At 33.3% G+C, this 55933-nt stretch overlaps 4 protein-coding genes across 4 annotated transcripts; 1 reads left to right on the forward strand and 3 right to left on the reverse strand.

Annotated features, from left to right (window-relative positions):
• The first annotated feature begins 22573 nt into the window (after positions 1-22573).
• On the forward strand, positions 22574-27329 carry LOC108214844 (aspartyl protease family protein 1). The gene is made up of 10 exons (XM_017387060.2): positions 22574-23129; positions 23713-23848; positions 24031-24266; positions 24581-24805; positions 24908-25043; positions 25123-25196; positions 25282-25381; positions 25455-25515; positions 26735-26806; positions 26889-27329. The coding sequence occupies exons 1-10, from the start codon at positions 22834-22836 to the stop codon at positions 27158-27160; spliced, it is 1608 nt and encodes a 535-aa protein (XP_017242549.1). The 5' UTR covers positions 22574-22833; the 3' UTR covers positions 27161-27329.
• Positions 27330-28280: 951 nt separating this feature from the next.
• On the reverse strand, positions 28281-30600 carry LOC108214845 (aquaporin PIP2-7). The gene is made up of 4 exons (XM_017387061.2): positions 30281-30600; positions 29858-30153; positions 29415-29555; positions 28281-28563 (listed from the first exon to the last, which is right to left on the reverse strand). Exons 1-4 carry the CDS (start codon positions 30531-30533, stop codon positions 28468-28470), a joined length of 786 nt encoding a protein of 261 aa, XP_017242550.1. The 5' UTR covers positions 30534-30600; the 3' UTR covers positions 28281-28467.
• Positions 30601-37861: 7261 nt separating this feature from the next.
• On the reverse strand, positions 37862-40744 carry LOC108212303 (putative disease resistance RPP13-like protein 3). The gene has a single exon (XM_017384031.2). The coding sequence runs from the start codon at positions 40616-40618 to the stop codon at positions 38018-38020; it is 2601 nt and encodes an 866-aa protein (XP_017239520.1). The 5' UTR covers positions 40619-40744; the 3' UTR covers positions 37862-38017.
• Positions 40745-48562: 7818 nt separating this feature from the next.
• Positions 48563-50776, reverse strand: LOC108210537 (aquaporin PIP2-7). Its single transcript, XM_017381864.2, has 4 exons — positions 50317-50776; positions 49875-50170; positions 48962-49102; positions 48563-48862 (listed from the first exon to the last, which is right to left on the reverse strand). The coding sequence occupies exons 1-4, from the start codon at positions 50573-50575 to the stop codon at positions 48743-48745; spliced, it is 816 nt and encodes a 271-aa protein (XP_017237353.1). The 5' UTR covers positions 50576-50776; the 3' UTR covers positions 48563-48742.
• Positions 50777-55933: the final 5157 nt, after the last annotated feature.

A 55933-nucleotide genomic window follows, 5' to 3' on the forward strand; every position in this document is an offset into this window, starting at 1 on the left:
AAACTGGAAGCTGATCAGAGTTTAGCAAAGTCTGACAGAGTTTAATAAAGTCTGATCAGAGTTTACATAGTCAAGACTCGACAGAGTTTACACGTAGAAAGAGCTCAGAAGCGGATATACTTCAAGGAAGGATAGAAGCTGAGGAGTGATTTGCTGACTATGGAAACTAAACAGAAAACTGGAGCAATCTTTGATTGATAGAATTATTAGCTGATTTATAGGATATCAAATCAGAGATTGATTTTGTAACTGTGTCTATATAAACACAGATTAGGGTTACTCTATAAGAGTTGAGTTATCGAGTATATTGTTAAGAATCCTAGCAGCTCTTAGTGATACAATATAAATCACTGAGAGAGTTTTTGTAACCTTCAAAGCTTTGTGAATAAGAGTTTACTGCTTTCAAGCTCTTATATTGTCTTACTGTTTTACAGATTGTGATCACTATATCATATTATATAGTGAGTTTATAGGACCTAACAAGTGGTATCAGAGCCAGCTCTGTTAAGATTACTACAGTGAGATCTTAAACACAATCATGTCTGAAAAATCACAAGCTTCATCCTTTAGAGTTCCAATCCTTAAGGCATCTGAATATCCAGTCTGGAAAGAGAGAATGATAATATTCTTAGACTCTGTTGATCCAGAATATCTTGACAGGATCTTTGATGGACCACATATGCCCACCAAGCTCTCTGTTGGGCTTGCTGATGAACCTCAGAAGATGGTTCCAAAAGAAAAGAAAGATTATACCCCTGAGGACATCCTGTCAATTAGTAAAGACTCAAAGGTGAAACACCTTTTGCACAGTGCCCTTGACAATGCAATGTCTAATAGGGTAATTGGGTGCAAAACTGCTAAACAAATCTGGGATGCTCTGGAAACCAGATGTCAAGGAACTCAGGCCATCAAGAAAAACAGAAAAACAATCCTTACACAGGAGTATGAGCACTTTGACTCAAAATCTGGTGAGTCTCTGACAGATCTGTATGACAGATTTGTCAAACTGTTGAATGACTTATCTCTGGTGGACAAGGAATATGATCTTGAAGACTCAAATCTCAAATTCCTTCTGGCTCTTCCTGAAAAATGGGATTTGAAAGTCACCACAATAAGAGACAATCTTGATCTTGGAGAAATGTCTCTTGATGATGTTTATGGAAGACTGAAGACTCATGAACTTGAAATGGAGCAAAGGAGCAAACGTCATGGAGGAAAATCAAAGTCTGTTGCTCTGAAAGTTCAAGAAGAAGCTGCTAAGAGCAAAGGAAAAGCTCATGTCACAAAGTCTGACATTGAGTCATCAAACTCTGATGACTCAAACTCTGATGTTCCCTCAGACTCTGAAGAAAGTGATGATGAGATGATGCAGTTAGCAGCATTGATGGTGAAAAGCTTCAAGAAGTTGGCCTACAAAAAGTTCAACAAAGGCAAAAGTTTTTCAAGGAAAGACAGAAACTCTGACAGAGTTTATGACAAGAAGAACTTTAAGAAGAATGAGGGCAAAGAAGGAAAAGCTGGAAAAGCTGACAAGTATACCTGTTTCAACTGTGGTGAAAAGGGACACTTTGCATCTGAATGCAAGAAAGCCAAGAAGGAAAAAGAAAAGGCCTTTATCACCAAGAAAGGAAACTGGACAGATACTTCTGATTCAGAAGAAGAAGTCAATTATGCTCTGATGGCAAACACTGACAACAACTCTGAATCTTCTGCTAAGGTACCTCATTCTACTCTTGCCTTTGATACTGAAGATATAACTGAGTTAAGATTGTTTCTTAAAACTTTGCATACCAGCTTTAGAGATCAGACTTTAGAAAATGAAAGATTAAAATCTGAAACTCTAAGTGTAAAGAAAAGGAATGATTATCTAGAAAAGGAATTAGTTCAGATGTTGGAAGTTCAGAAAGAAAGAGATGATGCTGTCATTGTCAAAGATGAATTATTAAAGAGGTATGCATCTCTTCAATCAGAACTTGCTAAGGAAAGGGAAATTATTAAAACATGGACTAATTCAGGCAAAACTACTCAGGATATCTTAGGTAGTGGAAACTGGAAGAAGGGACTAGGTTACACTGATAACTCAGAAGCTGAGTCATCAAAAACAGAGTTTGTTAAAACTCAACAACCTAAGGTTAAACCTGTTAAATTTGTTGTTGAATCCTCTAAGACTAAACAATGTAGACCAAAATCAGAGATTAACAACAATTTAAAATCTGAAAAGCCCAAACAGGTTAACATAGGACTGATGACTCAGAAACAGCTTAAACATAAGCTTAAAGAGGTAAAGTCTGATGACAGAAACAAGGAGCCTAGGAAAAATAGAAATGGCAAAATTGGCATAAACAAGAGTAACAACTACATGCCTGTTCCAAATGCACCTAGGAAGACATGCCATAACTGTGGTAATACTAATCATCTTGCTAATTTTTGCAGGAAGAACAAGGACATTAACTCTTTACCTACAAAGTCTGGAGTTAGAAAAAGTAGTATTAGATATAAACCACAAGATCCATGTTTTCATTGTGGTAGTTTATGGCATTCTATTTATACTTGCAAAGAATATCATAGTCTGTATTATGATTATTATCAATTGAAACCTTCTTTAAAGGTTAATAAAAACTCTGCAAGTACAAACTCTGTTTCCAGTACAAACTCTGTTGCAAAGTCTGTTAGCTCAAACTCTGATAATAATACCGCTGCAAAAGCTAACAAACTTAATAAGGCCAAGGGATCCAAGCAAGTCTGGGTCCTTAAAACTAACAACTAGTGGTCTTTGTGATTGCAGGGCAACAGGAAGAATATCCTAGTCTTGGACAGTGGATGTTCAGGACACATGACTGGAAATAAGACCCTGCTGTCAGAGTTTGTGGAGAAGGCTGGCCCAAGTGTTTCTTATGGAGATGGCAACATAGGAAGGACTCTGGGATATGGCAACATCAATCTTGGAAATGTCATCATATCAAATGTAGCTCTTGTTCAAGGGCTGAAACACAATTTACTCTCTGTCAGTCAGATCTGTGACAGAGGATATCATGTTGATTTCTATGAAGAACACAGTGAGATAGTAAGCAAGTCAACAGGCAAAGTGGCAGTAACTGCTCACAGACATGGGAATATTTATGAAATCCACTTGCCTACAAACTCTGAAGGAAAAGCAATTTGCTTGTCTACAAGGATCTCTGCAGAAGAAAGTTGGAAATGGCACAAGAAGCTTTCACATCTAAATTTCAATTCCATAAATGAGCTTATAAAGAAAAAGCTTGTGAGAGGACTCCCTGAATCACTACTTACATCTGATGGATTATGTGATTCATGTCAAAAGGCCAAGCAGAGAAAGACATCCTTCAAGAGTAAGACTGAATTCTCAATAAAGAAACCATATCATCTTCTACATGTTGATCTATTTGGACCAGTTAATGTACCATCCATTGCAAGGAAGAAATATGCTCTTGTCATTGTTGATGAGTATACCAGATACACTTGGGTATATTTTCTTCACTCTAAAGATGAAACAGCCTTGCATCTGATGGATCATGTGACACAACTGGACCATGGATCTGAAGACAAAGTGAAGATCATTAGAAGTGATAATGGAACTGAGTTCAGAAATTCAACAATGGAAGAGTTCTGCAAAGAAAGAGGTGTAGTGCAACAATTCTCTGCACCTGGTACACCACAGCAAAATGGTGTAGTTGAAAGGAAAAACAGGACTCTTATAGAAGCTGCCAGAACTATGCTTGATGAGGCTAAATTGCCTACATATTTCTGGGCAGAAGCTGTTCAAACAGCTTGTTTCACTCAAAATGCAACCTTGATTAATAAGCATGGCAAAACCCCATATGAGATGGTGAAGAAAAAGAAGCCAAATCTGAAGTACTTTCACATATTCGGGTGCAAATGCTTTGTATTGAAGACTCATCCAGAACAGCTTACCAAGTTTGATTTAAAAGCTGATGAAGGCATTTTTGTAGGTTATCCTATCATAACAAAGGCCTTCAGAGTCTATAATCTGAGAACCAAGGTGATCATGGAATCCATACATGTGTCATTTGATGACAAAAGAATAATGGGTCTAACAGATATGGATGATCATGAAGAACTGCATTTTGAAAATGAAGAAATATTCTCTGATTCAACAATCTCTGATGAACAGTCAAACTCTGACTGTGAACAAAATACAGTAAACTCTGATGAAAATTTACAAGTTCATGATGTTGAAGCACTTGCTGAGGGGGAGCATCAAAATGTTTCAGACTCTACTCAAGACTCATCAGAGAATGCTAACTCAAACTCATCAGAGAATACTGATTCAAACTCTGATAGCACAATTGCAGGGGGAGCTACAGAGAATAATCAGCAGAATCAGGAGAGCATGGATCAAGGGGGAGGATCCAATGATGAAAATGGTCAACTTCCATATGCAAGGAAGTGGACAAAATCTCATACACCTGATTTGATTATTGGAAATCCAGAAGCAGGTGTACAAACAAGGACAGCTACAGCCAATGAGTGTTTACATCATTGCTTTCTGTCACAAACAGAACCCAAAAAGGTGGAGGAAGCTCTTCAAGATCCTGATTGGATTCAAGCAATGCAAGAAGAGTTAAATGAATTTGAGAGAAATAAAGTCTGGACCCTAGTACCAAGACCTAAAGACAGATCAATAGTTGGTGCAAAATGGGTGTTCAGAAACAAAACTGACAGTGAGGGTGTCATTACAAGGAATAAAGCAAGGCTTGTGGCAAAAGGGTATTCACAACAGGAAGGTATTGATTATGATGAGACATTTGCTCCAGTTGCAAGATTGGAGGCAATTAGAATCTTTCTGGCCTATGCTGCACACAAGAAATTCAAGGTATTTCAGATGGATGTCAAAAGTGCTTTTCTAAATGGGAAACTGGATGAAGAGGTATATGTTGAACAACCTCCAGGCTTTGTGGATCCAAAACATCCAGACTATGTCTACAGGTTGGACAAAGCACTTTATGGACTAAAGCAGGCTCCAAGGGCATGGTATGAAACTCTAGCTCAATTTCTTCTTGAAAGTGGATTTACTAGAGGTACCATAGATAAAACTTTGTTTTATTTGAATCATGGTAATGATCTGCTTTTAGTTCAAATCTATGTTGATGACATTATTTTTGGCTCCACTAATGCTAAACTCTGTCAAAGATTTGCCAAGCTTATGCAGTCAAGGTACCAAATGAGCATGATGGGGGAACTCAGTTATTTTCTGGGTTTACAAGTTGAACAGACTGAAGATGGGATTTTTATAAATCAAGCCAAGTATACCAGAAATCTTTTGAAGAAATTTGGTATGCAAGACAGTTCAGCTGCAACTACTCCTATGGCAACAGCAACCAAACTAGACAAAGATACTGGTGCATCAGTGGATATCACAAACTATAGAGGAATGATTGGATCATTGCTTTATTTGACTGCAAGTAGACCAGACATTATGTATGCCACATGTCTATGTGCAAGATTTCAGGCATATCCAAGGGAGCCTCATCTGACTGCAGTAAAAAGGATATTCAGATATCTCAAGGGAACAACATCATTGGGATTATGGTATCCTAGAGAATCAGATTTTAGTCTAATTGGATACTCTGATGCAGATTTTGCAGGTTGCAAAATTGACAGGAAAAGCACAAGTGGGAGTTGTCAATTTCTGGGAGTTGTCAATTTCTTGGTACAGTAAGAAGCAGAAGTCCATCTCAACATCAACAGCAGAATCAGAGTATATTGCTGAAGGCAGCTGTTGTGCTCAAATTCTTTGGATGAAGAATCAACTGTTGGACTATGGGTTATCCTTCTCTAAAATTCCTATTTATTGTGATAACCAAAGTGCTATTGCTATGACAGGAAATCCAGTTCAACATTCTCTGACAAAGCACATCAGTATAAGATATCATTTTATAAGGGAGCATGTGGAGGAAGGAACCATTGAACTTCACTTTGTTCCTACTGAACAGCAGCTAGCAGACATTTTCACCAAGCCATTAAGTGAAGCAACTTTTACTAGGCTGGTGAATGAGCTAGGAATGATATCAGGAACTGAGTAAACATATTGGTTAGATCTTTAAAATTTAACTTGTCAAATTTACCATATGTATTACTCACACATCTGCCATGATATACTCTGATTGATAAAATCTGATGACATTCTCTGATGATATACTCTGTTTGCTTTACTCTGATAACATTCTCTGACAATATTCTCTGATGCTTATAAAACTCTGAATCTTGATAAATGATCTCATTTTTATCTTCTCTGAGACAAAACACCTATGAAGATACCATGAAGCATGTTCTGAATGAGTAATCATGAATCTCAGCTAAGTTCCTTTATCCTGATCTCAATTTTGTGCTACATTAGTTCACTATGCATGTTGGTATCATTGAGACTCTACTACTTCACATATCTTAATTATAAGTGAGACTGATTAATTTAAATTTTCTCTCATATACTAGACAGTGATTATAAACTCTGATGTTTTTATTACCTGAGACAAAACCCCCTGAAAAATAAGCATGGTACTCCTTTGAGATCTTAGATGTTAATATGACAGTGACTGGGAAGAACCAAACATTTGCTGGTATTAAGTAATTGCTAAGATTTTATAATCTATGGTGACCAGTCACAATCTCTGATTACTGGAGAAATACTAATGCAATAGTATATTTAAAGGTCGTGCCTCACTCACACTGAGAAGCGTCCTGATGAATGAAAAAAAAAAAAAAAAAGGGGGTAGATTATTTTATTGATTATCTTCAGAGTATGTCCTAGTCTAAGTTTTGAGAGTTTGAATAAATTATTTTTGTCTACCTTATAATTACGAAATTGTGAAATTTTATATTCTCTGATTTAACATGACCGCACACACATTTCACAAGCACATTATTGAGCTATGGATTTTAGAACAAACTCTGATTTATTGATGAATATTCTGAAAATTATGTCTTTATTCTGAGGTTCACAGAAATTTATTTTCTTTGACTTAAATCTCAGAGTTTAAAATTCGAGAGATTTGATCTTGATTTTTTCAAATATTCAGAGAATGTGAAGAGAATGTGTTTCAAACGGATGTATTATTAGTGGGTTTACATGCAAAACATTTTAATAGGAGAACGTGTAATCAGCATTTATTACTGCGCATGTTTTACTGCAATCATGATTACTATTCTCGTTTCTCCATCCCACTAACACTCATCTACCAGTTACATTTTGACAGGTGTCTGATTGAACAAAAAGCCCATGCGTGCTCAGTTCAACAAAATCTGAAGAGTTTTTCAGATCAGATTTTATTGCTTATTATTCAATTTTACACTTACTCTCTATATTCACCTTCTAAACAAAACTCTTACACTCTGTTCTCTGAAATTCAAATCTTCGTCTACACACTTCCTCAAACATCTTCCTCTCATAATCTCTGTTCTAATGGCCACTACAGCTTTTATCTTGGCAGGTGTTGAATTTGTTCCAAATAATTATGCAGCCATTCTTGACACTGCTGAGGCCCCAAGAGATTATCATCCCTTTCAGCGATTCTTGGCACAGAGTGTCATCGGTACAGCTCTCACCGCTCCTGCAAGACTTTCAGGAAGCCAAATCATCAGCTTTTGGAGGTCGGGTACATATGACAATGGTGGTGCAGATGGATCACCATCAATTGTGTTTTCCTATGACGGGGAGGAGTATGCAGTTACTCCAGCAACTGTTCGTCAGGCACTCAACTTGCCGGAACATCCTGCATACATTACAAATGGAGATGCAAATCTCAGAACAATGATGCTTGATTTGGGGTACTACGAATCTCTGGATAAACTGGGTCAGTTGAAGCGTCCATGGCTCAATAAGGAATGGAGCTTTTTCTTTGATTGCATTACCAGAGCTTTCCAGAAGAAATCTACCAACTGGGATGCTATTCCTATGGACATGCTACAGATCGGGTATTCTCTGATCTATTCTACTGCTTTTGATTTTGGTAGATTAGTTCTTAGAAATATTGGTGAAAGAATGCTTGAGAATAGGAAAGTCATATATTTCTCAAGATTTTGTCAATTGTTGTTTAATGCCACTGTTGGAGAAGTGGATTTTGATGCTGCAGATGAGATCAAGCCTTTTAAACTTCATAAAAGGGCTTTTAAGGATCTCATATCTAAAGATGAGAAGAGACCAGTTCTCAGGCCTCTGCAAATCCCAGCTCCATTCAGAGCAAGACTGAATCTTCCTCAGGAACCACAACCACAACCACAACCACAGCCTCAACAACCTCAACCACAACATCCAACCTCTCCCACAGTCACTAGAAAATCCAGATCATCAACTACAAAACCATCCAAATCAACAAAGTCTGATGACCAACCCTCTACAACAAAAACAAGAACCTCTGTTGATACACAAGTTCTACAGACAAAGTCTGATAAACCAACAAACTCTGAAGCCCCAAACTCTGATGTTCTAGTAAACTCTGAAGCTGCTTCTCCTCCAAAGCAGAAGAAAAGAAGAAGGCTTGTTGCAGCATATGACTTTGATGATCTTGAACCTGCACAAGATGTAAACTCTGAACCTACACCTACAACAACCAATGAACCTGCTCAGTCTAGTCCTCAACAAAAACCAGCTAGATTCAAAAGAAGGGCACACAAGCCAAAGAGAGCCAAGATTCCAGAATCTGAAATTACTGATTTCACTATCCAAGAAGAGCAAACACCATCAAGCCCAATTCCTGTTGATCCTTCTCAAGCTCTGATGGTGGAACCTCTTCAAGCTGTTCCTATCACTGATGCCACACCATTATCTCCTACAACATCTCCTAAAGCATCTCCTACAGCATCTGCAGTAGATGAAGAGATCAGGTGTGATGAACCAGTTACTGCTGAAGCTGGAGCAACTCAGTCTGATTGTCAAACTCCACTATCTGATCATGGTCAAATTCCTCAATCTCCAATGAAAATTCCTAAGGATGCCATTGTTCATGATACAGCTCCAGAGAACTACAAGTCTGATGCAGTTGAGGAAAGTGACAAAGTAGCTGTGGAAGCTTTACAAACTCTTGCTCAGACTGGTGAAGAGCCCATCAAGTCACAGTCTGAAGATAAAGGAAAATCTGCTCAGGATAATGTGGAGAAAGTTGCAGATCCTGTTCCTGCAGATGAAAAAGCAAACTCTGATACTGAGGATGATACCAGTTCAGCTACTGACAAGGATGACAATGCTGAAATCCCTTTGACACAACAGAAATGGGAGTCTACTAGCCAGTTCAATGCAAGGCTACAAACTCTGAATACAGCCTCTGAGCCACTCCCAAGGGATCTTCAGGTTGATCCACCAAATGAAGTCTGGGATAAACTCTGGTTGAGTCACCAGCACTCCTTGGAAACACCTAAAGCTGAAGAGTTCTTAGCTATGGCAGAGAAGAAAATTACAAACTCTGATGTTATGTCAAGCCTCAAGGGCACAATTCTATATCTGAAGACATTTCATCCTGCTCATGACCAGACATCTAAATCTATAGATAGTCTAAGAACTGAGGTGGCAAAGGTCAAGGAGACAAATGACCTGGAAAAGAAAAGGACCATCAATCCTATGAAAGAAAGTGTACAGAAGCTGGTCACTACAAATGAATCTCTTAACCAAAGGATGACCTTGATTGAATCCAATCAAGAAAAGATGTCCAAACAGCTTGAAGCTATCCAAACTTCACTTTCTCTGATCACATCCATTCTGATTCCTGATGAGGATGATGTCAAAAAGGGGGAGAGAGTAGCTCAAGTCAAATGCAAGTCTACTACTCAATCTCTGAAAAGGAAGAAAAAGGATGATGATGATGATGCTGATGATTTTACAAAGCACAAAAGATTTCAAGCAGGGACTGGTGGAAGAGTTTCAAACTCTGACAGTCAGAAACAATCTAAGCAAAGCACAAAGTCTGGTCCAACTCACAACATCACATCTGGATCTAATCAAAGACCAGTGACTGGATCAGACAAACCCATGACTGATGAAGAGCTTGCTAGATTGATTTTTGAACAAGAAAATCCAGAAGCAAATTTGGATTTGGAGTTGATTGCTGCAGAAGAAGAAGAACTAAAGAAAGAACATGCTGAAGCAGTAAAGTCAGGAAAAATCCAAAAGCCTGCAAAGTCAACTACCAAGCCAAAAGAAAAGGGAATACTGATCAAAGAAGCTACTGTTGCTGATCAGAGTTTGCCAATCAAGAAGGTATACTCTGAAGATGAATACACCTCCAAGGGTAAAAGCAAAGTAGATGAACATCTGGAGAAAGGCTGGGAAAAGAAGAAATCTACAACCTCTGACAAGAATCAAGTTGTGAAGGAAAAGAAAACAGAAGCTGCAATCTCTGACAGAGCTCATGTTGCAGAACCTCAAAAAGAAAGATTGACCTCTGACACAGCTCAAGTCAATAAGGAAGCAAAGAAAGACACAGTCTCTGACAAAGCTCAAGCTGTGTTCAAACCAACAACTACACCACTGGCTGGATTTGCAAAACCTACTCTGATGACTGAAATAAGTTTTGAAAGAGGCTCAATTAAACCATTTTCTCATCAAAAGGCAGGAAGAGATAAAGGAGGGCTGGGATCCAAGTATGAAAAATTTGATCAGAGTATAGGATCAAAACCAGATGACCCCTCATCTCTCTGTGCTCCCAAGACTGGGGTATTGCAAGACAAAATGGACAAACTTGATTCAGTCCAGTTGGTAAAGAATGACAGAGGAGATAATATCCTTATCTACTTCATGTCTGATGGAACAGTGTTTAGAGTGCTTGAAGCAGATCTATATGCTAAACACTGGGAAGAATTGAGATATGTATCATACATATTTCAAGTAAAGAACAAGTCAGGACAACACATCTCCAACCTGCTGAAAGATCAAATCAGAAGAAAGATGGGGATTACAGGAAATAAAAATGCTGGACCTTTCATTCCTAAATATCTCAATCATAAAGGACAGCTGGTGGAGATGAAGAAAAATTCAGCAAAGATTGAAACGATAGGTGGAATCAGAACTCTTGCATTTAATGAAGAATCTGATAAAGCTTACAATATAAGGCTGGATAGAGACTTGAAGAAGAACAAGATCTATGATCTCAGAGCTGCAATTTATCAAACTGGAGTTTCAGATCCAGAGTTGAGAGAGATCAAGAGACAAATGATTACAGTACTTGAAGATGCTGAAAAAGAACTCCTCAGAGAGTATCTAAAGACAGCAAATGGTGTCTATGCAGCTAAGGAATAAAGTATCTGTAAGTTTTAAAAGTTTTCTGTTATATAGTTAAACTCTGTTGCATTTGACTTAAATGTTTTGACATCATCAATTATCTGTTAACTTGCACATAATTTATTCATGCACAAGTTGGGGGAGATTGTTAGATATAATTGATGATTACTGATGTTCTTAAGGTTTGTTTTAGAACAGGAATCATCAGAGTTTAAACTGGAAGCTGATCAGAGTTTAGCAAAGTCTGACAGAGTTTAATAAAGTCTGATCAGAGTTTACATAGTCAAGACTCGACAGAGTTTACACGTAGAAAGAGCTCAGAAGCGGATATACTTCAAGGAAGGATAGAAGCTGAGGAGTGATTTGCTGACTATGGAAACTAAACAGAAAACTGGAGCAATCTTTGATTGATAGAATTATTAGCTGATTTATAGGATATCAAATCAGAGATTGATTTTGTAACTGTGTCTATATAAACACAGATTAGGGTTACTCTATAAGAGTTGAGTTATCGAGTATATTGTTAAGAATCCTAGCAGCTCTTAGTGATACAATATAAATCACTGAGAGAGTTTTTGTAACCTTCAAAGCTTTGTGAATAAGAGTTTACTGCTTTCAAGCTCTTATATTGTCTTACTGTTTTACAGATTGTGATCACTATATCATATTATATAGTGAGTTTATAGGACCTAACATATATTATAAAAGAAAACTACTTAATTAGAAATGGTTGACGATTGAGTCAAAAATACCGCATAAAAATATGAGCCAGCAATGCGTGTATGAAATCGGCGAGTAATGTCAGCATACCATCGATTGTACCCGTCAACAACACCAATACCAACTTGTGCAGCAACATCAATCACATGATCTCTTCGATTATTCCAGATCTGTATATACTCATGATGCTTAGAACGCCAATTAGTAGTCTGTTTTCCTTGTAAATTGATATCATGAAGACTTTTAGAGAATTCATCATTTGAAGGTATTTCTTGGATCATACCAAACTGTCTCATAAATCTATGTGGCGAGTGTGGCTCCACAATATGAAAGCAAATTAACATGCCCTTATAACACCAAATATCTGCACCTTCTTTCCAATACACAACTAATTTTGCAAGTATCTCATCTGAATATGGTTGCCACTCAAAACGAGAAGGCGCAAGGGCATCCAAAGACAATCTATGAGTGTAGAGCACATGTGAACTAGTATCTGTAAACTTCAAATGGCAGCACCATTTTATGCCATATGGACCAACTCGATCACCCCACAAAAGATTGTCCAAGGATGGACCATGAGGAATAAGAGCTAAGAAAGGCAACCTACTCCATGCCCATAGTTGTAGTAACAGAACACATCCTGCCATCTCCTCAACTCCTATCCTGCATGACTTGCATAACTCCCTAAATAGGTAAGCAAGCATCGCAGCCCCCCATGCTAACTTTTTACAATGTCCAAAGTCTTCTATTAAAGGAATGTACATGCAATGCACTAGACCTCCTGAATGATCGGTAAATAAAACCCCCGCAATCAGCTGTAATATATAAGATTGTGTATACCGTCTAAGTTGCTCCTCGGATGGACAAACAGGAAGTGCATCAAAAACTTTAGTCAGCCAGCTCAACATTAACCTGCCACCTTTTAACTCATTAGCCTTTTTTTTGTTGTTCTCAATGACAACAGGTGGTGATGTGCCAAAAACTCGCTCAATCATAATCCTCCATCCACCATCAACTCCACTAGTAGTGCCAATAACTACATCACCATCTATACGTAAACCGAGTAGAACACTAACATCTTGAACAGTAATGCTGCACTCTCCGACGGGCAAATGAAACGTATGTGTTTCTGGTCTCCAACGTTCCACGAGTGCAGTAATCAAACTCTAGTCAATATTGATACAAGAGAGCCTGGAAACCCCATCAAATCTCAGATCCTCAAGAATAGGAATCATGCTCTCATACAGGGGAGGAAATCTAGCTTGTGTAGGGTTACGCCGCCTAGATTGTTGAGGATCACCACCAGCAACCTCCCAGACCATTGATGATCTATGACTCGACTGTAAGTGCAACACCACAAGATTTTTTGGGCCAGGATGCATAATTAACTCATCTTCTCGATCCATAATCTATAAAAAGATAAGATGACATAATTACTAACTGCATATATAAATGTTTACAGTACAAATAAACAAAAGATACAAAACCCAATTGACAAGAACAAGCACGCCACATATAGCCAACTAGTAAGTATGCACCTAAATTCCATAACTGCATGATTTTAGTGTTAAATAGAATAATGTTAATCTTAATCATACTATGACACTAAAATCCGCATATATATTTCGGAACTTACTCACAAAATAATGAGGTACATACTGAAACCCTAATCTTCACAACTATACAATTACGATCATCCATACAAACAGAATCAACAAATTATAACTAATAAATTATAAGAAAACAAATATGAACATGAACACATGTACAAAAATTATAAAACCCCAAATATGAGTACAAACAGTACATTGAGACAATCAGATAGCTATAAATAAATCGAATACAATAACTTACACACACACACACACACACACACACACACACACACACACACACACACACATATATATATATATATATATGGGCTTGCTCCACTAGAAACTAAATTAGCCTAGAAACTAGAAGTGACCAAATTTTTATCACTATTTTTAACTGCAAATATAACTCGTTTGTACATCACAAATCACTATTTCCTATACAAGAAATCTCAGAAATATAGATATATAAATATACATTTATACAACATATATCATCATCATCATCTTCACTCATACCACATTGATGAACTTCCGGATATCATTATCAACCCATTTCACTGCCACCGCGGTCACCTATACCCACGATTGACCTACCACCACTTGTCACCATAACTTGCCATTACTAGTGATTATTTACCACCACCACACACCTCATCTCATCATTTTTTTACCGTCATAGACCTCCTACAACTATAAATGATCATCAATAATCGATAACCAATAGTAAACATAAGTAAACTTTCTCAATTATCAACAATAAAAATTGCTAATTTAATTGCATAAAACAAAATAGTGATAAATAGCGTATAAACGAGTTATATTGTAGTTATAAACAGTGACCGTGGGAGTGGTTTCTAGTTTTTAAAATAACATTAGTTTCTATTTGATCACTTGCCTATATATATATATATATATATATATATATATATATATATCGGGATTGTTAAGAAGGAGAGAAGCGATATCCAGAATAAAGCGCCAGAGCAAGAGAACCCAAACTCAGTATCCCCTGCTCCTCAAGAACAAAGTGAATGCAGTGTGGGTCGTTATGTTTAAGTCCAGTACACGCATACTAAGTATGCGTGTTCCAGTGGGTATTTTAGCCACATCAGACCAAAACCGATATTTAAGGCACTTGCATTTAAAAGTATATTATTTAGGGCATTTTCTCTTCAAAATGTGTGCCAAAACGGGATATCAATTATGGCATGCTCGCAATATTGGTGTAGGTTCCATCGCTCAGTCTAATGGCTGGAGTAAGCTTTGGAATCTGGATCTTCCTCACAAGGTGAAGCTATTCCTTTGGCGTTTTTGTAGAAATACTGTCCCGGTGAGGAGCAGACTAAGTTCAAAGGGAGTGAATCTTCCTCTCAACTGTCCTATGTGCAACCTCATGATAGAAGATCTCTTGCATGTGTTTTTTATCTGTCCTTTTGTTGTGGCTTGCTGGCAATATACAGGGGTGAGTTATGATTTATCCATGGAGGTATCAGCTCCTTCTTGGCTGCTTACCAAGCTCGGTTCATTCTCCTGTGACGAATTAATGAACATTGCTAAAGTTCTCTGGGGAATCTGGTTTTTTCGTAATCAAAGAGTTTGGGAGAATTAGAATGTTACAGCAGCAATGGCCATGATGTGGAGTGTCAAAAATATTTCAGATTGGAAGGAAGCTAAGGATGATCGTGATAGGCGAAGGGCTATTAATTCTACCTCTGTCACTCAACGACAAGTCAAGTGGAGGAAACCAGACTTAGGTACGCTGAAACTGAATGTCGACGCAGCTATGAGTTTGGGAGCCTCTTCATTCTCTATCGGTCTAGTTCTTCGGGATCATTCAGGTGCATTTGTAAGTGGCAAAACCATCAGCAAAGGTATGGTCACCTCAGTTTTTGAAGCAGAAGCACTAGCAGTCCTCGAAGGTCTAAACTGGCTTCTAACTGGTAACCATGACAGTGTGATTATCGAGTCAGATTCGCTCCTTATAGTGCAGGCCTTGCAGTCTCCCCCTGATGATAACCTGTTGGAAGTTGGCTTTATTTTGGATGCATGTCGCAGTATTCTTGTTTCTAGACCAGGTTATTCTATTTCTTTTGTTAAACGACAAGCGAACAAAGCTGCTCATCTAGTGACTAAATTACCATGTTCTCTCAATTGTCCAAGTGTGTTTACGTCTTCTCCAAATATGTTGTTGGAGACCCTCATGTATGATTGTTCCTATTAATGCAATCATCTTTTATTCAAAAAAAATAAAATAATAATAACGTAAAGAACATTATGGAACAAAGGAAACAATAATATTACAAGTTTTATGGGTCATAGACTAGACCCTGGTTTAATAATCTCTGTTGTCTTGTACTTAAATAGAGAATCTTTAGAAGTTATAAGTCTATATCAAGTTTGCAGTTTGTGAAAGTGAACTTCAAAATTAGTTTCTGACTGTCACTCCTCCGGTCTCCGACCTCAATTTTCGTTATTAATTAATCATTTTTGCTCTTTCATCTTCTTTTTATTGATCAGTTTTATTAATAAAATCAAAATTTAACTTATTTTGGGGAAATTTCTGTTAAGTACCTTGTCATCAAGGTTGTTAGTCGTACCCATCTTTTTGGGAAGTTTGTGTTTATTTTGATGTTTTTGTTTGTTTTGTTATGGGTTTCGCTTAATTTTTTAGGGTGGACTTACATGATATTTTGGACTATCCGTAAGGCTTGCATCAAATATGATACGGTGGTAAATATTGCAAGAACTCATTTTTCACGACAAAAATTTATTCATATATTAAGATCATTTGTTGATCCTATATCAGTTGATGTAACTCATAATTGTGAATACACTACAAGAAAACCTGGAATTGCCAACCAAATTTACCAACGGAAACAAATCCGTTACAATTTCCCAACGGAATGCTGACCAATTTTAGCTTAGGCTGCGGTCAAAGAGTCAGCAACATATCGCCAACCGATCACCAACCACAATTTACCAACGGAATAATTCGTTGGGAAAAGGAAGCGCGAAGATCTCCCGCCTAGCTATAGTGACAGAATTGGCAATGGATTCTCAACGGCAAGAGTAGCAACGGAATACCAACAGATTATTTACTAATTAGCGACGGAATTTCCGTTGGTAAATTGGTGCTTCATTTGTCACGAATTCCGTCGGTAATTCCGTTGCCAATCAGTCAGTATATGAGAAGATAAAAATGGATTCTCAGCAGGAAGAGTAGCAACGGAATACCAACAGATTAGTTACGAATCAGCGACGGAATTTCCGTTGGCAAATTGGTGCTTCATTCGTCACTAATTCCGTTGGTAATTCCGTTGCCAATCAGTCAGTATATGAGAAGATAAAAATGGATTCTCAACGGAAAGAGTAGCAACGGAATACCAACAGATTAGTTATGAATTAGCGACGGCATTTCCGTTGGTAAATTGGTGCTTCATTTGTCACGACTTCCGTTGGTAATTGCGTTGCTAATCACTCATGTTATTATAACCGTTGGTAAGTCGTTGGTAATATATATTGGGTTACCGATGATACTCATGTGAAGGTCAATTGTGATGCTACTATGACGTTGGTTGGATTGCTCGAGATTTGAAAGCAATATTTTCTAGATTAAAGAATTTTAATATTTTATATATTAAGCAATCTGAAAATAAAGCGAATTATGTATTTAGCTCGTGTCTTGTTTTATAATAATCAGGTTGTAATTGACAGTTCGAAGATTTGTTCCGGCTGGATTTAGTAATTTATTAAATTCTTGCTTTCCGTATAAAAGATAGAAAATCTTTAATCTGTGAGATGTTTTTACGAATTAATATTAAAAATTTAATGGGCCATAAATCTTCGGTCACTGTACTATGCTTTACATTCCTTGACCATGAATGACAATATTATATTGTGGGAAGTAAACTAACCATGCCTACTAATACACTCAATTCTAAAGTTTGAAGAACTCAACCCCTGTGTATTTGACGGGGTCTCTCCGTATACCCTGAAGTCAAAGATAATTTTTAACCTAAACGACACTTAGATCCATGAACATATCGAATATTGAAATAATTATACAACTTGACTAAAATATATAATTATATATATGTTTCATATTATTGTATCACTGCAAAAAATCCTAGAATCGTCGACAAACTTTTTCAACGGAACCAATCCATTTACAATATATGAATATAATTCTGACCACTTCTTATATAGGATAAAGTTAAAAAGGTAATCTTGTTGGCAAAATATCAGTTGTTTATGTTCGTTGAAAAGTTAATAATGAAAAATCCGTTGAGATATTGAATTTCATTTTACAATCAACAGCCTCTTAATCGTCTTAATCGGTGTAAAATTATCATCAAAATTATATAAATTTCGTTGGAAAAACTTTACCAGCGAAGATATTAGTAATAATTTTTTTTGCTGATAATAATTTTGAATTTCCGATGATATATCATTTTTATCAACAGAAATTTTCGTTGATAACCCCGAATTTTCTTGTAGTATTTATGAGGATGGTTATTCATATTTTTAATTGAGATTATTGACATGTAAGCTTAAACGAATGACCACAACACTCATTCTATAAAATTTATTAAAACCAAATATTTAGATTGAAACATGTTGAGATCAAATTAATTTTAGAATTATTAATATATACATATATATATTACATATTATTTTATTAGATTTCTTATCATTGACCTTTCAAGAACATCTTAAAATGATAGTTAAGATACTCATTATACAAGATTTATTGAATTTGTAGAAATTTTGTACCCTGATGATATTAGATATCGGTTAAATATTTTAATTAATAACTTAGATGATCAATATATTCTTGCACATTCTGCGGATTTTACAAATATAATGATTGATTAAATATTTAAATAAGATTTTTTTTTATTAGAGTGAAATTTTTTACTTATTTTATCTATGCGTTTTTAACATAGAATTTTAATTAGAGGAACGGGAAGCCTCTGATCTTTGTTAAAACTTACAAGACCACGGAGGGCATAGACTTTTGCAGTTTTGCTGCATGATTCATGCTCCGAAGTCCGAAGCCACGCTTGCATTACAAGTTTACAAGAAATTAAAATTAAATAAACGTCAAATATTCGGTCGACAAGATGACAACGCCTGAAAGTAATTTTCTAACAAATAAAAAATTATTAGAATATTTTCAATCTCATTATTTTTCAAAAAAATTCATTCGATACAGCATTTTTAGATTCTAGATGCGTGCATATTTTTTTGGAATAGTCAACCGTCCATGAGCTTTGTTCAAACTTCAAACTGCAAATCGTGTTTCTTTTATGCAAAGTCCGAAAGCCGTGAGCTGACGTCGACACATATCTTTGACATCTCTGGGAAGTAGTCTGACTAGTTCAATGTACAAACAAATTTTGTATCCAAATAGGCAAATATTAGTGTGTAAAAAATTACTATCATCTATTGAAAAGTTGATTAATTTATAATCTTTTTATTAACTTACTGACTACTATAATTTAACTAAAAATTCTAATTTATACAAAAATATTCAATAAATTATGAATCAATATATTAACCGATTTATTCCAACGCCTGATTTTTACAACCATCGATCTACACAAAAATGAATAGCACAAAAATTTTATATTTTCAAAGCCTGATAGTGCATAAATCTCAAAATTGTATTATTTTAATTTTTGATTCGATATTTGATTTTAAGATTTTGAACATATATAAATATTTAATCTCACATGCGAACTAATATCTAAGTAACTGAATCAAAATTTTCAGTAGTTTTGCTTTCAAAAAAAAATTGAGTTGTTAGTTCATATTTTAATTTGGATCACTATTTTTCATAAACCCAGTATTTATATATGAATTAATTTTTTATTATTATCTAAAATGATCAATTTTTGTATGATAGTTCATTAAAAATTTAGGATAAAATATATTTTAAATGAACATATTACCAACCATTTTGATTTGGAATTCTTAATTTTTTTTAATTTATAATTTGGTACTCAATCGGGGTATTGAAGAGGCTGTTATGATCCTAGTAATCAATTAATCTTTTATTAACATCTCTTTTGAAGGATAATTATTATCACGTTATATTTGAAAAATAATCGAGTTAAATAAGAATAAAAAATTATATCATTATTAGTTGAGACTTCACAGAAATACAATCAAATATTTATTGGAGTTGATATATGATGTGTACTTGTGAAAATTATTACTGAGTCGAAAACTTGAAAGTTCGAATTACACCTGTACAATGACTTATTCAAATAATTTTTAACTTATATTAAAAATAGCTTATTGTTATCAAATCACCTATAATAATGATTTACTGCTTTCATCTCGGTAGTAATTATTACGCTGTTATATGCATGTAATAATTAAAGGGTATTGATAAATAAGCTCCAAACTTTACTATTTAAGCTCTATTTCAATTTTTTCCTTTACCCAAATAGCATAATCACCTATAATATGGATGAAACATGTGTAGAAAGCATGGGTAAATGTGGTATAAAATATGAAATTGGAGTTTAAATAATAAAATGTGAAGGTTATTTATCAATTTCCTAATTAAAATAGTAAGATAAAACAAGGTTCAACCGCTATTTCTAATAATACATGTCTAGGTCTCTACATTCTCTAAGTTTAGAAAGCATATAGATAGGAGACTAATTTTAGAAATCGTGTATGTTCTTATAAATATGAATAAGATAATTGATTGAAAAGTATTTCAAACAGATTATAAGAAGTCTTCCAGTACTCCCTAAAATTTAGGAAAATGTTTTGTTTTTTTTTGACAAATGCAAGAAAATTTCATTAACTTGAACCTAATACAGTCGGGACAAACCCCCAACTGTTAATACAACCAGGTGGTAAAATAAATAACATACTAAAAACAATTAGATGATTTGTTTCCTGATCGTTTAACACATAGAATTTAACAATTCTTGAAGCTAAAAACGAAATCAAAGGCATCCCAAGCGATCCAAATTGCACCAACACATCTGGAAATAATAACATCGCAATTGACCATATCACATAAAAACCATTGTTAGCCCAATGTTCAGAAACACCAATCGCATAAATTGAGATTGGAGAAGCGGTACTACAGCTATCTACATGCCGGACACCAGCTATAAACATGCCGAAGACACCCCAGCTATCTACATGCCGGATACCAGCTATAGACATGCCGAAAGTGTAAACCCGTGAATGATGAACGATCTTTCGTTGTGAAAGGTGAGCTCTTGCAATAATCACCATCATCCCAGATTCGATACAGTTTTTGTAGATCACCAGAAATATCAATAAACTCGTTCTCAACAGATCCAACACTAAATAGACCCAACCATAACTAGACGGAAACATAACCAAACACTCCAACAGGAGAGACAAAACACACACTCCAAAAGGAGAGACACACAAACACCCAAAATATTGGGTTTTATTGATAAAAAACTAAAAAGAGTAAAAGATAATGAAGAGATTGGGGCTTTCCACCGGAGAAAGCCAGTGGAAGCCCCTCGATTTACTTGAGCGTGGACAAACCTAATAGAGAGGAGAGGGGGCGGTGCGGCTAGGGTTTTTTAAATAGAGAGGAAAATGTTTTGTTAAGTAAACTTGAGCTTGAAATGTAAACTATATTCATATATTAATTAGAAAATTATATATATAATTCTAACTCATTAGAAGTCGAAAAGATGTAATCGTGTAGAGTTATATATAATTCTAACTCATTATAAGCATATAGAGATGTAATCGTTTAGAAATAATAGCTCCAATAATACTTTTTATTTTCCTTCTTTATTTTATATTTTATTAATATATGAACTCAAAAAATGTGAAAATGATGGATCAGTAGAAAAAAATGGATATTCTATTATTAAAAATAAGTTAAAAGGCATACGAAGGTTCCTAGAAAAAGATGAGTGAAAATAAACTTTTAAACTTGTAATAACTTCTAAAAGTTTCTTGAAACTTGATTTAGAAAAGGAAAACGTTTAGTGTACATAATTATGTATAAAATTTTGTATACAATGACATTAGATGAGTTTTAATTGGAATGTACTCTCCAATTAAAATCCACCACATTATATACAAACTTTGTGCATCTAACATTATTATTAAAAAGGGTTTGTCTAGTGTGTGGCATGAGCATATGCGCACAAAATTTATATGCTTGGGGTATTTTGATTGGTGTGATTGTTGTATATAAAGAGGGTCCACCATTATTATAAAACAACAACCAATTAAAATATGTTAAACTTCGGTGTTTTGATGCTTAGCATATACCACGAGCACACGCTAGAAAAACCGTTAAAAAAAAAACTTGCAGCCTGCAGCAGAGCTGTCAGATCAGCGCATCCCTGCGGAATCCACAATGGGCGAGTGCGAGTCTACAACGTAGGGTCTGTTTGGGAGTGCTGTTAAAAATTGCTGTGCTGTCAGAATAAGTGCTGGTAAAATAAGTGCTGTTGTAGAAATCAGATAATTGTTTGGTAATTTTTTGATATTAACTTATTTGAGTTATAATATAAAAAATAATAATGTTTTTGGTGAGGTTTTATAATGAAATCCATAACAGCATTCTGCAAAAGCTGAAAAACATCTTTTTCCAAAAGCATGGGAGGACCTGCTTTTTCTAACAGCAGCTTTTCAGCTAAAAGCTGCTGTTCGGAAAAGCTGCTTTTCGATTTACCAAACAATTTTTCACCTGCTTTTCAGCAAAAAACTGCTGTTGCTGTCTGCAACAGCAACCCCAAACAGTACCGTAGTCTCACGCACAACCTTAATAAATGTATAATAAAAACGTGTATGCACGGGAAAGTTTATTACAATTCAGAAACGAAACCGAACTCAAAGTGGGGTTTGCTACCAGAAGAAGTGGGTCCCACAAAATACCTACCGAATTTCCTCTCTCCGTTGACTCCGGCGCAAACCCAAACACCAAACACGAACCACGTCTCCTGTTTCCTCTTACCTCATCTTTTTTTTTTTTTTTTTCACTTTTACTTTTGTCTCTTTTTCTCCCTTTCCATTTCATACTGATGATGATGAAGACAATAATCTTAATATATATATACACCTATACATACATTTCTTCATTTCTCTCCTCTCATCTCAAATATCCCATTATATACACACACTTTTCTACCCCTTTATACACTTACACACACACAAATCTATTTTATTTATTCATACAGATTGTTTGACTGAGAGGATATTAATTCTTTTGATTCTTTTTGGAGAAAAAGCGCGGCCCAGATGGATTTTTCAGTTAAAAACGAGTTGCTGATTGTTATGATTGGTGTAGTATTGATGTGGAAAAGTGTGGGAGCTTTTGGGACATTTGGGTATGATATTCATCATAGATACTCTGATTCTGTGAGAGGGATTCTTGATTTTGATGGCTTGCCGGAGAAGGGTAGTTATGGTTATTATGCCGCCATGGCTCACCGTGATTCCGTGGCTCGCCGGAGACACTTGGCGGATGCTGATGCTGCATCTTTGCTTAGCTTTGCTGATGGGAATGAGACTTATCGTTTGAGTTCTCTCGGATTGTAAGTTGCCTCATTTAAGCTTATGCCGTATATATGTGTGTGTTTCTTTGTAGTTGAGAATTTTGTAGTTGCTGAATTTTGAGCTGGTTTGACTCATTTTCTATTTTTGTTTTGTGAAATGAAATTTTTGTATATAGGAAGATCAATTATGATTTTATTGGTGGTCACAATTACGGTCTGGTTGGGAACTTGACTTTCATTTGAAATTTTAGATTTGACCAAATAACATGTTTGGATACACAAGACGTGTTGTATTTGGAGTTCATTGGAAATCCATGACATTCGAATTCCAGTATAAAGTTGAGACTTTGAAATGACATCTCAAATCATGTCATTGAAATTCAAAATTTGAAGTAGAATACATGTCCTCAAAGACAATCTTAGGCAAATTGTGTAACTAATATTCCATTTTAATAAAAGCCATAATTTCTAACTAATTATGCATTGGTTGATTGTTAAAATTACTCTCTAGCTTATACTTAAGTTTGAAACCTGATCACAGTGCTCTTTGTTTTGATGATTAACTTTGATATCTAATTCCGTTGTCTTTCTAGTAGTTAATATCTTTTCTCGAAATTTTCAGCTTGCATTATGCAAATGTCTCCATAGGTACACCAAGTGTATGGTTTTTGGTGGCACTTGACACTGGAAGTGACCTGTTCTGGTTACCCTGTGATTGTGTTAGCTGTGTTCGTGATTTGAAGACTAGTTCCGGACGAGTATGTGATTTTGTTTCTACTTTTTCGTTTCCATGACTTAATATCATATAATCGTGTACAGTTCTATGACTTGTGAACCGATATTACTTTAGGAACGGGTTTCTAGGGATATTTCAATTGGTAACTTCAAAATAATTTCCTTGTTATAACGAGCGTGACTCTTTTTTGTGTGTGTCAAGCAGCAAATCCAGTTCAATATCTACAGCCCTAATATATCCTCAACTAGCACATCAGTTCTTTGTGACAATGACCTTTGTCAACTAAAGAGCAGATGCTCTGCTGCAAGTAATACTTGTCCGTACCGAGTTCGATACCTTTCGAGCAATACATCATCTACCGGATTCTTGGTGGGAGATGTTTTGCACTTAAATACAGACAATAATCAACAGAAAGCTATTGAGGCAAATATTAAATTCGGGTATGTATGTTGTTTTATGATTATTAGCTCAAAAATCGAGGTTATATTTACTGATTTGTTCATAATTGAATTGCTTGCTCTACGTGGACTATTTTACTGGATAGAATATGTCTATAGATATCTGTTTCATTGTTATCATACTGAACTGGACTTTTTGGAGCTTTGTTTTTGTTCAGTTTAGCTTTTTTCACATTCTTGTTTTATTAGAGAAATTTCTAAGCTGTGCAAGATAATAAAGTTATCATGGTATATATTTACAGCACAATGATATACTCTCCCTAATTCATCTGAACTGATTGTGTTACCTTTATAAGCTGTGGGACGACTCAAACTGGTTCATTTTTGGATGGTGCGGCTCCCAATGGTCTATTTGGACTCGGTATGGAGAAGGTATCGGTTCCTAGCATTTTAGCTAGTGAAGGGCTTGCTGCAGATTCTTTCTCCATGTGTTTTGGACCAGATGGAGCTGGAAGAATCAAATTTGGTGATAAAGGCAGCTCGGATCAGTCAGAAACACCATTTAATATTGACCAATTAAAGTAAGTGGTCTTGTTTTTCTTTTATAAAGTTTGAAATTCTTCTATTTTTCTCATATACTTTATGCTTATTAAACTTACCTTTCCCCTCCCAAAAACTTGCAGTCCCACTTATAATATCAGCATCACACATATAAGTGTGGAGGAAAAGGTTACAGATGTTAATCTTGCTGCAATTTTTGATTCCGGTACCTCGTTTACATACTTGACCGACCCAGCATACACAATAATATCTGAGAATGTGAGTAATATATCTTTATACTTTCAGTAGCATCATCCAGGTTGGTATGTGATGGCTAACAGTTTTATTAACTTTGCAGTTTAATTCCATTGCCCAAGAGAAACGGGTATCGCCTAATTCCGATCTTCCTTTTGAATATTGCTATGTATTAAGGTGAAATTATTATGGAAACTAATCTTATATAGTTTTCCTTCTTTTTCCCCTGATCCTTGAGGAATGAGTCTTTCTTTTTGTACAGTCCAAACCAAGATAGCTTCAGGGTTGCGAATGTGAATCTTACAACCAAAGGAGGCGAACAGATCTTTGTGAATGATCCAGTAGTGTATATTTCTACACAGGTATAATTCCATTTTACTTCTGCAGTTTGTTTTTTGTGTAATCAATATTCTAATGTGCCCCCATGTTTTGCAGGAAGGTGCACTTGTATATTGTTTAGGTCTTGTCAAGAGCGAGGATATAGACATCATTGGACGTAAGTGTTATCTGAACATATCTCCCTTAACCATGACTGATGCATTGTAGGCTTGTAGCACTAGAAGTAGATCTGACATAAGTTATGAAATGGTTGTTATTTTTCAATATGCAGATAGTCGCAAGAAAATAGTTCTTGTAAAATAGAATATGATTAAGTAAATTAGTAATAAAAGAAGAATTTGAATGGAAGATCACGTTTCTGGAATGGGGCAACTTAGCCTAAACTATTGCATCTTAGATTCTACACGTTTGGTTTTTTTTGTTATAGCTCTTGTTATTTCCTGCACTCTTTGCACCCGATTTTTGACTCGAGGTGCCATCTCTACAATCTATACTATATTATTATAAACGAACATGGTATGATACTATGATTCGTGGTAGGTAGTATGTAGGGTTTAGAGTTTAAATATTTAAAATTTAATATTTATAGTACTATATAGCACAACAAAGACAAAGCTTTAAGGTTTGAAGCCCACTAAATTACATATTAAATTTTAATATTTATGCTTGTGTAAGGCTAGGTACCCCAAATTGTAAAAAAAATATATTCAAATAATGGATAGTATGGGCTAATTTAATTGGCGAGGTTGATCTGAATATGGTGCGGGGTCCCCTCTTATTTAATCGTGGCATTTCCAATCAAAAAGTACCACCTAGTGTTTAAGGAAAGTTTGGGATAATTTTGGATCCTTTCGGGGTCTCTAGCATTTTCCTGTATACTATGAGTTCTCATAGTACCAAAGATTTAGGATTAGATTTCTTTAGGAAACCTATTAAATATAAATATTAATCTATACAAAACTAATAAATTCGAAAGACAAAAGTTTTGGTTGGTTGTTATTTGGGCAAATTTATGTTAAAACATATTTAAAGATTACAATATTAACACATCACTTGGGCTATTTATATTTAAAATTGTTTTACCAGCCTTAATTGTGAAAACCTTATTTTAATTGGAGTTATTTTATTAACAACAGTCTGCGTTTCTAAGAGTGCAAAAGCTTCCAGAGGAATCCTTAATGAAATTAACCACACAGTCTATTATGTACTTAGCTAGAATAATGTTTCTGCCTCCTGATGTTTCCTTTTTTACTAAACTTGGAGGCAGTTGATACATATGACATATCTGAATTAATGTAAGGTATTTCACTATTTGAGACCATACCTGCCTGATTCTTGTTTTCATACTATATGACGATCATAATTTTTTTATGCAGAAAATTTCATGACTGGGTACAATTTTGTATTTGATCGTGAAAAAAAGGTTTTGGGTTGGAAGGCATCCGATTGTAAGTACAATGCTGTTAATATCTTTGAAAATATATGCTATATCTTGTGTAATGTTTGAGCTTAGATATATACTTTTCGCAGGTTATGATGGCAATACCTCAGCTTCCCTTCCCATTAACCCCTCGAAAGGTGCACCTCCACCTGGGAAAACTACTCCCGCAACAAATCCTCCAGCCAGTGTAGAACCGGAAGCCAAGTCAGGCAACAGAACTGGTTCTCCCAACGCAAGCCCTATTCAACCCCAACCTACCCTTCCATTTAACCATTCTGCTCGCTCAAGTTCACTGGGGCACACACTTCTGATCGTTTTTTGTTCTTTGATTGCTCATTGTTTGACCATTCTGTTTTTCTAAATTTTGGATACAAGTATAATTTATTTTCATTGTCTTGTATTAGTCCAGTACATTTATACAAACCTACCTATGGTGAGGCTAGTTATGACTTGTGAGACTCGGTTTGTAAATATACATGAATATTATTACCACTGCTTATACATAGTATAGTTGTCAGCTTGATTTGTGACACCTAGAGTTCTAATTGTAGTGAAGCAGCTTGCCAGCTTGAGTCGGGTAGCTTGTACGAGCTCAGCTTAAGCTCGAGAATGAGCTAAGTTCGAACATCCTTTTTGGGCTCACGAAATTAACTGACTGTTGGCAGTTTAAAGCTTAAAGCTTGGCCTTGATGAGCTAGCCTTAAAGCTTAAAGTTTATATTTGATGTATTCTTAAATTTTGGAGAGTTATAAATATAGGTGCTCCATATGCCTTCTTCCTCGCATTTCCTTGCACTTGAAAGTTTTTTTTATTCGCTGATGTTGTAGTACAGGATATGGACCATTTCTTTTAAAGCTCTAAAGAGAATTGTGAAATATCTAATTATAGATTTCAAATATAAAAATGTGAATTTAGAAAAAGTGGGCTAAGCAATTTTGTTGAAAGAGCGTGTTTGTATTGATTTTGTTTTAATCTCGTCGATTAAATTTCTAATTATTCAATTAATCATTCAATTAATTTCTGATCAATTTAACTGTTTTCAAATTTATTTTTGATTCATATTTTCACCGACTAAATCCGCATCAGAAGATTTCCGCTAATAGCGGGAACTGGCCGGACATTAGAAACCTTTCTCCGTATCTTTTACTTCGGTCAATAAGACTTACAAGAATAGTTTACGACGCGAGAGTTAACCAAAAAACAACCAGGCTATGAGACTACTTGTGATATGGGCTCTAATTTTCAATCTTTTGAAAAAGAGTTTTTTTATTGTGTGCCCGTGGACACATGTTAAATGTGGAAATTTTTTACATTTGGATTTTATTTTTTTTATGTGTTTGGTGTATTTGAGGGGGTCCACCATTATTAAGAAGTAACAAGAACCAAACAAAATGATAAAAACACAAATATTTTCGCGCTTATCATATGGTCATGGGCACATTATAGAAAAACCGTTTGAAGAAAATTAGCTACATACTTGATGGAAAGATGAAAAAATATTCGATTTCTTTATTGAAGCGAACAGAACAATTAAATTGGACAAGCGGCTGGCACAGAGACAGCAGCATAACAAAACAAAACAAAACGAAGTAATAAAAAACAAAGAGCACGATAAGCAAACAAGGCAAACTGCACACACGTCGTCGTATTATGAACTGATGCGGATCATCAGGGACTCCTGGGAACGTGAGCTTTTTTGAAAACGAACTGGTGGACAAGCGCTGCAGCGAGAGCTCCCAGAAATGGGCCGATCCAGAATATCCACTGCACACATACATGCATGCATATGTTATCAACTTATCACGTCACCACAAACTCAAACAAAACATATACATGCATGGGCGGATCTAGACACAAAATTTTAGAGGGGCACCAAGCAAATTTTCGGAAAACATTTATATATTTTTAATTTTTGGGGTGCACTTCTATAATTTTGTAAAATTTAGAATGGTGAAAAAAATGTAAAAAAAAATTTAGGAGGACGTGTCCCCCGTACTTCTTCCTAGATCCGCGCCTGCACTCATGCACCACTAGCCCATTTATCAGCAGTATTAGTTCGTAAATATCTCAACTCTTCTGTGGATTCACTCTGTTATTTTCCACCCTCTTGTTAGTTGTTATCTCGAGGGGATAACAAAGTGAATCGAGTCGAAATCGAGCTTTCAAAAAATTAAATCAATCTCAAATTTAGTCAGTGATATAAATATATTAAATGACCGATTCTTCGTTCTTATAAATATTATTATATTTTGACGTCTTTTGTTAAATATTTTAGATGAAGATACAATTAGGATGATGTATAGTTAATAACCAAGTGTTGTATATAAAGAACTCTAGATCTCAGAATGCTTGTTAAGTTTTTATTTTTTGAGACTGAATTTTAACTAAAATTTATGTAAATTAGTCATAAAGGCTTTAAAAAGTTATATTAATAAAAAAATGTAATAAATGTAAATTTTAGATTCTAAAATTTAATAAAATAAATTTGGTTAATTTGAAGGGTCAAAATTTAAAAGCCATATATAATAAGTATATTTCTTTTGTATTACCAAGCAAAATTATAATGATTTCCCTTTTTTTTTAAATGAACAGTTATCAACCATTAAGCCACATACATGATCACTCCAGACTTTGTGATGATTGTAGATAACAGCAGGTCCAAAACTCCGGGCCGGATTAATGCTAGTTCCGGTGATCGGAATCGTAGCCAAGTGCACCATAAACACTGCAAATCCTATAGGCAAAGGAAGCAACGCCTGTTCACACAAAACAAATTTCACATTATTTTCAGATTGCGTAGAAACATCTTTAGTTAGTACATATGACATCCCCTCAAAGACAGGCTTTTAAGAATGTGGAATCTATAAAGTCTCGGGGAATAATATTTTCTTTTATAGTATTTGCCAAGCAAACTCTAAAGTATAACACACACTTCCGAAATCAACTAGTACGAAAGATACCTTAATATGTAAAGCGCTGTGAAATAGTACGGAAATGAGTTGACAGTATCGTATTATACGGAATAAAAAGGAATGAGGAGAGAATGAAATGAACGTACAGATATAAAGGGCTTCTCTGCAGTGTTTGCTTCGTCGGTGGCAGAGAAGACGGTGAGGACGAGGATGAAAGTGCCGATGATCTCGGCACCTAATGCAGAACCCTTTGAGTAACCTGGTGCAACTGAGTTGGCGCCACCACCTAGCATGTTATATGGATGCTCCATGATTGCTTTGACTAACCCTGCGCCGCATATAGCTCCTAAGCACTGCGCTATCATGTACGCCACCGCCCTTACTAGCGTCACTTTCCGAGCTACCAGCATTCCAAATGTCACCGCGGGATTAATGTGCCCCCCTGTGCATGAAAATATAGACAACTCAAAATTTTATCGAGATACTCCCTTTGTTCCAAAATAACATGCAGAAGTACGTTTTTTTTTAACCTCAAATACGTGCAAAAAGTCAAACTGACTATGAGGTACCTGAAATATTGGCAGTGCAGTAGACGAGGACGAAGATCATGCCTCCAAAGGCCCAGGCAATGCCTAGGAGTCCGACGCCATCGCAAGATGTTTCCTGCTTCTTGTGGCCAATGACAGTGGCGATGGTGACATAAAGAAACAAGAGGGTGGCGAGAAACTCCGCAATGATGGCTCGGAAAAAAGACCATTGCCCGATCTCTTTCATGTCCATCAGAGGCGCTGGTTCGCTTTGCCCATGACTACTGTTCTTCATGCTTCTCTAATATGCTCGAACTTAAGACAAAATTGTTGGGACTTTGGATGGACAACATGTAGTACTGGAACACTAGTATTTATACATCACATTTCTCAAGTCGTCCACGATATAAACTTTGGTTTATCATATTACAGTTGTACATTTTATTTGAGTCTGAGTTACATGAAAGTAACGTTGTTTATACACTTATTTACCTTAAAATCTTATACAAAATACTCAGTAAAATATATTATTATGGCCATTCAAATGCAAGATTATCTTAATTAATGGATTTACACCTTGCACCCCAAAAGTTTAAGCGCTTTTTCGATTTGGTCTTGAAATTTTTTTTTTTCAATACGCACCCTAATGTTTAAAAAGCGCTTCGAAATGAACCCATTTAAGAGTCAACTTCATAGAATATAATCAAAAAGGTGCAAATCGAAGCGCTTTTTAAATATTATGGTGCGTATTGACAAAACATTTTGTTTGAGACTAAATAGAAAAAGCGTTTAAACTTACGAGGTGAAAAATGTAAATAACTCTTATTTATAATACCTCGTAGTCTTATAATTTTTGTGACATTAACTTACAGACTTGCATTTTATATTTTTCTATTACTTTCTTTTTTCATAATACTTAAAAATCCAAAATTTTATATAGGGAAAAAAGTTAAAAATATTATTATATACAAATAACTTTTTTTAATATATTAAAACACGTGTAAAAGTAAACAAGATAGAAAATATGACGAGGAGGGAGCAGTGTTCTAAAAATCCCCGATTTAACCGATTAATCCCTGATTAATCCCCTGCAAGGCTGACCACCGATTCGATTTCTGAAATCCGATTAATCCTTATATATATTTCTTAATTGAAGTATATATGATAAATTATTAAAATTAAAATACTAATATTACTTTAAATATGAATAATTATAGAGTTTATAAATATAGTAAATATATTAGTTATGAAATAACTAATATAATAATAATTAAATATTAAATAATATTTTAATATTAAAATAAATCCGATTTTTACTCCGATTAATCCCCGATTTTCGATTAATCTCTGAATCGGTAACTTAATCGATTAGGTCTGATTCCCGATTTCTGTAACACTGGGAGGGAGCAGCAATTTCATATTGGATTATTATCTGAATTTAATACTTACGGAATACTACATATAAAAGGTATAGAGAAATTTTCCACCAAGTTCGTAAGATCATGTGGATGAACTGGCGCTACAGGAAAAAATGCGGCCTTGAAATAAAATAGGTTGAAGCTACAAGAAAAGTGTATGGATGCCTATCTGCAGAGAACGACCGATGGAATGACTAGATGCTCAAGTAAAGTAATTGTATGTCTTTATTAATAATCTTCTCGAATTCTCTTGTTGCTTTAGTAAATTACGCTCCACAATATTCCCCTTTGCTACAGGTTATAGTGAACTGCTGCATGATTTACACATAATAGAACAAACCATGACCTTCGGATGAACGCAAGGAACCTATAAAGTATGTCGTTATTCCAATTTCCAAATCTCTTATCCGTGTTTATATGACCAGGAAAATAAAGAAAACTAATTATTTATGATCACTTGATATCTGGCTGCAATTTGTAAGAAGATTCCAAATTATTTAATACTACTATATTCAAGTGATATATTCTATAACATACTAATTTTAAAATATAGCCAACTAATATATCCAATACCGTTGAAGCAAAATGTGTTACAGGTTCAGCAAATTTTACATAATATCTTAGAGCATCTCCAGCAGATTAGCTATTCCATGTCCTAAGCTAAAATTTTGAGGAATATGGACAAAAATTCACTTCAGCAGAGTCCCTATTCATTCTCAAAACTTTAAAATCCACTTTTCATTCTTCATAAATAGGTAATCCCTAACTCATTCCTCATTTGTTTTTTAATGATTAAATATTCAACTCTCACTTTTTGGACACTCTTTCCCATATTTTTCTTATTATCTTTTTGGTGAAAGAATTTGAATTTAATAATATAATAATAATAGAGAACACAAATAGGGATTATTGTTGGACTTGTCAATCAATATAGGATTCCTATTTTTTAGAATTTGAATTGTTTATTATATATTTAAGGAACGTAGTTAGGATATATACTGCTGGAGATGCTCTTTAGAGACTAAATCAATCTATTAAATATCAATAAATTTTTGTGATAAAATAACAATAGAGCAGTAGATAATAGATTGTCGGATTGGTGATCAATGTATCACTAGCCAATAATTGATGAATGAATCTATTATCATATATATAACTAGCATTTTACCCGTGTTACGCACCGAATGGTTATTTTTATAAAATAAAAATAAGTTTGTATACTTACAAATTCAAGTACATATTGTTTTATCATTTATATAATTTTATTACATAATATAGGTATAAATTTTTTTAAAAAATAATATTATTTCTTAAATACTCTGCTCAACACCCTCATATTATATGAAATGAAATAATCATATTTTCTTTTCAATCAAATATTATATAAGGATCGACTATCGTTTAGAGATCATGGAATGCGAATGCAATCCCTGCTCTCGGTTTCGGATCCAAAATCTAAATTATCTCAATTTCATACTGAATCCTCAATTTGCACCGATGTTGATCTAAACTAATTTATTTTTATAATATGAGATATTGAAAACTAATAAGAGAATAAAAAATGTACATATAAAATTATATTATCGTCAACAATTATGTAATATTTATGTATGAATTTTTTTATAGTATATATGAGGATTGGGGAGGCAGTTAGTAAACAGGGAAGGGAGCGGGGCGAGTAATTTCAGGGCCATAAATTTTTTCAATTTTCCGTATTAAATAAAGTAATGTCAGATTAAGGTCGATCGGGTCGGGTGGATGCATCCCCTGATATCAGTCATTATTATTATAATATATAATTTAATTAATTTGTACGCAAAAATTCATTTATATCCGCATGATTAGTCTTCGTTGCCATAGTTTAGAAAATTTGTATGCACTTAACTTATTTACGAAGTAATATAAATTATTAAATTCAATGGAGCATGCCTTAAAAGTATAAATTTATAACAAAATCACTCATGTAAATAAGATTTTATGAATTTAAAAAGATAAATATATTTTATTTTTATATCTATTTTAATCACGAACATAATGAAAATTTTGTCCTAAGTAAATTGTAAAGTCATTTGAGATTTCTATATTGGTCGTTCTTTATGTTAACTTGTGTTTATTTTATATTATTTTTCTCATTATAATTATAAATTTACACTTATAAAAACGATGTTTATATTAGAGGGTGAATATCTAATATAACTCATTTTCTGCGCATATTGTCCATAATGATCACCCACACTAAAATGGACCAAAATAACCACAAAGAGTCGCATTCTCTGAATGCGAATACTGAGTGCGGATCTAGTTAATGCGCATGCTTTGGCTGATTTTGTGCATGAGCATCAATCGTGTGTGAGGATTAAACTAAATTTTAAATCTGCTTGCAAGTTACGCATATATAGTATGCGTGACCAACAAACACGCATAGTCAGAATGCGTGTCATTTTTTTTTGTTCCCTTTTGAAAACACATATATGATCATACATACAGCATCACGGAGTCCAAAGCTATTTTGGATATGAAGAAATATGCATGGGTTGTCTTTATTTGGATCAAAAGTACCCTGGAGTGGTTAAATCACTTGATTCATATACACGCATCCTTTGAATGCGCCACTGATTGGTTAAAAGAGACATCAAAAAGGCATCAAACTCCACGTTTGTTATTTTGGGCATGCATTACATAAATATTAGTTATTTAGGGCATTTTCACTATATTAGATGAGTATGAATTTAATTTTATAAAATATGAAATATTTAATTTTATATTATGGTATACTCAAAAGACCATGTATGTCACGTAATACATGTTAATATTTTAACCACCGCAATAAATTAGAAATATTGTTTCGTCATATAAAAATTTATGGGTGGACTCATATAAAATTATTTTAACCACCGCAACAAATTAAAAATATTTTATATTTAATTTTATATTATATAATACTCAAAAAACCATGTATGTCACGTAATACATGTTAATATTTTAACCACCGCAACAAATTAGAAATATTGTTTAGTCATATGAAAATTTATAGGTGGACTTGTATAAAATTATTTTAATTTTAGCAATATTGTAATATTTATGTATAAATTTTTTATAATATATATATGAGAACTGGGGAGCCAGTTAGTGAATGGGTACGCGAGCGAGTGAGTAATTTCAAGGTCGTAATGTTTTTTAATTTCCCCGGTTGAATAAAGTAATGTTGGGTTAAGGTCGATCGGATCGGGTGGATACATGCCTAATATTAGTCGTTATTATTATATTATATAATTTAATTGATTTATACGCATATTCATTTAATTTGCATAATTGTCATTATAGCCATATTTCTGATAATTTGTATGCACATAACTTATTTATGAAATAATAAAAATTATTAAATTCAATCGAGTATGCCGTAAAAGTGTATATCTTGTAAAAATTCACTTATGTCAATAAATTTTATGGATTTAATAAAAAATTTGTCTTAGTAAATTATAAAATCACTGTGAGGTTTATGAAAACTGGTCATTCTGGATGCTAACTTGTATTTATCCTATATTATAATACCTGAGTCTACCCAGGTATGCAGTTAACCAATCACATTATAATTATATATTTATAATTATAAAAACGATGTTTATATTGGCTAAGTGTGAATTTAATTTTCTAAAATAGTAAATATCTAATTTTATATATTATATAATACTCGAAAGACCATGCACGTCATGTAACATGTTAATATTTTATCCACCGCAACAGAAGGAATCTGTTTTTCTTTGCCATCAAGTAAATAAAAAGCTCGTTCTAATCTGTAGGGTGTGGAGACTCGTATAATTTTAAAAAAGATTTATCAAATTGATCTAAACATATAATTATTGATTATTCGTATAAAAAAATTTAAGGATGGAATCTGATTTGTTCTAAAATTATCTAAAGTTAACGAATGAATATCATTGGCCTAAAATAAGGAATGATATATTGGTACTAAATTAATTCCTCTTTTTTTTATTGGTTAACATCCTAAATAATATATTTTTTCATAAATTGAATTGAATTGAATTAAATTACTTAAAGTAAATCTCAAATTCTATTATTATCTAATTAGTTTATTTTTAATTAGATAATGAAAAGGAGTCTAATTAGTTTAGTTATAATCAGATAATGAAAAGGAGCTGATTAATTATATTGTATAATAAAAAATTGTATTGATTAACTTGTATGTGGTTAATATTTTGGATAAAATTTAATAGAAGAAAAGTTGGATGATGAATAATATTACTGCTAAAATAATTCTTTTTTTTTTTTTGATTGGTTAACTGCATAAGGTGGTTGAAAGAAAGTTGAAGAATTAATATGATTGGTCTAAAATTTAGGAATGGCATCTGATCAGTCCTAAAATAATTCTTCTTTTTTGATTGGTTAACTGCATTTGAGGATGGACTCTGATTTGTTTTAATATTATCTAAAGTTAACGGATAAATATTATTGGCCTAAAATAAGGAATGATATATTGGTACTAAATTGATTCCTCTTTTTTTATAGGTTAACATCTTAAAATAATTTATTTTTTCATAAATTGAATTGAATTAAATTAAATTACTTAAAGTAAATCTCAAATTCTATTATTATCTAATTAGATTATTTTTAATTAGATAATGAAAAGGAATCTAATTAGTTGAGTTATAATCAGATAATGAAAAGGAGTTGATTAATTATATTGTATAATAAATAATATTAGTGCTAAAATAATTCTTTTTTTTCTGATTGTTTAACTGCATAAGGTGGTTGAAAGAAAGTTGAAGAATGAATATGATTGGTCTAAATTCAATTTAGGAATGACTTATGATTGGTCCTCAAATAATTCCTATTTTCTGATTGGTTAACTGCATATAGTGGTAGAAGGAAAGTTGGAGAATCAATATGATTGGTCTAAAATTTAGGAATGACTTATGATTGGTCCTAAAATAATTCCTCTTTTCTGATTGGTTAACTGCATACCTGGGTAGACTCAGGTATTATAATATAGAATTAGTTAGTTTTAAAAATATAATAAAAAATATATTATAAAAATTCAAATTAAAATATTAATCAGAACAAATAATCAATATACTTATATAAAGGAGAAGCGAGGGCGTGTATGTGGCGCCTCTCACATTTTAATTATGGGAAAGAGTAGAACACAAGTCTCTCTACACCTATAAATACCCATATAGGTTGTAGGGTTTTGAATCATCTAAACACAACCTCTTCTCTCTCAATACCACAATCCTACCTCTCTCTGGTGATAGTTCTTTTGCTCGATTTCTAACTCGGTGATGTCGTTCTTCTGCAACGATAAGTGAAGGCTGTTTATACGGTATTAAAAAAATAAAGGTTGTTGCAAGGAAAGGTAGTTATAGACCGCTATGTGGGAGTCGATAAATCCAAACACGTGAGAAAAATATAGTCTTGACATGATATTGATGGATGATATCAATAAATTAACTATTAGTGATGTATATTTGTTGGTTATTCTTTTATAATATTTGTTTTATTCATCGGACATGTTTGTTGTTGTTAATTTTTATATGATTTATTTTGTACAGAGGAAAATATTATTCATGCATTATAGACCGCTATACAGGAAAATACTTATATAAAGGAGAAGCGAGGGCCGTGTAGGTGGCGCCTCTCACATCACTCCGTTCTATTTTTCTAATTTTCAAGAATTTTTGGATGAAAAATATCAAAAATTGCTATGTTCAAGCAACTTTTAAGTAAAAGCTATTTATATAGTATTAAAAAATAAATGTTGTTACAAATAAAGGTAGTTATAGACCGCTATCTCACGGATTTAAGTTAGATATTTTTTTGCACAATCAATCCAAAAAATTTTTTAGGAATGTGACAATGTAAGAACATGATTACTTTTTAAAAAAAACGCAAATAAGATTAAGATTCGTCGTTCTTTAAATTGTTAATTACGTGTAGAAATTTATTCTCATTTTTTCACCATGAATTATAGTCCAATTTTACAATTTTATATATTAGTATTGGTATTACATCAAGATTTTTATAATATAAAATTTATTTTATCCTACAAATATTAATTTTGAATAATTAATATACTTTTTATAGGCAACCACAAAATTATTGCTATCTACAAATATTAATATTGAATTATTAATATAATTTTTATAGGCCGCCGTAACGCGCGGTTTATCAAATAGTATAAAAATAATTTACAAATAAAGAGTCTGTGCCCCGCTTCTGATATTAATTAATACTTAAAAAACCATCATTCAATAATACATACCACATTCCTTAAATTGAAATGATAGAAAATTGGTAAAGATATGATCCCATGCAAAAACTTTACATTTCCGTTATTTTTAGGTCAATCCCAAAAATATTTTTCCAAATCAGGCACAGGAGGAAGAGACTTTAATCGTTGCGGAATCATCTCCCTGTCAGCATTCGATGTAAAAGCTCTTAAGGAAGGCAGGGCTCTGTCATCAACTTGAAGTTCAGACTGGTCACCAGAGAGTTCTATGCGTAAGAATTGGAGACATGGAAAATCATCTGCACTGAAAACAATTTTGGCTCGACAGTAAATTAAACAAAGGGATGTAAGATTGGACAAACTCCCCAGGATGGGCATCGGCTCTTCTTTGGAATAATCAGTAAATACTAGTGTTAAATCAGTGACTGAATCCGGCAGAAAACTTAGTTCTGCTGGATCTTTCATCCGACACGTCAACCCCACCCTGTTGAGATGTTTGCAAGACGAAAGTGGTTGCATTGTTGAAATAACACCATCCAGTACGAGGACTAATGTTCTGAGACTTGTCAAATTTGCTATAGACTCCAAACTATATTCTTCTTTACCATTATCAGGACTTTCTTCTTCTGAAATTATAAGTGTATGGAGATTGGTCCAATTCTTGGTTTCAATCTGGCACCATTCCTTATAGATTATCCTAGTTATAGTTTGGAGCTTTGTCTGGTCGCTGCCAATATTCAAATTCCCTTCAATTTGAAAAAAGATCATATGTCTTAATTCCTTAAGCTCACATATCTCCTTAGGAAATACATATATAGTTTCGTCAGAGTCTGAACCATGCAAGGTTTGTAACCTTTTCAATTTGCCTATACTTGGAGGGATCACTAAACATCGACTATAATCAGTACCCATTAAGCCCAAGAACCTTAGGAGAACTAAATCTCCTATTTCATCTGGCATCCCCTCTGATTCATCTACACTCGTCAAGTCTAGCACTTTGAGATATTGGAATCTCGTGTACATCAACTTTGTTTCCTCTATTTTGAGGATAGCAGTATGAGTAGTTAATGCTAATGAGCGCAAATTTAAATTATCATCAGAATTAGGCCCAAGTAATTTAAAGTACTCACCAATTCTATTGTAGATTGAGTGGCGTGCCTGTCCTTGCAACGAACGTATGGGATTTGGATGATGTTTATTTGAGTCAAAAATTCCCAGTATCTTCTTCTCCCTGGCCATTGCTATAACAAGATCACGTACAAGATCATGGATCTTGAAAGATAAAACTTGTCCATCCGCAGTCTGCACTTCTATCTGAATCATATTGCGATTAATAAGCTCATTCACATAATCCTCAGCTACATCCTCCATGTCTACTCCATCTTGTTCCTCAACAAATTCCTCTGCAATCCATAATAGCTTTAACTTACGAACTCGGATAGTATGATCTTCAGGGTACCTTGCAAGGTATAGAAAACATTGTCTGATGTGGCAAGACAAGTCATCATAACTCAAATTTAGTAGTTCTTGAATCTCCGAAGACTCACCCTTCAACTTTCTCCAAAGCTGGTCCTTAACATCAGACCAAAATTTGTAGGTCTTTTTTTGCAATAATAGCCCACTCAGGATAACGATTGCAAGAGGTAAACCTCCACATTTATCTACCATCTCCTTACCTAACATCTCCAGGTTGGGGGGTGGTTTTGCTCTCTTACAGAACAATTGCCAGCTCTCGTCTTTGCTCAAAAAACCTAGTTCATGGACGAGACATGTGTCTTCTACACCCTCAGCAACAATCTTATTCCGCGTTGTTATAATGACCCTGCTTCCGTTTTTCTTGTCAGGAAAAGCATTTTTAATCTTTTTCCAGACCTCTACATCCCATATATCATCAATCACCACAAGATAGTGATCACCTCCAAGAAGTATCTTTCTTAGGTGCCCTAACAGCTCTACCTCTTCCATTTTGTTCAACAAATCTGTTCCTTCTACCCCAAAACACTTTATAATCTTCCTCAGAACATGCGAGATGTCATAATCCTCAGAGACACAAACCCAAGCACGACTTTTAAAATGGCCTAATTCGCTGGAGTGGTACAGCTTACTAGCAAGAGTAGACTTGCCCAACCCCCCCATTCCGTGAATGGAAATTAAGCCAAGCGAGGGATCCTCATTACAAAGTTTAGCCAACAAAGTCCGAACATCATCCCCAAAACCAACCACATCCTTCTCGTGGTCAAAGGAAGCTGCTCTGAGCAATGCTCTCCTCCTCTTTTGCACTTCCGGAGTGGCTATGATGATGTCACTAATATGGTATTCGTCTCGCCTACTCTTGATGCCAATGATTTTTTGCTTCAGGGACTCGATATCATTACCGATATCAAAAAGATTGGCTTCTTTCTCGCAGATGCAGATAAATCTCCGCATACAGTCCAGGACACCACCTTGCTCATCTGCTGCTTGTGCTTCTTGTTGAGAGCTAAACCTCTCGAGGATAATAACCGCCTGATTAGCAACATCTTTGACGCTGTCTGTCCATAGACGAATATGATCCTTATCTTGGTGTGCTTCAGCAGCTTTTACAGAGATAAGCAGGTAGCCTAACTCATCTTTAAGCCACTCTATACCATCTTTCACTCCAATCCTAATGTTAACTTGTTGGGAAACAAATTCACCAAGTTTTTCGATGGCAAACGATACAGCTGCATCAACCATTCTTCTGTGTAAAGTAAAACCAGAAACTTTAGTTTGTGATATGGCTAAAATGAAGGGAATCTATATGAATGGTGCATATAGTGACAAGCTTCCAGGTTGATGGCCCATATAGTGGTTATGGAGCCCTACTGCCTTCAATTATTTGGAATATGAACGTGATTCTATTTCAAAACTACAGCTGTACCTCATCATTCAGTCAGTCCTTGCTTTTAGGCTGTAGCTGCGCATCTTATTTGCCACGGGGAAAAAAGATTGGGACAAGATTTAGGGTACGTAGCATTACTCAGACTTTATATAAACCGAGTCTACCTATTTTGGTACATTATGCTTTACTTTTTTTGTAAATATAATCTTAGATGCAGGGACTACTTTATCAAAAGAAAATAATCCATCACAAAGGCAGAATTGATCTCTTACAACTAGGGTGGCATCAGTTAATCAATTATTATTTATTGAATCGGCTTCAAGAAGACTAATGTTCGGAGACTTGTTAAATTAGCTATAAACTCACAACTGTACTCATTTTCTTCTCCTCTTCCTCATGTTTCCCGGTGTCTCAAACCAAAGCCTACAGAGAATTTATGTAAAAATAGGATCGGGAAAGGTGAACAGAACCATGAAACTTCTGCAACATTGGCACATGTTGGAATAATTGTAAGTTTCTCCCTTGCAAAGAATAACTAGAGAGATATAGCTTTGAGAAGTAGCATTTTCAAGTAACAATATGCGAAAGCAACAAATGCTTCTGAAACATCCATGTTTGGAGCAAACCAAGCAGTGTATACTGTATACTGAGATTGACCCTCTCCGGCCAACTGTAATGTAGTTGTCTATGTATTCTTGCAGATATATTAGGCACGAGCATCAATACCCTTTATTAATAAGGGAACTACATTTGGATGGAACATCGGTACCAAAATTATCAAAATTTGGTCACTTTCATATTGATCAGGATTTAATAGTCATTATTATACTATTATCAAAAGACTTCTATATTGAATAAAATTTTATTATTAAAGACCTCAATATTCATTAGGACAGTGAAAGAACTAGTTGAGAAGCCGCGCGTTGCGGCGGACTATAAAAATTATATTAATAATTTAATATTAATATTTGTAGAATAAAATAATTTTGTGACTGTCTATAAAAAGTATATTAATGTTTCAAAATAATATTTATTGGATAAAATAAATTTTATATTGTAAAAAATCTTGATGTAATACCAATACTATTATATAGACTATAATTCATGGTGAAAAAATGAAAATAAATTTATACATGTAAATAACAATTTAAAACATGACAAATCTTAATTTTATTTGTGTTTTTTTTTTTTTGAAAAGTAATCATGTTCTTATATTGTCACCTTCCTTCAATTTTTTTGGATTGATTGTGCACAAAAAAATCTAACTTAAATATGTAAGATAGCGGTCCTTGCTTGTAACAATTTTTACTTTTTAATATTGTATAAACAGCTTTCACTTAAAAGTTGCTTAAACGGAACAAACAGATAATGTATGAATAATTTTTACTGTATACAAAATAAATCATACTCCCTCTGTCCCATTTAATTGTATACGTTTCTTTTCAACTGTTCGACACGCATTTCAATGCTCTTATTAAATATAGTCCCGTAACTTAGTTTTGAGATTTTCTTTTTCTGAATAAAAATATAACATCCAAACTTTAATTTAGAAAAAGAAAATTTTAAAAATAAATTACACAACTACACTTTACAGGAGCATTAAAATCCGTGACGCGTCCCCGTCCCCCAATGTATACATTTCAGGGGGACGGAGGGAGTATAAAAATTAACACCAACAAACATGTCCGATGAACAAAACAAATAATAACCAACAAACATAGATCACTAATAGTTAATTTATTGATATCATCCATCAATATCATGTCAAGACTATATTGTTTTCCCGTGTTTAGATTTGTGGGCTCCAACAAAGCGGTCTATAACTACCTTTGCTTACAAAAACCTTTATTTTTTTAACACTGTATATATAACCTTCATATCGTTCTATCGTTGCAGAAGAATGACATCACCAAGTTTATTAGGACAGTGAAAGACTTCTGTATTGATTAGAATTTTATTATTAAAAACTTCAATATTGATTAGGACAATGTTATATAAATTTTTTATTTAATAACAATAATTATTATAGAATTGTGAAAAGTTTTTCATATTGTTAGGATTTTTATACTTATTATTATACATTTTTAGGATTTTATAATTATTATTATACAATTACGAAAAGACTTCTATATTGATTCAGATTTTATTATTAAAAATTTCAATATTGGTTAACAATATTATACTACTATAAAAAGACTTATGTGGTGTCTAGGATTATGTAATATAACATTTATCCTATCCGCACAGTTAAATCGCAAACAATTTAACTTATAAAATAGTTCTATAAAATTCATATCAAAATTTGGCTATCATCATATTATTTTTTATATAACAACTATTACTATTATCAAAAAATTCTATATTTGACAGGATTTTGTACTATAACAATTATCTCACTAATAAAAATATATTACCAACAAAATTATTTGTTTTAATTTTTAAAACTCATATAATTTAATATACAGAACAACTCTCGTGCTTCAGAGTTCAAATAAATAAGGAGTTCATATTGATATTAATATAATATCCTATCAATAGAATAATAATGTCAACAAAATTATTCGTTTTAATTTTTAAAACTCATACAATTTAATTTACGAAATAAATTTATAAAAATTCTATCATATTTCAGAATTAAAATAAACAAGATTCAATATTGATATCAAAGTACCAAAAAACTTGGTCATATATTTTTTAATAATTATTATTATTATCATTCAGTGTTTTTCACAAGATTGTGATAAAGACAGAATAAGGCGGTGGTAACACTGACTTGACAAATAGAAACTCAAAGAAAATGAAGTCGTTGTCCATATTGCAACATATAATAAAAGAACCAAAACTCTAAACATACGTCAAATATTTGTTTTAATTTTTAAAACTTATACAATTTAATTTACGAAACAAATCTATAAAATTTCTATCATATTTCGAAATTAAAATAAACAAGATTCAATATTGATACCAAAGTACCAAAAAACTTGGTCATATATTTTTTAATAATTATTATTATTATCATCGAGTGTTTTTCAGAAGATTGCGATAAAGACGAATAAGGCGGTGGTAACACTGACTTGACAAATAGAAACTCAAAGAAAATGAAGTCATTGTCCATATTGCAACATATAATAGAAAAACCGAAACTCTAGACATACGTCAAAATATTTGATATCAAATTATTTTTGGAAAGTTAATTAATTTTGTCAAACTACAAAATTAATTTATCAAACAACTACAACAACTGTTAGATCTACAAAAACTCCAACTAGAATTATATATAATGTTTGCCTATTAAATGAATAAAATAATTGCGTCTTAAAATTTTGAATTTTTGTTCAAGATTAAAGACGCTATAAACAAACTTATATTTGTTGATCTTGAATATTATTTTCACAATTTAAAAATCATCAAACAACATAGTAATTTTACTAAAATAAAACATACTGTTAGAGTTAAGTTCCATAAAGTCCACATATAAGTTAAGTTCCATAAAGTCCGCATATAAGCCACAGTAAGTTCCAGTCAAAATTTTTTAGTTTAATCATAAATAATATCTTTAAGTATTCAAATTTTATATATAATTTACCATCTTTAAATAGTTTTAAATATATAATTATCAATTAATCATTAACATCTTTCAATATTAACAATCATTAGGATCATTATTCTACTTATGAGTTATATTTTAGAATATATATAGTGTTTAGTGATTTATAAAATAATTGTTTTATCTTTTGATTGCAACGATTATATTGTAGAACATAACCTGCAAATTGTCAGATGTTTACAAATATTGTAAACTAAAAAAATTAAACTTGAAACGAGTAGATTATTTTTAAATAATTTTAAACTCCAATACTCTTATTTTATGGACTTCATAGACCCATATTGTTATGAAATAAATTTAAAGTAGGATCAAATTTTAATATATAGAAAGTCTTATATTAAATAACAATAATTTAAATATCATTTAAAAACAATAATTTAAATAGGTGTAACAAAAATATGATAATGTAATTAAAAAAAACATTATTCTTTCCATAAATAACAAATTTTAAAATTTTATTTAAACCCGTGCTAAGCACGGGTTATCAACTAGTATAAATAAATTCTAAATAAATACAAACAAAATACAAATGATAGATTGAGTTATACAATCTATATCGTGTTCAGTGAGATATCAAATTACTAAATATCAAACTAAGATGAAAATTTTATATGCTGGTCGAAATTTTATAATGTAAAAAGTAACGACTATCTTCGCCAACACAATTATATCATGAGAAAATTATTCATTTTAATATTTAAAACTCAAACAATTTGATATATGAAACAATTTTATAAATTCCTGTCATATTTTAGAATTTAAATTAATACAAAATTTAATATAAAACTTCTATATTAATATTTAGCCAAATCTATATTAATACAAACAGGGTCGTCTTCAGGATTTCAGAGACCCTAGTATTTTTGAACCAAAATCTAAAATTCGATGAACTAAAATCACATGAAAAATTTGCAGTAGTAAAAATAATTCTTAACTAAGAAACAAAACATAAAAATAGTTCAAGTTAAAGCTAAGAAGTTGTTATTCTTCTTGATTTTGAGTGTCCATATTCCTAAACTGGTGTAAGGGGAGAAGAATAGATATTATTTTAATAATTTTATTGAATATAATTAATAACTAATAATTATAAATATTAATACTACATGTATGTATATATATTGGAGGTCCCTGTATCGATGGAGGTCCTAGACAAATAATTGGGGAGACTCCCTGAACACGCCTCTGAATACAAAATTTAATATAAAACTTCTTCTTCAACAGATCTTAATAAAGACAAAAAAGAAAGTGGTGGTACACTGTCATCATAAACCTTTATCACGGGTTACAAGCTAGTTACATATTTAAATAGTGAGAAAAAAGCGTTTCGCGAGAATGAGAAAAATATATAATATAAAATATTTTAAAAGATTTGTACGATCTAAAATTTCCAAGCTCTTTTATTTGGTGTTTGTTTTTGGAATTTAAGAAAATATTATTAGTTACAAAGAGTTTAAAAGTGCATCAAAAATTTATCTATATTTAAATTTTATTGATTTTTTTGAATGAATGAAGACGACATCTCGTATAATTTATAAAAAAAAAAAAAGAAAGAAAAAAAAAACTCAGTCCTTGCCCTCTAATTTTTGATATCGACAATCCATGTTTAGAAAAGAAATTATCGAAAGTTTCAAAAAAAAAAAGAAGAAATTATCGAAGGCATTTTACCATCCTAAAACACAGCCATAATTATTTACGTATTTATAACTGTAGCTAATTATTTTTTAGCAGAATCATCACCGGCTTCGTCAAGTAATAAAAAGAAATATTTATCTTCAATATCACGAATTATAACTTTCGTTGTCTCGGATGCACAAGTACTAACTACTGTTTCTGAATGTCAAGAGATGTTAACTGATGATTTGCTGGTGCATACGATAGGCAGTCCCATAACTTCACTCCCTTGTGAAAATTTTCTTATTATCTTTGACGCATTATTATGTGTGCTTCCTTCCTTTCCAATATAATAATTTAAATTTTCTAGTGCTTTTTTCCAATTTCAAAATCCCTTTTTAGTAATACTTGATCTACAACCTTTTTTTCCTCCAAAACGATAACACCAGAAACATAAGGCCACATCTTTGAAAATACTATACTCTAACGATTCATGTTTGTTAAACCAACAAATTTGGAAAGATATCGATCTGTTACTATATTGAGTCGAAGGAAAGGAATGAGAAATCGGTCTACATGATCCCATTTCCACATGTTTTCTCTCATGTCATCTCTTATTCCTGAGTTATACTCATTACTCCCTCCGTCTTGTCACATTTTTATTTTTGTTGGTCAAATTGACTAATCTTTAACCATATATTATAAATCATTCTTTCATTATTTTAAAAAATTGAAAATTACATCTTAAAGTAGATTAAAAGTTATTTCTGGTGACATATATTTTTTATTTTTTCAATTGATAAAATATTAATAAATTTCAGTCAAACTTTGATCAATTTGACCGGCACAAAACCAAAAATGACAACTAAAATGGAACGGAATGAGTAATAGATTTGCGCCGAGCTGGTTCACTGACTAATTCAAATTCATCATCAGATGTCATATTACTAGGGATGGGCATTTACCCCGCCCCGCTCGATCCCGACCCGATCCCCGCCCCGTACGGGTCGGGGATTCGGGGAATTTTTCGGGGGCGGGGCGGGGATCGGGGAAAGGTTTATAAAAATTTCGGGGATCGGGGCGGGGTCGAGGATTGGTGTCTCCCCGCCCCGATCCCCGACCCCGATTATATATATATATATATATATATATATATATAATATTTATATATATTATTAATAATAGATAAACTTTATAATATAATTAAAAGTAAAAAATAATCTTTATTTTTATTGATTGATTATAAATATATTGTAATATAATATATTTTATAATTTTAAATTGTTGTTTATTTATATTATAAATCAATTTTAATATGATTTGAGGTTGAAAATATAAGATAATATTATTTTATTATTATATTAGGAGTTTGTAGTTTGTTTTTTAATGAAAAAGTATATTATATATTATAAAATTATTATTTTTTATTAAAAAATAAAATTCCCCGAAACCCCGCGGGGATCCCCGTTCCCCGTTCGGGACGGGGATCGGGGAGGAAATTAATCCCCGTTCGGGGTTCGGGGCGGGGTCGGGTAGGGGTATTGAATTCGGGGATCGGGGTCGGGGATAGCACTCCCCGCCCCCGGAGTGCCCCCGTGCCCATCCCTACATATTACTGTCTGTCGTTCTAGCTCTTGTTTCACTTAGATTCACCGGTGCTTTGGGTATCTCTCCATGAGTAATTTAGGAAAACTCAACAAAAAGTTTTTTAACCCCGAAATTCAAATACACAAGTAGATAACTCGATTCGCAATATTAACACTGATGGCTGAAAAAGCTGTGTACTAGACTACGGCTAATCAATCTTACGGAGCTTCACCACCTCCTACGGGATTATCAGTTCTTGCAGCTTACGGCGAGACCGTAAGCACCCCTGTATAGTTAAGCCGTAAGCACCCCACAGCCCACACACCAGCTTGCTAAACCCAGAACCCTTTCACAGGTTTCCTTAGTCCAGCCTTTGCAAACTCTTTTCGAATTAACTTAAAGTACTGATAGCAAAAAGGCTCTTATGAACTACAACTTCACTACGGCTACAGCGATTACATCCCCCGACCTACTACGAGACTACGGATATATGAAATATGAAAATTTTGATTTAAATTGAATAATAAACTGTCACATATAAATATAGAAAAATATTTATAGATAGATAATAAATTGTGAAAGCTAAATTTCCGTTAGAAGATATAACGAGTTGGTTAATATAATTTAACTAAAATCCAATTTATTAATACTAAAATACTAATAAAATAGTGTTAAGAATTAAATTATACTTAATAAATTACGAATCATATATCCGCTCGTGCTTTGCACGGGGTTAAAAGCTAGTATATATAACACGGAAAGAAATTAACGATAAAACATCAACTTGAAAACCAATTTATACAAGAAAAATATATGTAAATTAATGTTTAGCTAAGGGCTTTCAATAGTTTAGTCTTCTACTCTTCTTTTTATTTATTAGACAAGGGGTTTACCTTTTTTTTTACCGGAGGCCCTCTATTGCTAGGGTCGAGACAGATTTAGTGCATGATATCTATAATTTTCTCAGTTTTAAAATCGATTGATAGCTAACACATACAGAGCAAACAAGCCTATCTGTTCATCAGATATATTTCATAAGTGTTTGCGTCCGCTGTAGCAGAGAGAAGCTCACAAAATAAGTAGAAGAAAACCGAAAAAGTGCACCATAGGAAAAAATCACAGGAGGGGTGATGGATAGAAAAAGGAGGAGATCAATTCAAAAGATGAATGGAAGTTAGGAGTTGCGATTGCTACGAAATGATCCAAGTGCCTTGAGCGCTCCAGCTCTCAATACGAATTCGTGATAAACAGCAGCTGCCAGCGCTCCCACAAATGGTCCAACCCAGAATATCCACTGCAACCACATTTATCATGTTATAAACATCCCAGACACAACAAAATCACGTTCTTATAGCGCGCATGTTTTGAATTTGAGAAGATTGAGTATAGATACCTGATCATCCCATATTTTATCGTGGCCGTAGATCACAGCAGCTCCAAAACTTCTAGCAGGATTGATACCGGTCCCAGTTATTGGAATGGTGGCCAAGTGCACCAGAAACACAGCAAATCCTATGGGCAATGGAGCCAGAACCTGTTGCAAACCCAAAAACTCTTCCTATTATTCACCTTTTCTTCTTTGGCATTGCAAAAACTAATCAAATTGAAAGATACTGATTAAATCTTAAGACTTAAAGTATCTTCACTTCCGCAGTGCTGAACGTTGAGGCGAGGCTGTTTGCAAGACTAAAGTTTCTTCACTATTTATGATTTCTACTGATTTTGTATATACTTGATGTCTATAAAAAAGAGCATACACAAAATTTGATTACTCTTGGATTCTTGTTGAAGGACTATGTAATCTCAACCTTTAAATAGGTATTCAAGGCAAATCTACTTAGCTCGTTCTCTGTTTTCCCAGTTTCGGTCCCTCTCTGTTTTACTAATTAATTTTTGGTTCTTGGATTGGAGATTCTCTTCTGTGTATCCGTATTTAAAATCATTAGTTTTGATTGTTTCAGAATTCAAAATGTCCAGTAACTTGGATTCTTTTTTGTTTTTGCCTGGGGGAAAAAATTGGAGGTGTATCTCTGTCTGTAAACTTGGAGGTGAAAATTGTAATATAGGCCATTAAGTGCTAGAAAACCGCGAGTAACTAAGCAACTAATAGCAGGGACACGATCTTAGATGGTCCAAACAGACACAAATCTTTACAGTATGTGATGAGGGTCAACATGGAGTGTATGTGGCAAACCAAGTATGAAGAATTCAAGATGTAAAAGATTCGGATTTAAAGTAGAACAGATTAGTAGCTAGGGACCAAGTATGAGGATGTAAAGGATATAAATCAAAGATGAACCACTTACAGGAATGTGAGAATCTCGTGCATTTCTTTTGGGGTCAGTAGCCGAGAAGACGGTATATACAAGAACAAAAGTGCCTATAATTTCAGCCCCCAGGGCCGTGCCTTTGGAGTAGCCATCCGCAATAGAGTTGGTTCCACCTCCGTTCCTATTATAATCATGCTTCATGAACGCCTTAGCTAACCCCACTCCACATATGGCTCCCAAACACTGTGCCACCATGTAGCCCAGAGCTCGGACCAGCGTTACCTTCCTTGCCAAGAATAGCCCAAAAGTCACTGCCGGATTAATATGACCCCCTACAAAAGTTGCAATTAACCATGGTAAGTGGCATCCTGAAAATTGGGATATCTACTGACAAAAAGTTGCACAATAATCCCCGATTTAATTTATTATTAATGCAACAATGGAAAGAATAAAATGAGTGACATGACTGCAAACATACCAGATATGCCTGCAGTGCAGTAAACCAGGACGAAGATCATGCCACCGACACCCCAAGAAATACCAAGAAGGCCAACACCATCACACGGTTCGTCCTGCTTCTTGTGGCCAATAATAATGGCAATGATTATGTAAAGAAACAGAAGGGTGGCTACAAACTCCGCGATCACTGCTCTGTAAAAGGACCATGTCAGCAGCTCTCCCATCTCAAACGCAGCCACTGGAGCTGGTTCCACATAGTCCCTATTCGGAGTTGACATCTGGTTTGTTATTTCTTAGCTTATCTATGCTCTGCGGCTTGATCAGAGCTCACTTCTGTAGCCTCAAAGCTGGTAGCACACAAATGTTGTATATGGATGAATCATCCATGCTACATTATACATGATATAATTTATACTTCACTTGACCAGCTGAGGGAAAATATTATATCATCATTCATCACAATGCGGTCACGTTTAATTATTGTTTCTCATTTTTCCTTCCTCACTTTATATAGGCTCCAGCGCTTAATGTTTATAATTAAAACATTCCTGACATAAATGAAACAACAATGCACAAATTTCTTAAGAAATAATCAAGTGGGATAAAAGGAATTAATAACAATTAAATAGACATCATATTTGGCAAAAAAGAACAGACGGCATATTTATTTATATTTATGAATTATGGAGTTTAGTACTCCCTCCATCCCAAATTAGATAAGCTCGTTGACTTCGGGCACGCACTTTAAAGTCCGCATAGCTACATTACTTGTTTTTGAAATTTTACTTTTACAAATAAAAATTTAAATATAAAATTTTCATTTACAAAAGAAAATTTGAAAAATAAATTTCGAAATTATACGGTGACCTAAAGTACGTGCCCAAAGTCAACTAGCTTATCTAATTTGGGATAGAGGGAGTATCAGAGTCGATGAAAGTGAAAATTTGGGATAGAGGGAGTATCAGAGTCGATGAAAGTGAAACTTATCGATGAGAAAAACTTAACATACAAATTCATAAAACTGAATTTATAATTGTTTGTATAAAAATTATGAAAGTGAATCTCATCAACTTAACATGTAAATTCATAAAACCAATTTTATTTTTTTTTTGGCAGAAAATCTGTATATACAAACTATGGAACTGAATCTCATTGATGAACAACAAGACTCCTCCACAATATTTTTATTAAAAAGTAATATTGAACCCTTCAACTTTGGATGCAATCATGCAATGCAAAGCACAACGATGCCGGCTTGGTTCCTATCATTATGAATCTTTCATATCGTATTAAAATCAAGGGTCCTTCCTTCTATTAAGACCAGCTAACAACTATTTTTCATTCATGTGAAATTGGTGGGGATCTTTTGACATGAACATCAATATTGATACAATAGGAAGCAGTAATAAAAATTTCCTATCTAATAAAAATTATTTGTTAGTATGCATTGATGAGCACAAATTTAAAAATGGATAAATCAATATTATATTTATAATTAATTAGGGTCTTTGTAGTGTGTGTTAATTAATTTGGGTCGTTCTAGTGTGTGCACGTGTAAATACTAATTTAACAACTACTCCCTCTTTAGGATATACTAATAGTCGTTTGACATTTTATTTTTCACATACTTTTAAGAGTTTTGACCACACACTTTTAAATATTATTTTTTTTTAATTTATTTTTGTGAATAAAACTATAATACTAATATTTTAATTCACAAAAAAAAATTAGAAAATAATATTTTTAAGTGTGCAGTCAAAATTCTTAAAAGTATGTGAAAAAAAGTCAAAGACTTATCCTAACAGAAGAGTACTAATTTTTTTTAGTTAGGTGAAAAATTTCTATTGATAGAAATTCTTGTGTATGTAGAGAGACCTTCATTATTAATGAAATGGAACCCAATAAAAATCTTACACAAAATGATTGTTAGTGTGTGCCTCATCACACTAGAAAATCCCGGATTAATTAATCAATGAAAATTCTCCATCCCATTGTAGTAGCGGGGAACATGTACGATTTAGTACATTTCAAGTTTATAAATTTTTCTATGAGTCCCGATTGATGATTATGATTCATGACCATGCATTGCAATTTCAAACGGGCGGTATCCATTTCATTAATACGCAACTTGATGAACCTTGAATAAGCAACAAAGTTAGATGGGAATTGAAGAGGTGTTTTGAAGTTTCATGTCCCCACGGAGTTAAATACAAGTTTGAATACTTCAGTTTTCATAGAAAACGACTTCAAATCTTTTGCATCTTCCTCGATGGCGAGCTTAGATTTTAATACCAAGAAAAGGAGTTTTGATTATGAAAAAAGTCTTTATATTAATAAATTTAGTTATGTTTAACGTGATAATCACCTTAGGATGCTTATTTTATTTTAAGTTTAAATAAATTAATTATGTTTAACGTGATAATCACCTTAGGATGCTTATTTAATTTTAAGTGTGAAATCACAAGAGCAAAAGCTCAAAAATGGTCTTTGCAAAATCTTTACTTCCTGAAAAGCAACAGCGCTCCTAGTTTGAAATACAATAAATCTTTGCGTACATCCTTATTATTCTCTACTTATAGTTTAGAAACAATTCTAACTTCTACCACGTCTACGTCTTCAGGATCTTCAGGATTTCTTTATCACTTCAGATTAATTGTAGATTAAAAATACACTTACAAAATTATAACCTAAATCTTTTTTTTTTGTTTTATTTATTTACCTTATGATCACATATTTAACTTTTATCATATAACCTTTTTATAATTCAATGAGCATTTATCTATAAAATAACTTATATTATGAAATTTGTTTAGGTGGGTATATCATTTATCTATTTATTAAAAAGCTAATTTATTTACTTTGTCGTGCATTTTATTTTTATTATGTAAATATGATGTTTATTATGGTAATTTTTTGAAAAGAAATGTATTCCAAAATAAATATTTTTAGCATGATTTGAAACAAAATTTATTCTTATTCATTCAAAAGACTGAATGTAAAAATTATATTAAATTTTTGTATAATTATCTTTGAACATAACTATGTCCAGTAAAAATTATATATTTTATAGATATAGTGATTTGAGAAATGTTTTTAACACATATTTATATATTATATTATTTTTTCATAGAAATATAGAAAATATGATTCAGTGTCTTATGACAAAAAAAGAAAAGAAAAGAAAATTTAAAACTATAAAAAAATTGCATTAATAAAGAAATAATGTATATATACATAAGTTTTTGATATCAGTTATATATTTATAGATTGAATGGATAACACATAAATGAAAACGTGTGTTCTAATCTGTTTCTAAATTTTAGGTCGTGAGTTAGGAGTGTATAAAGATAAAGATGTATTAAGATTTATTGTTTAAAATATAACACGATTATATGAAACTCTCAAACTATGAGCGTATTTCGAAAAGGAGTTTGGAGTGATTCAAGCTGAAGAATGTTCGTGTGATGATTTTAGAATAATATTTAGAAAAATTAATATTAAAAGTCCCTCACGTTTTTACTTTTTCACGTGGTATTGTTATTTATTTTCGACGATATTACCGTATTTTAAGTTTCATCCACCTAATACTCTTGTGTTTTCCAGTTTAAGTTTAATTTTAAATTATAAGATATCAATCTAAAAGTCAAAAAAAGATGGTATTATTTGTTGAAAATGTTTAACACAAGGATATAATTAAGAATATTTCTTAAAACACTTTTTGAACTTGTTAGCTGAGTTTTGCTCATGATTTTATTTTTAAATGTAGATTTTATGGGTGTTGAAAGTGTGGAAAAAAAAAATTGAGACAAATCATAATTAACATTGCATAAATATATTATTGTATCGAGAAATCTAGTGTCTTGTGCGAAATCAAATAAATTCTTTTTAATACTTATATTTATTTGAATCTATGAATATAATTAAATTAAATTATATATATAATATCTTTCAATTTACAGTGAAGAACTGTGCATTGTATAACAGAATTTATCATCATACATATATTACTTTGACGCAAGAGTGAAAGAGAAAAAGGATTTTCTCACGAATATCAAGGTCTGGAAATTTTTTGTAATTTTTCAAAAATTTATAAAAATTCCAAATAAAAATTGCAAATATAACATTTTCTCAAGAAAAATTACAAAAACACAAAAATTTATACATGCAACCGTATCTGCAACTACTAACAATCATATATACAACTACAAATATAATTTAAAAAAACCTATCAAAACAACTTCAATTAAATTTAAAACAACGCAAAAGCAACTTTATAAGTATCATTGCGGGAAGCCCTAACCTCTCCCTTAACCCTAATTTCCTCTAGCCTCTTTCTTGTCGTAGTCGCCTGGGGCTTCCATCGGTTTTCACCGGTGGAAAGCCCCGAATCACTTGATTGCTTTTTTTTTTTTTTTTAATTTTTGAATAATACATCTTCTTGGGAAACGTAGATCTAAAACTATCGGAGATTTCGTTGTCACTCTTCCAAACGGATGAGATGAGTTTCAGTCTGATTTCTCTTATTTTTGTGGTTCTGCTCCGGATCTAATCTCGTGAGAATTCTTAGATCTAAAACCATCGGAGATTTTGTTGTCTTTCTTCTCTGTTTCAAGTGGGTGGATTTTCAGTCCGATTTCTCTTGTTTCTGTGGTTCAGCTTCAGATATAAGGTTGTTTTCTCTCGCTGGTGAGAGTTTTGTTTCTCGCTTCTTAATTGTGAGCGGGGTCTTGATTTGGTGATCAAAGTTTGTATGGAATCGCCGTTTTGGTCGATAACTCAAACTATAGCTCTGTCAGGGCATGATGAAAAGAGTACCAGTAATTCAACGAGTATGCATGAAGCGGGTACTTATATTTGTATATACATTTTCTTCAAAATATCGTTTTAACTGTCTCCTTATGAGAACATGCGATTGCAAATTACTGTTTGTTCGACTCGATCATTGGTATAGATGTCGTATGGTTTTTTATTATTAGATTAACACCTTTGTTCCAAAAAAATATCATTGCTGGAGCAATTAACCAAAAGTAACTTAATCGAAACTCAAGTATCCATCAATAATAACTCCTACAACTAATTCTCAAAACAAAAAAATCAAATCAATTAAAATTGCCATTTCAATTTTAATACTCCCTCCGTCCCTCCCATTTCTTATCGAATGGGTTGGGCACGAAGGTTAAAAAATATGTATAAAGTAATGGAAAAGAGAAAGAAAAGTGGGTGAAGTGGTGGGACCCATTGATTTTTAATGTATAAAAAGAAGATAGTGGAGTAAAAGTAGTGTGAAAAGGAAAGAAAAGTGGAGAAGTGGTGGGGCCCATTGACTATTTTTGGTAAGTTTTGAAATGTAAAGAATTGGATGGGACATCCCAAAAAGGAAAATGTAAAGAAATGGGTGGGACGGAGGGGTTCATGAGCGTGGAAAAAGTTCTCTCTGAGATGGGTTTTAAGTTCCAAGTCAATAATCAGGTCTCAGTTTACATGATCGAAGCACCAGTAAATCGAGTTCGTCGGGGTGCTAGTTCTTGAAATTTGGCTTGCGGAGGGAGTCATTTTATGTTGTTTTCTGTTTTTATCTCTAGTTAGTTAGTTTGTTTCTTTCGGGATCAGGTTAAGCCTTTATCTTTCTCGGGCTT

The sequence above is a fragment of the Daucus carota genome, chromosome 3, assembly GCF_001625215.2.
Source record: "Daucus carota subsp. sativus chromosome 3, DH1 v3.0, whole genome shotgun sequence".
NCBI lineage: Eukaryota > Viridiplantae > Streptophyta > Magnoliopsida > Apiales > Apiaceae > Daucus > Daucus carota.

What these genes read in the sequence shown, in the direction of transcription:
- LOC108214844 (XM_017387060.2), top strand. Translation starts at nt 22,834, where the DNA reads ATGGATTTTTCAGTTAAAAACGAGTTGCTGATTGTTATGATTGGTGTA. An exon ending in CGTTTGAGTTCTCTCGGATT is followed by an intron (nt 23,130 to 23,712) that starts GTAAGTTGCCTC and finishes CGAAATTTTCAG; the next exon opens with CTTGCATTATGCAAATGTCT. An exon ending in TTTAATATTGACCAATTAAA is followed by an intron (nt 24,806 to 24,907) that starts GTAAGTGGTCTT and finishes AAAAACTTGCAG; the next exon opens with TCCCACTTATAATATCAGCA.
- LOC108214845 (XM_017387061.2), bottom strand. Translation starts at nt 30,533, where the DNA reads ATGAAGAACAGTAGTCATGGGCAAAGCGAACCAGCGCCTCTGATGGAC. An exon ending in CTGCACTGCCAATATTTCAG is followed by an intron (nt 30,154 to 30,280) that starts GTACCTCATAGT and finishes TTTCATGCACAG; the next exon opens with GGGGGCACATTAATCCCGCG. An exon ending in ACAAAGTCTGGAGTGATCAT is followed by an intron (nt 28,564 to 29,414) that starts GTATGTGGCTTA and finishes GTATGTGTGCAG; the next exon opens with TGGATATTCTGGATCGGCCC.
- LOC108212303 (XM_017384031.2), bottom strand. Translation starts at nt 40,618, where the DNA reads ATGGTTGATGCAGCTGTATCGTTTGCCATCGAAAAACTTGGTGAATTT.
- LOC108210537 (XM_017381864.2), bottom strand. Translation starts at nt 50,575, where the DNA reads ATGTCAACTCCGAATAGGGACTATGTGGAACCAGCTCCAGTGGCTGCG. An exon ending in CTGCACTGCAGGCATATCTG is followed by an intron (nt 50,171 to 50,316) that starts GTATGTTTGCAG and finishes CAACTTTTGTAG; the next exon opens with GGGGTCATATTAATCCGGCA. An exon ending in ATAAAATATGGGATGATCAG is followed by an intron (nt 48,863 to 48,961) that starts GTATCTATACTC and finishes ATGTGGTTGCAG; the next exon opens with TGGATATTCTGGGTTGGACC.